Source organism: Haliotis cracherodii, unplaced genomic scaffold (genome assembly GCF_022045235.1).
Source record: "Haliotis cracherodii isolate W230 unplaced genomic scaffold, xgHalCrac1.p SCAF_18, whole genome shotgun sequence".
Taxonomy (NCBI): Eukaryota; Metazoa; Mollusca; class Gastropoda; order Lepetellida; family Haliotidae; genus Haliotis; species Haliotis cracherodii.
The window spans coordinates 18,597,681-18,660,279 of NW_027266273.1; the positions used below are offsets into that span (position 1 = coordinate 18,597,681).

The following is a 62,599-nucleotide window of genomic DNA, read 5'->3' on the forward strand; positions in this document are numbered from 1 at the left end:
CACGCCCCAACACAGCCCACATTGCACGTAGACCATGCATTTCCTCAGTGCACGTTGGTAGGGGGTCGATCTTGATTTTGATACTTAAAGGAAAGGTCGTCAAATAGCTCTGAGTCAATAGCATTGCTGATTTTAATTATCAGAAGTAACATGTAAGTTCTCTATTCTTGCTTAAATGCAGAACTTGTGATCAGTTTGGGATGAACGCATGAGGGTTATTTCCATGCTTCAAACCTACAGTACTCAGCGAGAGGTAGCCAATATGTTCACTGCGTTTCAGTCTTTGATTTGCAGACTTTCTAACAGATTTCTGCATAATATTATGTTTATGATCGGCCCCTCAAGGGGCTCCCCAGGTCAAAACCACGGGCCCAGGATCGTTAATAAGAAACCAGGATTTAAGAAATCGAGTCCAAACAGCCAATCAAATCGATGTTCACTCGCGCCAAGCCACGGGACTTCATGGTACTGACCACGCGACCAGAAATCGTCTGCTTGCAGCTAATCTGCATTCTCGGCGAACACGTGTCGTACCACCGTTAACAACCCGTGAAGTGAAATTTCATTCGGTTGAACAGCGTGAATTATAATGAAATTGATTTCTCATGAAGGTAAAGTCAGACAAAGAGGGATGTTATTCAAGGTAGAGGGTGCTACCGGAAGGGGTATACATAGGAATTGCAAAGCCCGGATAGTTGAATGTCTCCTGTGATGGCGCCGTTACAGTGCGGTCAGCCTGTCCTGTGCAATATGATTATGATCACTATCTGTTGTCAGGTGTTGGCAGTCTTGCTGCAAGACATATATCGTCACAATGACTGCATGGTTCTGAACCACAAAGCATGGATGGTACCTGGTACATGCATGTATCTTACAGTAAGATGTTACACTGCCGGTGACTGGCGTGGTTCTGACATGATATGGATCAAGGCTACTGACGCTACTGAGTTTGTAAAGTAATATTTCAATGCAGATTAAGTTCCTCGGTGAGTGTCAAAGAGGAAGCTACTTTGTGTGTTTGTGGTTTATATCTGGCTTGACGAGGTTTTGGAAAAGAATAGCTCTTCAGCAGCCCATGCTTGTCATAAGAGGAGACTGTGCTTGTCATAAGAGGAGACTGTGCTTGTCATAAGAGGAGACTGTGCTTGTCATAAGAGGAGACTGTGCTTGTCGTAAGAGGCGACTAACACTACTATTTCGCCGAACTGGGCCAAGCGCAATCTCCGGATTGGACAGTTCCGGAAATTACATCTTCCTAGATTCCACCAAAGCCATACATTCGTTGGCCATGTACATAGTCTACCACTTACTGGAGACATCTTGACCTCACGCTGCTTCATTGCGTGAAGGATGTAGCCTAGCATCATCCCTATGGCGAATGTTCCGATCCGACACCAAGGCTTCTGGTACACTTTTTCGAAGTAGAGAGCCCCGTTACTGAAATATAGCAGTATATAATATTAGATTCATTGTCATTGCGCATATTTTGCATAGTTACTCAGGTCAGGTGGTCCCATTGGTCTCAGAAGCCGAAATATGTTGTGCAAGGATGCAGTTCTAGGATCTGCTAGTTATTGGTTCGAATACGAAATTCGGTCCGCTTAACACCCTAGTGTTGTGGGCGCCATACCCTTGCTGTTGGATTTATACACGCAGTGGAGAATATTAACCACCTTCGACCCATCAGGCGTCATCAATGTTGTCAATCAGTGCGTTGTGTGTAACAACCATCCACAATTTGGATTATCATTGAAAGGAAATAGGGTGGAAGGTTAGTCTTGTGGTTAAAGTGTTCACTCGTCACTCTGAAGGCCCCGGTTCGAGTCCCGTCTTGGATACAACGTTCATTTCTTGCGTGCCCCGCCGTGATATTCCTGAAATATTGCTAAAATCGGAAAACGTCACATACTCTTACTTACTGTCACTATTGGTTTTGGGTCATTCGGATGTTAAGTCTTGAGATGTTGTCTCTCTCTCCACCTACTTTGAATGTTGGATTATAAAGTTTATCCACCTGTGATGACCCTACGATAATTCCATCTGGTGGCTATGATCACCTTACCGGAAACACTATTTGTAAATGAAGATCGTCGTCACTCGACCCCAGACAAATTCTAACACCTCCCATGTAAAACCTGTAAGCGAATGCAAATACATCTCATCTATGGTTTTCTACATACCTGAAGAGGTCAGTGTTGTACTTGTGTGTGAGTGAGGCGGTGGTGACGACGCTGCAGATGAGGTAGCCGAGCACCACGAAAATACCAGCCGCCTTTAAAATCTTTCCAGCTGTAGTCCCCATTCTCCTAGAACTGAAGTGATGAAATGGAATACACGTCATTACTGTTATAAACGTGAAGAAAACACCAAGCAACCTGTCCTACATTATTAGTGAGTGAGTGAGTATGGTTTTACGCCGCTTTTAGCAATATTCCAGCAATATCACGGCGGGGGACACCAGAAATGGGCTTCACACATTGTACCCATGTCGGGAATCGAACCCGGTTCTTTGGTGTGACGAGCGAACGCTTTACCCACTAGGCTACCCGACCGCTCTCCTATATTGTGGAAGTACGAGCATTGGTGTCTGTTCTTTAAGAAAGAGGTAAAATAATTAATGCAGTATTAAAGTTTGCCAATAGGCTATACACGATGTCATCCTAGATATGAATCAACAGGAATGACGGATCCAACAGAAATGCCTTACCTCAATAACCACTAAATGATCGCTCCAAGATTACCCTTACCTAAATGCCCGTAAACAAAATGTCGTACCTCAGTGCTCAAGGGATTAGGGCTCCAAAGGATTATTTACCTTAATGCCCATGGAATGAGGGCCAATGGAGCTATTACGTAGAACTGCATATCGTTAGCCAAGTACCACCCCCAGGCCATACACTGAAACAAAAGCAAATGACCAGAGACGGTGATGTGACCATGGGGCTTGTCATTGTGTGACCATCATGCGACCATGATGTGACAAGGTGGCTATACTGCGGCCATGATTTGACCATATTATCCTAATACGACCACGACTGATGATGTAATGATGTTCATGTTCGTATCATAACATAACCACGTGTGCTACTATGGCCATGCTCGTTGGTTTCATCAAAGTGGAAACGTCTGTGACTTACCAAGCCCACTCACCCGGACATAAACATCCGGGTGAGAATTGGTCTTCAACAACCAATGATGCTAGTAGTAAGAGGCCACTAACGGGTGGTCAGGCTCGTTAACTTGGTTGATGCATGTCCAATTGTTTAGATCGCTACTCATGATGTCAATCACTGATTTGTCTGGTCCAGACTCGAATATATACAGAAGGCCGTCTCATAGCTGGAATATTGCCGACTGCGGCGTTAAACAACACATAAACAAACAAACACAACAGATCACAACCGTACTTGTGTGGCATTACCTGTTTATCTGGTTTGTAGACATTGTTAATGTACACCAGACTCGTCCAACAATAATCTTCACAATTTTTCTTGTCATAAGGCCCGGCCCACGTGGGCCCATCCGTCAAATACGTCAGTAGGAACGTGTAGATGAACATCAGGTAGGCATAGGTGGGCGTCAGTCTGCAGATCATCAACATAATTCATATCAACATGTGATATTGTAAGCACAAGTGAATGAGGGAGTGAGTGAGTTTGGTTTTAAGCCGCTTTTAGCAATATTCCAGCGATATCACGGCGGGGGGACACCAGAAATGGGCTTCACATATTGTACCCATGTCGGGATTCGAACCCAGGTGTTCGGTGTGACGAGCGAACGCTTTAACCACTAGGCTACCCGACCGCCCCACAAGTGAATGAAATTATGGTACTAAGCATTGTACTTAGTGTGACATCAATACATAGAGGATTTAATGTGGATTACGTGGATATGACACGGTGGTTTGGAGACGATCTTCAAGAATCGGTGTATTACAACAGGTGGACTCATGTATCAGTGCCTTGATATCCCCATAACAGTTTGTCGGGAGTTCCCTTAACCACTCCGTAATTATACGTTGACTAAACTCTTCGTAATTGCACGTTGACCAAAATTCTCCTTAGTTTTACGTTGACTGAACATTCCTTAATTGTAATTTGACTAAAACGTTCTTTATGTCTACGCTGACTAAAGCTCATCTTAATTCTACCTTGACTAAAACACTTCTTACACGTCATACTCCATACTTGTACGTTAAGTTAAACTCTCCTTAATTGTACGTTGACTAAAACACTTCTTACACGTCATACTCCATACTTGTACGTTAAGTTAAACGCTCCTTAATTGTACGTTGACTGAAACACTTCATATTGTACTTTGACTAAAGCGCTTCTTCACTGTACCTTTACTGAAATACCTTTTAATTGTACCTTGGCTAAAATACTTCTTAATTGTACCTTGACTAAAACGCTTCTTAACCGTTCTGTCTGCAATGACAATAACAAAGGCGACTAACGGGATCGGGTGGTCAGGCTCGCTGACTTGGTTCATGATGCATGTCATCGTATCCCAATTGCGTGGATCGATGCTCATGATGTCAGTCACTGGATTTTCTGGTCCAGACTCGATTATTCACAGACCGTTGTTATATAGCAGGAATATTGATGAGTGCGGCGTTTAACAACAAACAAATAAACAAAAGACAATAACAAAATAAGTCTTGAAGCTTTTCCATGTGATGAGTATTCTATGAGCATTTGCAAGAGCCTTCATTGAAGCTTCCAGCATCAGCAGCACTGGGACCTGACTGACCTCCAGAAGCGGTGGACGTAGTACAGGATCATGTGCTTCACCTTCAGACCTCCAGCCTTCTCCGTCTCCTTCAGGAACAAGTACGTCACCAACAGGCCACTGGAAACATGGGGAACAGACTGTATATTAATGAATCAAACATAACCTACGATTGAAGGTAATAACATAAAACATTCTTTCTAAACAAACATTATTGAATATCACCGGCACCGAGAGTTTTAAGGACTAGGTTCATGTGCCCTATACACGCCCTATCCCTGTGTGTGTGCGTGCGTGCGTGTGTGCGTGCGTGCGTGTGTGTGTGTGTGTTTGTCAGCACCATATCCATGCTCATGGGTTTCACCGAAGTGGTAAACGTCTGAGACCTGCATCACTTTGGGCTTTCCTCCCACATTAAGCTGACACGCCGTGATATAACTGAAATACTGTTAAAAGTGGCGTTAAAAGCCAACTCACCCACTCACTCATTTATATGTGACTCCCTCGAATCTTACCTTAGAACAAAGAAGGAATCAACAGAAAGTGTTGCGTTAATCATGATCTGGAAACTGAAGCCCTGTATCAACTTCATGGCTGCTTTGGGGTTTTCTGCAAGACATAGATGAACAAGTTGAGACGTCCACTGGGCGGAACGCAGAGGGATGCTACACATGTAGACTATGTCTTCCCCGTTTCAATTCCAGGCTTTCAATATTAACGTTTGATCCTGCTTATTAATAGTGATGGCAAAAATGAGCGAACAAATATACATGTCTTCAGGTATCGGACATGGTGTCTTGGATATACCTGAAGACAATCACATATTATTTCTTTAATTATTGACATAGGAGAAGCAAACATAAAAAATAAAATAAATGCAATCGTAATCATTCTGTATCTACCTGAACTAACTTACATTTTTTCATTCAGCACATATACAACATATTTCACGATAGAGTGGAGCTCTCGTCGTACTGTCTTAAATCGCTGGACGATTGACTTGATGGCGTCATGGAACTGCAATGTCACTCTTTCTTCTCATTCACTTTCACATTCATATCTTTATTATCAAATTAAATTAAATTAAATTGTCAAGCATACACTCGCATGACCGACCTGCGTAACTCATGATGAAATAGAGATACGTGTGGCCCAAAATGACCCATCCGATGCTGAGGACCCGGATGCCATGGAGACAGGTAATAGATGCAGGTGAGCGCTTGACGCTGAGGATCTTCTCCCCATTGCTGACGGCAGAGAAACACAACAGGACACGCTGCCATACTGCCACTATTAAAGTAAGAAACATGTATGTCAATGCCACTGAAAATGTTAAAGATTTCAGTGCGTGTTTATTTTTTTAGGCTGAACCTTTCGTTCATCGGACACTAAGCCAAGGACCATTCACAAACACAATATTGTTACCTGTTTCAAGACATACAATTTCTATTCTCTGACAGGATCTAAGCGATTTTTGGGAGGAACAACAACACATTTTACAGGAGTGAGTGAGTGAGTTGGGTTTAACGCCGCTTTTAACAGTATTCCAGTTATATCGCGGCGTGTCAGCCTAATGTGGGAGGAAAGCCCGAAGTGATGCAGGTCTCAGACGTTTACCACTTCGGTGAAACCCACGAGGAAACCCACGAGCACGGGTATGGTGCTGACAAACCTAGAAACATAATCGGGGCGAACCAGGATTCGAACCCACAATCATAGGTTTCTGGCGTGCCCAAGGGACGCAACTCTGCACAGCAAATCGCGGCGCCTTAGACGACTGGGCCACCCGTGCCCCCCATTTTACAGGACATTCAGCAAGTCCAGTAAAAATTGTTTTACCGAACACATTGTGTCATCACCGATTTTCCTTCATATTATTTTCATGCTATTTTGCCTTTACGATCAAAGGAATCTGTTTCGGTGAACAGTTGAGACATGTTTTTCTTTGGTGTTGACGTTTCATATCTTGTGATACCTGAGGCTATATTTTTTTGTTCCATCCTTTATAACTTATAAAACCACTAACATAGATCAATCATTTCTGGTTTACATTGAGATTCGTGCTTAAAAAATGTTTGAAAATATCAGCGTTAACTGACAATTCTGCAGCGTACACTTAGGCTTATTTTTGTTGTCATGTTGTTTGTCCGCTGATCGGAGCTGCTGTCCGCCGTTAGGATATACAAGGTCTCCACCATTCGTCTCCTGTATTTTCGGACCAGCAGGGTTGTCTATTCCATCGTTCTGGAAGTTGAGATGTGGCTTCCAAATCAAGCCATTTGTATCTATGTTCCCATTTGTAACTGACGTTTCAACGGAATCGTTCAAGGTCGTGCAGATTTCAGTCAATCTGACTGCGTCGATACGGGGACTCACGGGGACCTTATCGCGACGACCTTTGATAGCCCGGATGCTCATATCCAGAGCTGACCCCACAAGGACCAGGCAGCCCAAGATGGCCGTCAGGACGCTGTAAAGAGACTTGTCAAAATGTTAAAAGGAAACACATGAATATATTTGCAAAATCTATTAACTGCTACGCATGAGTTCATGTGCATGTTGGGGGAAAGGGTGTCCCAGTCGTCAAAGGCGCCACTATTCATTGTGCAGAGTTGTGTCCCTTGGGTACGCCAGAAACCTATGATCGTGGGTTCGAATCCCGGTTCGCCACGATTAGATTTGTCAGCACCATACAAGTGCTCCTGGGTTTTATCAAACTGGTAAACGTCTGAGACCTGCATCACTTCGGGCTTTCCTCCCACATTAAGCTGACAAGCCCTCATATACCTGAAATACTGTTCAAAGCGGCGTTAAAACCAACCTACTCGCTCACTCATTCTTATCAACCGGTATGTCCATAATTTGAGCTATAACCACACGTGAATGACCCATCAGTGACCGATAACCTGCTATCTCTGTCGTTGATTCATGGTTATTAACTCTGTACGACAATATATGCCACGAGGAGTATATAACAGTACACTTGAACTGTGTGACACTGATACGGTAACCGCGTTTGCTTGCCACAGATTACTGTTATCTCTTATTCACGCCTATCCGTCCACAATGCCCGTGTATCTATGCAACTAATAATATCCCCTACGTGTGACATAGACATCAGATATGTCAGTACTTACATGGCTCCAACCGCGGCACTGTCGCTACTGACGGGGCCGATCTTGATCTCCGCATGACACACCACTCTTGCGACTTTCAGGTTGACTTGCGACAGACCTACAGTATTAGTATGAAGACAGTACATGCCTGGGTAGTACTTGAACAGCTCTTACGGTTAATACTTTGGCATAACGTATCCAGTGAGTGCTTTTTTCACATAAACGGCAAAAGAAAGTTACACCCATGTGGGTGTGAGTATGGTTTTACGCCGCTTTTAGCAATATTCCAGCAATATCACGGCGGGGGACACCAGTAATGGGCTTCACACATTGTACCCATGTTGGGAATCGAACCCGGGTCTTCGGCGTGACGAGCGAACGCTTTAACCACTAGGCTACCCGACCGTCCCCACATGTTGGAAAGTAGCTTAAAATGAAACAAACAAGAAATATTTATAATGATGCATTTTATACGGGTTATGTTGTGTTTTAGACCTTAATTTTGAAATTTTTCGGCGAGCTGTCAGCCTACCAATTTTCATATGTATTGCCTGGCGGTTTATGATATGTTATAACGTATTACACGTCACGCTATTCTTCAAACAAAAACAGAAACTACCAAACCATTTAATGTGCATATAAACATGTGACAGGATGAGCGTGAACTGTATTTAGAGTCACAGCATTTCAGTTACATCAGTGTGTGTGGGAGGAAAGCACACAGTAACGAGGGGGTTGGGCCTTTGTCGGTTTGTTGAAAGCCAAGTGCCCGTATGTGGTACTGCCAGACCGAGGATCATAATCTTGCCGATTCTGGGATTCGAACATGAATGATACCAATAATGCGAACCCTATTCTAACTTCATGTGTGCGTTCTTCAAATAAACGTGATGATCAGTTACAGCCGCCTGACGCCATGATCCGACTGTGACAAACCCTACATCAGTTGTAAAGTACCCGACTTTAATTAATCCTCCAGAGCTGGCATTTTGCTTATGTACACGGGTGAATAAAAAAACTTCGAACACAAGAATTTTGGTTTGATTACATTTTTTTTTATATCTGGAGACATGTATCAGAAATCGATATTTTTAAAGATGCCTTGTCCAGATGAATCCCCCCTCCCCGCCATTAACAAAACACTCACGGCTCTGCAGCGCCCCTTGCACACTCCTGCTCCCGCAGCTACTCGGAAGACACAGGTGCCAGTTGAAGGTCATGGGTTGTCCGCCAAGCATTCCACCACCCTGTAGATACAATACCAGTCTTCATAGCCCGTGAAATATATTCTGTCATATCAAGAGTATACATACTATATCTGATTTAGAATGGAATACATGTACGAATGGGTAAGGGGCATGCACTCCCAATCTAACAAACCCTACATACACCTTGAACACAAACATACCTCAGGTGACACACGCAAGACTCGCTCACATCCTGGACACAAACCCCACTCACATCCTACACACACACTCCGCTCACATCCTACACACAAACCCCACTCACATTCTTCAAACAAACCCCACTTACATCCTACACACAAACCCCTCTCACATCCTACACACAAACCCCATTCACATCTACTCACAAATCCCACTCACATCCTACACACAAACCTCCCCCATCAAGAATTTGATTAAGAATTTTCTCTTTTGTTGTCTTGTATTTTGACGTTTTGACATTGATTGCCCCGCGGAACGTAATTTCAATCAAAGTTCTATCCAGGACTTTCCTTGTTTCATTTTGTTTAATTCGAAACCGGTACTTCTCTTGATGACTTTGTTTATTATCCTTTTGTGGTTCATTGTCTTTGGAAACCGTATGGAGTTCCTCCAGTGTTCGAGCAGCAGCATACACACAACAGTTAATGTCAAGCAAAGAACAGCTGCATCAGGTAAGTTAAGGAGAATAATTCAAACCTTCGTTTGCAATTTCGGGCCTGCTACTGTTGGAACTAGGGTTCATGCAAGGGTGCCTGACGAGTGTTGGCATTTAGCTCACCAGGTTCACGACGCTTTAGTCGCCGGAGATGGTCACGAATATCCTGCTGTTAGGTGTGCATTCATTGGTTGGCTTTGTCCCATTGCCGCTACAGTAATTTGCCATTTATTCGTGGTATTTCTGGCCACCCTGTTGCTTTCGCATACTCAAAAAGTGTGGACTTTAGTTTGTGCGTCCACGATATTCTTGGATGGGTTCTGTGCCTCCCCTGGGACACGTCCCATCCTCACTTTGGCTGGTTTGTATACCGGAGGGAGGCTGACTGGGGTCCGGAGTTGAAAAATGATTTACTTCATTGCCGTCTGTAACCCAGTGGTAACCAGCTTCGGGAGGTTAGCCCTAACTGGGTGATGTACGTTTGGTTCAGGGGAATACATCCTCCCTATCACGGCCCACCACGGAGAGGCGTACATCATCAGGCAATTATTATTATTGTTTTATTGTTGTTGTAGTAATTATGGTTAGTAGTAGTAGTAGTATTAGCAGCAGTAGTAGTAGTAGTAGTAGTAGTAGTAGTAGTAGTAGAAGAAGCAGTAGCAGTAGCAGTAGTAGTAGCAGTAGCAGTAGCAGTAGTAGTAGTAGAAGCAGTAGCAGTAGTAGTAGTAGCAGTAGTAGTAGTAGTAGTAGTATTAGTAGTAGAAGCAGTAGCAGTAGTAGTAGTAGTAGTAGAAGCAGTAGTAGTAGTAGTAGCAGTAGTAGTAGTAGTAGAAGCAGTAGCAGTAGCAGTAGTAGTAGTAGTAGTAGTAGCAGTAGCAGTAGTAGTAGTAGTAGTAGTAGTAGTAGTAGTAGTGAACAGAAATAGTGAACATGTTTAGTTTAAGACTGTAAAAGGACCTACATTTCCACCTCCCATCGTGCCTAGCAGCTGTGGAGGAGGAAGAATGGACACAACACAGGTGTCCCCCTTTACTTGTCTCCCCGTGGCTTGGTCCACCTCACTGACCACATCAAGACATTCGTCAAAGTTGCCGTAAAAGGTCGTTGCCCCTTCAAGGATGGACGTGGCCGGTTTTCCTGATGCATCGAACACTGAGAAAAGGAAGCACACAAGAATTGTTTCTGATTGTCCAATCATCCGTGCATTAAACCTTCATGAACGCTAACCTTTAGATGTTTTACCCTGTTTGGAAACGTTTTTATGTGACACATGTAGGATATGGACACCACGACACTGAAGATATTTTCCTTAGATATATTTTACATATACCTCCCATGTATGAAATATATATCCTGCGCCAAGTCATCATATATCTTCAGTTGTGGAAAACATCTTCGATGACAGTAGGTACCTACTAGTGTGATCTGTATGTTTTCTTGTCTATCATATCTTATTTCATAGTTTGATGTCGGTATGCACAAACTGTGAAGAGAAATACATATCTCACGATGTTGAAGTATGACATTGTGTTTCAAGATTGCACGAAATTTTACCGAATGAAATGAGTGAGTGAGTGAGTTAATATTTAAAGTCACATCGGCAATATTTCAGCCATATAGTGACTATATCAAATTAGACAATACATCAATTGAGAATATAAACCTGTCGACAAAGGACAGTAAAAGTAACCGAATGAAAGAAAGACCCAATGTGTTCAGATCGCTACATTTAGCCAAGGTTGCGCCAGATTAACTATAATAAAATATTATTATATAAACAGTCGGATGATTTATAACTGATTTTGAGTAGTATACATGGCAATAATTGCTTGTTAGGTACACGTTTTGTGTTCAACAGGTGTCTATCAACGATCATTGTACTCACTGCTAAGAGCCCACATCTTCCCCTGTACGAGATCGTTCAGATAGGTATCCACATCTTCAGAGCATGTACGTTCGTCGGCTGTCAGTCCGCTCGTGTTTGACTGAGTAAGCCCCCTCAAGATGGACGGAAGTTGAGGGACAAGACTTTTCAAGAGACGTGTAATTGTTTCTAGATCGATGGACCCTCCCCCCATGAGAAGGGGCAAGAGGGAGTTCCCCATTCCTCCTGGAATCTTATTTGCCATGGTCAAGAGAGAATCTGGTAATTTTGAAGTTGTCGGTGACGTTGTATTGGCAGTGGTGGTAGAGTTTGTGGTCGTGGAGACGAACGTGTTAATCAGCATGGATAGAAAAGACCCCAGTGTTAGAGTGGTGGTATTGCTGGGTGTCGTCATGGTTGTAGCCGGAGACGTTGTCGTAGTAGGTTGGGCAGGTGATGTATTTGCAGGATCAGAGAAGTTGGACAGACTTGCCACAGTTTGTGATGAGGCTTCTTTGACTGCATCTGTGATCTCGCTGGCACCCAATGACCAACTATTGGGAAGTGAAGACCCATGACTGTGTATGGTTGTGAAGGTCACAGTAGTGTTAGAACAGTGTGTTTTGCAGAGGACACAGAAGAGAATGCACAGTCTGATGAACTCCATGGCGAGAAAATTGTCAAGAATTGGTGATTTGCTCACAAGTGTATTTACGGTGGTAATCCAGTCAAAGGCTGTTTCTGGTTTGACTCAGAAAAAAAGGAAGTTCGTTCATATTTTCAGATTAGAAAGTGCTGTTTTTGTTTCCTTATAACCAGTTGGAAGGAAGGTTCGAGTCGCCACAGCTATCAGCCACTGTACAGCCTCTACAATATTGTCGTCTGACCGTATACTGTCCTGAACGTTGTCTGGCAATGGCCCCCAACTGGTATCAACATCAACTTGCGATATGCTTTTATCAGTAAATGCTAAATATAGAATTTAGTCATGTGCTCGTGAACGTTTTGCCTCATTTCGCATTCCTCTGTATCCAAGTACTAAAGTCCAAATGTCTCCCACAATATCCGACAGATCGTACCCTATAGTATTTGACAAGATATTGTCAAAATAGCATTTCAAATATATGCTGTTTTGGTTGTCGTTTTTTCTCAGTTGGATAACAGTTTGTTTGTTATAAAATCTAAATGATATATTTTAACATAATATTTGAATAATGTGTTATACCTTTCACAGAGTGGACAGTTTAATTTTCAGTGGTAAATACATAATGCTACCATCGTATCAGATGTAACTCTATGCTTTTTTAAACTTACATAAATGCTGCCCCCGTCACTGTAAACAGTAGGATGTTTACCAACACTGCACCCGTCACTGTAAAAAGTAGGATGTTCACCAACACTGCCCCCATCACATGTAACTGTAGGATGTTCACCAACACAGCCCCCATCACTGTAAACAGTAGGATGTTTACCAACACTGCCCCCGTCACTGTAAACAGTAGGATGTTTACCAACACTGCCCCCGTCACTGTAAACTATAGGATGTTTACCAACACTGCCCCCGTCACTGTAAACTATAGGATGTTTACCAACACTGCCCCCGTCACTGTAAACTGTAGGATGTTTACCAACACTGCCCCCGTCACTGTAAACTGTAGGATGTTTACCAACACTGCCCCGTCACTGTTAACTGTAGGATGTTTACCAACACTGCCCCCATCACTGTAAACTATAGGATGTTTACCAACACTGCCCCCGTCACTGTAAACTGTAGGATGTTTACCAACACTGCCCCCGTCACTGTAAACTGTAGGATGTTTACCAACACTGCCCCGTCACTGTTAACTGTAGGATGTTTACCAACACTGCCCCCATCACTGTAAACTATAGGATGTTTACCAACACTGCCCCCGTCACTGTAAACTGTAGGATGTTTACCAACACTGCCCCCGTCACTGTAAACTATAGGATGTTTACCAACACTGCCCCCGTCACTGTAAACTGTAGGATGTTTACCAACACTGCCCCCGTCACTGTAAACTATAGGATGTTTACCAACACTGCCCCCGTCACTGTAAACTGTAGGATGTTTACCAACACTGCCCCCGTCACTGTAAACTATAGGATGTTTACCAACACTGCCCCCGTCACTGTAAACTGTAGGATGTTTACCAACACTGCCCCCGTCACTGTAAACTATAGGATGTTTACCAACACTGCCCCCGTCACTGTAAACAGTAGGATGTTTACCAACACTGCCCCCGTCACTGTAAACTATAGGATGTTTACCAACACTGCCCCCGTCACTGTAAACTGTAGGATGTTTACCAACACTGCCCCCGTCACTGTAAACTATAGGATGTTTACCAACACTGCCCCCGTCACTGTAAACTGTAGGATGTTTACCAACACTGCCCCCGTCACTGTAAACTATAGGATGTTTACCAACACTGCCCCCGTCACTGTAAACTATAGGATGTTTACCAACACTGCCCCCGTCACTGTTAACTGCAGGATGTTTACCAACACTGCCTCTGTCACCGTTAACCTTTGGGGTTCATCCAAATCTGTCGTTTGTCACTGTTGACCGTCGGACGTCTCTAAAGTCTCCCCCATGTCACTGTTTACTGTTGGGTGTCTTTTAGAACTGTCGCCTCTCACTCTTAACCTTTATTTCATTTTCTCATTAACAAAAAGGCTGTTGTAAAGCTGTTTTCTTCTTCACTAATTAATTTGACTGTGCATGTTTACAACATGTGTGGTTCTCCAAGTGAACTCGTATGTACTGAATCTGCCCATAGTGCCTTTTTTATGACAAACCTGATAAGAGAGAGAGAGAAATTCATATCATTGTTTGTCTGTCCCGCACTGGTATCTCGCCTGTCTCAGGTCGTGTCTCAAAGTCCGTTGTACACACACACACTCTGGTGTAAGTAAATACATATGTTGCAATAACGTGAAATAGCTCTTTGTGGCAGTAGTGCTCGTGAGGTATCCACTTTACACTGCGGTATTGTAACTCTGTACCTCACTATAATACGGCATAAGAAACACACACACACACACACACACACACACACACACACACACACACACACACACACACGCGTATGTATGTATGTGCATACACGTGGTCCTATAGGTGCATTGATCGTTGACGCGACATAAAACCCCAGTCCACCCCACCTGACCTCGTACTGCTCAGCCCTAGCCAACTGAACGACCAGACTGAACGTTTTATTTATTCGATTTGTCTCTATTAGTATGTATCCTTTAAAATGGTATGCAACTTGTAACAGGAATTCTGATAAGACAAGAACTGATCTTCAACATCTTAAATAATTTGGCCGAGAAAAAGATGGCGAAGACAGTTGGCGAATCGCTCTGTTTGAACGAATCCCCTTCAATCCCTACAGACAACAGTATATAAAGAGTTAAGGATAATGACATATAGTCAGAACCGCGTCATCTCTCGGGAACGCTGGTAGCCTTCGTGGTGGTACTAAAGTCGAAGATGAATGCAACCAAAAGGGGTGGAAGGGATCTCCGTAGAGATGTATCTAGAGGTGGCATCGGCCTCGCTATGTGTGACATTTAACCAGAAGTATAACACTTACGCTAGAGCTGGCAGCGACCTCGCAAGGATTGCAACATAGCGGGAGTTTAACGCCTTCACCCGAGGCGGCAGCGGCCTCAGTAGCTTCAGACTAAGCCGGAAGTATAATGTTTTCACCAGAAGTGGCAGCGGCCTCACTATGTGAAGCACTAAGACGGAAGTATAATGCTTTCACCAGAAGTGGCAGCGGCCTCACTATGTGAAGCACTAAGCCGGAAGTATAATGCTTTCACCAGAAGTGGCAGCGGCCTCACTATATGAAGCACAAAGCCGGAAGTATAATGCTTTCACCAGAAGTGGCAGCGGCCTCACTATGTGAAGCACTAAGTCGGAAGTATAATGCTTTCACCAGAAGTGGCAGCGGCCTCACTGTATGAAGCACTAAACCGGAAGGATAATGCTTTCACCAGAAGTGGCAGCGGCCTCACTGTATGAAGCACTAAACCGGAAGTATAATGCTTTCACAAGAAGTAGCAGCGGCCTCACTATATGAAGCACTAAACCGGAAGTATAATGCTTTCACCAGAAGTGGCAGCGGCCTCACTATGTGAAGCACTAAACCGGAAGGATAATGCTTTCACCAGAAGTGGCAGCGGCCTCACTATGTGAAGCACTAAACCGGAAGTATAATGCTTTCACCAGAAGTGGCAGCGGCCTCACTATGTGAAGCACTAAGCCGGAAGTATAATGCTTTCACAAGAAGTGGCAGCGGCCTCACTATGTGAAGCACTAAACCGGAAGTATAATGCTTTCACAAGAAGTAGCAGCGGCCTCACTTTATGAAGCACTAAGCCGGACGTATAATGCTTTCACCAGAAGTGGCAGCGGCCTCACTATGTGAAGCACTAAACCGGAAGTATAATGCTTTCACAAGAAGTGGCAGCGGCCTCACTATGTGAAGCACTAAGCCGGAAGTATAATGCTTTCACCAGAAGTGGCAGCGGCCTCACTGTATGAAGCACTAAACCGGAAGTATAATGCTTTCACCAGAAGTGGCAGCGGCCTCACTATATGAAGCACTAAACCGGAAGTATAATGCTTTCACCAGAAGTGGCAGCGGCCTCACTATATGAAGCACTAAACCGGAAGTATAATGCTTTCACAAGAAGTAGCAGCGGCCTCACTATATGAAGCACTAAACCGGAAGTATAATGCTTTCACCAGAAGTGGCAGCGGCCTCACTATGTGAAGCACTAAACCGGAAGGATAATGCTTTCACCAGAAGTGGCAGCGGCCTCACTATGTGAAGCACTAAACCGGAAGTATAATGCTTTCACCAGAAGCGGCAGCGGCCTCACTATGTGAAGCACTAAGCCGGAAGTATAATGCTTTCACAAGAAGTGGCAGCGGCCTCACTATGTGAAGCACTAAGCCGGAAGTATAATGCTTTCACAAGAAGTAGCAGCGGCCTCACTTTATGAAGCACTAAGCCGGACGTATAATGCTTTCACCAGAAGTGGCAGCGGCCTCACTATGTGAAGCACTAAACCGGAAGTATAATGCTTTCACAAGAAGTGGCAGCGGCCTCACTATGTGAAGCACTAAGCCGGAAGTATAATGCTTTCACCAGAAGTGGCAGCGGCCTCACTGTATGAAGCACTAAACCGGAAGTATAATGCTTTCACCAGAAGTGGCAGCGGCCTCACTATATGAAGCACTAAACCGGAAGTATAATGCTTTCACCAGAAGTGGCAGCGGCCTCACTATATGAAGCACTAAACCGGAAGTATAATGCTTTCACCAGAAGTGGCAGCGGCCTCACTGTATGAAGCACTAAACCGGAAGTATAATGCTTTCACTAGAGTTTGCAGCGACCTCGGGAGCCTGACATTAAACCGGAAATATAATACTTTCACTGGATGTGGCAGTCACCTCACTAGCGTAACACTAAACCGGAAATATATCGCTGTCACTGGTGGTGGCAGTTGCCTCGTTAGGATGACACCAAAGCGGAAGTTAACGCACAGGATTTTCACCTGGTAAAATAAAGCGGAACTGTAATACCTTCAAAGAATAATACGAGTTTTATTATATCTAACACATCCGGGCTTTATGCAAAGCGTTATATGAGGAAAATCATATATACTACTCAAAATAAGTTCAAGATCACCCGCTTATTTCATATGACTGTAGTTAATCTGTCATGGCTGGTGGATATTGCAAAACACGGTCTTCCAACATACCAGCCATCTTTTGAGCAGTATATTACGAACATTCAAATGATTAAACACTTTGCCTTAATTTCATGTCCTGACACATCAAAACAGCGGATTCATAGTGTGCGTTAACACATACACAGAGTTACATACGGTAGGGCATATATTACAACATATATTCAAATTAAACACAACTTCACATCTTGGTAAATACAATATATAACAGAGGGTTTGTACTGTACATCAGATATCATTTGGTCAGAGGACTCTTGGTATAACAGATATGATTCATCATCAATAAGCCAATCTGGAAGCCGTGTCCATGGACAATGGTACATGTACTTAGATGATAGGAGTGAGTGATGTGGGATTTGTACATAGTAAATCATAATAATAAAATTTCACATTAAGATACATGTACAACTGAAAGTCGAAAGTAGAAAACATTCAATTCGAGTGAGACATATTTTGTATAGACTATGTACCGCCACGTTATATTTTACAACTCGATGAAACCTCTCAAGTCCCCACAGGTTAGCCGTTTTCAAGTGGCATGAATTACATTTAACATTATATTACAATAAGTTCTAGTTTTCGTTGTAATGATTGTATGAGGGAATTTTGAATCCGAAGTTCAAGGCTGGGGAAACAAAGACTGAACTCCCATCACATGACAGTGAGGCAAGGCTACTACTCTCATAGAGAGCATGGGGGTGTTCTGCAGCCACACATAACGGACATATAGCCCCTGCTTAATACAGCATATATCAGAAAACATCTGAAATATTAAATATCCGTCAAAACGTTCACGTTACAAAATGGGGATATCCATAGAAACATGGAGGTCACGAATCGGTACATTTGTAACTCCTAGAGGACACCGACAAATAGAGACAGTTCTCCCCTACACCTCGACGTCGGAGTGGAGAGCAAGAACTGACATGCATATGGCCTCCCATCTGATGTTGTGTACAATACTACTTCACACGATCTGGTATTTGGGATCTACTACAGCATTGGCGATGCAATCGGCATTACCTACCCTCATACCATCATCATCGTTGTGCTCAGAAGGTGAGATTTGTGAACATGTCTACAAACAATGGACATTGTTTACATACCGAAATCTGAACAATACCCTCGAATGTAGGCGACAGCCTTTTGTCTCCGGAGATATTGAACTTAATCCTGGACCTACAGGAGATAACTTTGATGAGCTAAACTTTACAATAATTGAACAGATAAAAGAATCTAGATTAACTCAGAATATTGAATCTGTTAAAGCTGAAATCCAGACAATCAAGAACTATGTTCGTGAACCTCGAGACGAGGTGAACAACAACAAAGAAGAACAATCGATGCTGTTTCCGATAGAAAAGATGCTATTGGTGGTTATGGCGATTCGAAAGTCAAGAACGACATATTAGAAGAAACATTTAATTCTCTACGATGTTCCTGAAGGACATAGTGAGTCCTATGATGCACGCAGGGGAAAGGTGTTAGATGTTATTAACAGAGCTAGAAATAAGGAAAACCAACTTCCCCAGCTAGTGTCAAGAGATATTGAACGTGCACATAGACCATCTATATATAAGGAATGATAACAAACCACGCAAAGAAGGGTGGTAAATTATACGCAATTTTTGTAAATTTCGCTAAAGCTTTTGATTCTCTTAGCAGAAATAAATTATGGTCACGTTTCAAAGCGCATGGTCTTAGCAGTAAAATTGGAAAGTTAATGTGCTGTATGTATCAGTATGTAAAGGTTTGTGTGCGAAATAATGGTACTGTGTCTGACACATTTGAAAGCAAAATTGGCGTTAAGCAAGGGTGCATTTTGAGTCTTTTTTTGTTCTCCTTCTTTATCAATGAATTAGCTCAACAAATTCAGCAGAACTGTTCTGATGGCATCCAACTTCACCCGGAAACTATAAAGTTATTTCTTCTTTTGTTTGCCGATGATATAGTAATGTTTTCAAGCACAATACCTGGACTACAAAAACAAATTAATTAGCTGGAATGTTATTGTAAAGAATAGAATTTATCTGTCAACAAGATTCAGACAAAAGTTATTGTTTTTTTAAAATGGTGGTACACTAGCCAGGAGGGAGAAATGGTTTTGTCAAGGACATTCATTAGATGTTGCATCGTTCAATAAGTACTTAGGTGTATATTTTACAAATAGATTGTCATGGAAGATGCATGCTAACCAAGATGCTGTACAAGCTAAGAAGATGCTAATTGGATTTTTTTTAACATATGAAAGTTCTTGGAAATATATTCTATATTACATTCTTTAAGATTTTCTAGACGAAAATAAGCCTAGTTTTGTTATATGGAGCAGCGGTTTGGGGATTAGAAATGATTGATGTTACAGAAAAAGTACATTTATATGCATGCAAAACTTTCCTCGGTGTGAAACCTAGTACGTCTTATCTAATGGTCTAAGGCGAATGTGGAAGATACTCATAACTATGTTTGCAAAGTAAAAGACGATAAAATACTGGATTAAAATAGTTAAAATGCCTTTAACAAGATATCCAAAGAAATGTTATAACATGTTATTACTCTATGATCAACAAGAACACACAAACTGGGCATCTTCTGTTAAGCATCAACTTTATTCATGTGGTTATGGTAATATATGGACAGAACAGGATACGTCTATACCAGATCATTTCATAGATGCTTTCACTCAGACCCTGAAAGATATGTATATTCAAAATTGGTATTTTTCCTTATATGTATCAAAGAAACTATCAAGTTAATCCCTCTTTAAAAACAGCTTCTTTAGAGAGCAATACTTATTACTTATTAGATGTGACACAAAACATTTCGAATTGCACTTGCAAGATTCAGATGTGGTTCACACGAACTCTTTATCGAGACGGGAAGATATATGGGGATCGTGTGAGAACACAGAATTTGTCAGTTTTGTGATTTAAACACTGTAGAAAGTGAATACCATTTCTTACAACTTTACCCGTTGTATGCTGAACTCAGAAAACAGTTCATTGATAAATATTATACCCGTTATCCAAGTCTACAGAAACTTGTTTCATTAATATCAAGTAAGAATGTAGCAATAACGAAACAGCTGTCAATGTACATATTGCATGCTATGAAGCTAAGAAGTTCCAAATGTGTTACCTTATAAATGCATATACACCCATTACTATATAACATATACTATAGGCCTATGGCCTCTCGGTATTATGAATAAACACATATGTCAGGATACACAACTTCTTTATTACAATGGTGAAGTTGTTTATCCAGAGAACTAGGTCCGTTGTTAATTTATTTGTTGCTACATGTAGTAGTTATATCGTTCTATAAGTACTTAGGGGAATATTTTACAAATAAGATTGTCATGGAGGATCCATGCTAACCAAGCTGCTGTACAAGCTAAGAAAATCCTTACTGGAATTCTTCAACATATGAAAGTTCTTGGAAATATATCCTGTAATACATTCCTTAAGATTTTCGATACAAAAATAAGCCCAATTTTGTTATATGGAGCAGAAGTTTGGGGACTAGAAATGGTTGATTTTATAGAAAGAGTACATTTATATGCATGCAAAAGATTCCTTGGTGTGAAACCTTTTATATGTATATACAGCCATTACTATATAAAATGTACTATAAGCCTTTGGCCTCTCGGTATTATGAATAAAAACATATGTCAGGATATACAACTTCTTTATTACAATGGTGAAGTTGTTTATCCAGAGAACTATGTCCGTTAATTTATTTGTTGCTACATGTAGTAGTTTATGATCACGCTACAGTCTCTTAAGGGGGCATGTTAGAAACTGTGGTATCAAAGAAGACATCTCGTGAGACGTCTCGGTGCAGATGCTCGGTACAGGTGCTGGATAAAAGGTACCAGTATTCTACAAATGGTACGGGTATATTTTGGTCGGCCACGTGGACAGCACCTGCTGTGACTCAGGACAGGACCAGCTTCTCCAGCTGCAGCATGGGCGCCTCCACCAGGATGGCCAGCAGGAAGGAGAAGATGAACGACATGCACACGTAGCCGAAGTAACGGTACACCTGGAATACATAGGATACATTATTTAGTGTCTCATTTAGATATGTGCATAAATATTCAAAAGGATGGCAGAATCCGTACCAATATGTACGACAAAGGGAACATAGTACTTTAAAATATAATGTTTTATTAGAAAATTCAGGCAAAGACCATTATAATTGCTTAAACTTAAGCGTTTCAATCAGAAATTCACCATCAAATGTTATTTCAGAAATTGCATATTACTTTCATGGGTACAATGTGTGAGGCCCATTTCTGGTGTCCCCAGTCGTGATATTGCTGGAATATTGGTAAAAGCGACAATTTTCCAAAGTTTGTTTCCTTTCGCTGCAAAGCAATACTCCTGTTAATAAATAAAACACTCGTCTACCCCAATTAGATGAAAGGGTTGTATATTCTGAAGGAGTAACCGAAACATAACCCTTCTCAAACAAAACAACACTTACTTTTGTGCATATTAATTTCACGGATGTTCCAAATACTAGTACTCACAATATATCCTTGTGTATAGAAGATGAGTGACCTCATCGTTGACGTTTCAGCGATCATGAAGATAAGATGTACGAGGTAGGCCCCGTATGTGAGCCGAGAGAGGGGCTGCCACCAGTCCCAGGACAACATCCAATCCACAATACCTGACAATAAAATGGTCGTATACATTTGGATCAACGGGCAAGCGTGTGTTGGCTGGGCGTTATGTTGTTTTGCACATCACCATTTCAAACAATGCAACAGTATCAGCGAGGTACTTTGCCGTCTACTATGTACTGTCAAACAAGATAAGGTGAACACACCCAAAGCTTTGATGGGCTCATCGCACTTTGAGTCAAAGCTAAGGTGAGGGGAGGTGAAGGGGGATTTAACCACATATAGCGACGTGCATACGTGTGTGTGTGTGTGTGTGTGTGTGTGTGTGTGTGTGTGTGTGTGTGTGTGTGCCAGCACTAGGCAGTGTAACAATAACTACCATCTTTTAACGTACAGTAAACTACTTTTATAACGAACTCAAAGGGATCACTGATTTTAGTTCGTTATATCCGTCAGTTCGTTATAAGCGTGTTACTGTATTTGGTATGAGGAGACGGGGATCGAATTCCCGACCTTCGGCTCTCCGGGCAGACACTCTTTCCACTAGACCACGGAGGCGATCTCAGAGCAAAGGTAAACTGTAAAGCATAACATATAGATAACCATTATGTTGTTTCGTTTGGCGTTAAAGAAGTTAGGTATCAGTTCTGTAGGGTACTGTTGTTGGCTTATATTTATTGTACTTTGTTTCCTAACATACAAATCTACGACTGTATCATAACCACATATTTAGCGACGTGCATGCATGCGTGTGTGTGCGTGTGTGTGCGTGTGTGTGCGTGCGTGTGCGTGCATGCGTGCGTGCGTGCGTGCGTGCGTGCGTGCGTGCGTGCGTGCGTGCGTGCGTGCGTGCGTGCGTGTGTGTGTGTGTGTGTGTGTGTGTGTGTGTGTGTGTGTGTGTGTGAGATATATTCAGTCACAAGCACCTCCTTTTCCCTTGCAGCACATGAAGATGACCCACACCAAAACCAGCGCCCATACGTATCTGAAGAGTGTATCGAAAGCCGTCTTTGGATCAATTCCCCAGGGTGCTCCATTTGCGTCGTCATAGGTTAACAGTGTGCACGTGCCGGCTGCCGCCAGAGCTAAGAACCATCCCAAACTTTGCAGGAACTGAAATAAAAAGCGATAAAAACCAGTGCCATCTCTAGAAATCTCAACTTAGCGTCCTTTGTACAATTGCGACTGTACGATACGCATGTTTATAAATCACTGTCAAATTGTGATGATACCAGGTTTTCGTGAAAAAAGTGAGCGTATCCTACCCCACCGTCACATTTCACCCGTCACAAACACATGGAAAGGCAAGTCAATTCTTAATCTGGTAACCCAAACATCGACCCGTTAATATACCAGTATATAATCTAGGGATCATTAACATTGAGTCAGTATACGCATTATTAACGAAGTTCACTGTCGCTTTCTTGTCATGTGTTAAGAGTAGTTATAGAGTAGTTATAGAGTAGTTATAACTTGTTCTAAATTTTCTGATTTTTTCTCCTCACGAGAGAGATCCTGATCTTTGACTTCTTCGTTTGAAGCATGTAGCCTAGAATCATCCCAATGGCAAATGGTCCGATTCGGACCCAGGGTTTGATGTACACGTTCAGGAAATTCCCTGTCACATCTCTGAAAAAATAATTATTGTTTATAATGACCTCGAGTTCTACAGATATGGGGCTCACAAATAACTCCTTTTATTGCCAAAGCACTGGGGCGCCTCCGTTACGGATCTTTTGAAACTACAATGGCGATACAGGGATGTTGGCGATATGGACAAACATGTAATGAGTCATAATTATGTGATCATCAGGAACATTCCCTGATCCCTTGTCCTTTGTCCCTTGTCCCTTGTCCCTGCCCCCTGATACTTGCTCCCTGACCCCTGCCACCTGACCCCTGCCCCCTGACCTGGCCCCTGCTCCCTTGCCCCTGCCCCCTGACCTGGCCCCTGCTCCCTGGCACCTGCCCCTGTTCCCTGCACCCCTGACCCCTGCTCCATGCCCCCTGACCCTGCTCCCTGGCACCTGGCTTTGCTGAGGCCTTGAATGCTGCAACCTTAATCAAACAAATTTCGAGTAAGAATTGTATGATGCTATAAGCCGCAGCACTACTCCAGACACAAAGAATAAAAATTATAGACAGGAAATATACACACTTGTAGTTGTGATAGGAAAAATAGGCAGTGCAGATGATGCTGGTGATGATGTATCCGAGAGCCACACACATACCAACCAGCTTCAGGACCTTTCTTGAGGTGGTGTCCTTCAGCTGGGAACTGACACAACACAAGAAGGTTGTTAGAATGTAAGAAGGGGGCTTCATATAGACCACATCGCTACAGTCCACACAGCTTAATTATGAATTCAAAACGTCAACGCCAGAGAATACACAACCCCAATAGTCTGCCCAAACAGATTGCATTAGGCGTATAAGGCAAAACAATGACGAACATTACATGAACGGATCACTGAAATCTAGCGATGACATCAGTTGTTCGCGAAAAGGATAAGCAAAGCACATAAGATGACTGTCGACGAGTTAATATAAGGAACGATTAATCCTCCTACCTTAGTGCCAATGGGACCAACGCCAGAGGAGCCACGACATAGAACTGCATGTCGTTCGCTAGGTACCAGCTCCAAGCTATACACTGGAACAGTGATAATGAGAACATTTGTGATATTCTTGTTTTATGCAAACGTGGCTTCTAAATGTCATTGGGTGATATAAAATAAAAAAAATGTAAAAAGATGGAGTCGATCGATGGTAAACACAACAAGAAAAATCCTACGTTACCTTTACACGCATCAAGAAATGGTCAGTTAATGTGTTTCATGTTGGCAATGAGAAAGTGTCAAAAAATATGTTTTGTTCTTGTGACTTCTATTATCTAAAAAATATCAATTTCCAAATGCCCTCGTCATCGGATAAGGATACTGTTGTTTGTTTCTTTCTTTCTTTCTTTCTTTCTTTAACGCCGCCCTCATTAATATTCCAGCAAAATTATGGCGGTCTGTCAAATAATCGAGTCTGGACCAGACAATCCAGTGTTTGACATCAAGAGCATCGATCTACGCAACTGGGATACGATGACTTGCATGAACCAAATCATCAAGCCCGACCACCCGATCCCGTTAGTCTCCTCTTACGACAAGCATAGTCGCCTGATGCTGATGTGCAACACGGGGCATGATGACAACCATCTTTAGTAGTCATGTGTCACGTTTTCTTGTGACCGCCCCTGGCACAGAGCCCAACAAAAATCGCTCCATAATCAGAAGAAATATCTACTAAAAGTAGAGTCCATTGTACGTTCCCGACTATATAATGAGCATCTGTTTACGAATCAGTGTCAAATAGGGATGACACCATGTGATCGAGAAAACACGAACGTATTCTGCCCCACCGGTGACCTCCGTCATAAACACACGCAAAGGCGAAAAACAATGCAACAACCGTTGTGTATATCATATTCACATATTCACTCTGTAAATTAAATATTTCAAACAAACAAAGGATGAACCTTGAATAAGTATAAGTACAAGGATAACTATTTAAAAGTTGTTAAGGGACGTTTTGTGTGCATTTAATTATATTTTATTAAAGATTGTTTTAATGTGCAAGTGTCATTACCATTTTGTCCGCTTTGTAGAGGTTATTGATGTATAGTATGTTGGCCCACCAGTTGTTCTCACAAAACTTCTTGTCAGTAGAACTGTTCCATGTAGGACCATCAACCAAATACGGCATAACGAACGTGTAGATGAATATCACATAGGCGTACGCAGGTGTCAATCTGAAAAGGACCAACACAAACTTTTGCTGGATAACGTACATAATTGTGTTTAACAAATCATGTCACTGAAGGATATTTTAGCTTCTGTGGATTTCACTTCATTTCTAAATAGTCTGTTGTTCTCTCAGGGGTACAAGGATGCTGCGTTCTGAAACATACTTCTCTTACTGAACTCATATGTTATATTGATATATATTAAATGTCATTAGCGCATAAACAATGTGCTAGGTATGTATATGATGATAATTGGTACTAGATTAATACTGTCATTGTTTTAATCATCAAAACGCAGCAATGATCAAATGCATACTAAATAAAAGCAGCAAAAACATTTTAATAATCAGAAGAAATCTCTAACTAATGCAGAGCTCTCTGTACGAATCTGCCTACATAATAAGCATGAAATAGTGACCAAATAGTGATGATACCAGGAAATGGTAAGTGTATCTTGCTCCACTGGTGGCAACCGTCACAGACGCATGCAAAAGCAAGGCAAGTGTTAACATGATAACCGAAATTATATATTGTTCAGGTCATGCCACTAGTCACATGTGTTTAATGTATCACAATCTCGAGATTTTGTTATCCAAGTTCAGGGCGTCTCTGTGTTAAACGAATGTCATATGGCTACGGCGGAAAAGGTGTACAGTGGCATCCTGTCCAAAGGCGGTAATTACAGGAATGAGCGGATACCTGACCAGACAGTGCGGAACCGCCTTCTTAGAGGTAACCGTATCGTCAGCTGCGACGTCAGTGGTGTGAAGCACGCAGAGTATACAAAAGCAGTACTGTTTAGTTCAGTGACGAGTCAAAGTGGATGCTTCATCGAGCCAGGGTGTACCGACGTCGCTATGAATATTTTGCCTCCCACACAATTAGAGTGGTGCAAGGCTTCTCAACGGCGAACGCTATTATGATACAATCATATAGCTGCATATTATTCCGATTGTGAACCACGCATCTTTCAAAATGACAAAACACCTCATACAACACGTGAACCAAGAGCCTTCCGAAGGAACTACCATATACAGGTCTTCCTTTAACCCTCCAAATTGCCAGAGTTGAAGCCGATGGAGCCTCTATTGGACGAGTTGGATCGCATACGACAGCTCCATCCTGACCCACAGACAATGTAACAGCCAGCACACTAAAGGCCAAGTGAGGTCATATTCCCCAATGTGTTATCCGTAGTCTCACTTCGTCAACTGGCAGGAAAATAGCTTTCAACGACAACGTTCGAGGAAATTCTGGTTATTGCAACATTTGGTGATATGTTCAGGCTGTGTACAGATTGAAACGGAAGTAGGGTCTGAGGAAACTGGCAAGAAACAGACAAGTTCAGCAAGAAGAGTTGACTGACCTCCAGTGAGTGAGTGAGTGAGTTTGATTTTACGCCGCTTTTAGCAATATTCCAGCAATATCACGGCGGGGGACACCAGAAATGGGCTTCACACATTGTACCCATGTCGGGAATCGAACCCGGGTCTTCGGCGTGACGTGCGAACGCTTTAACCACTAGGCTACCCGACCGCCCCCCGACTGACCTCCAGAAGCGGTGGACGTAGTACAGGATCATGTGCTTCACCTTCAGACCTCCAGCCTTCTCCGTCTCCTTCAGGAACAAGTACGTCACCAACAGGCCACTGCCAAACATATTTTTAGAAAATGTTAATAAACATTCCAGAAGGGCAATTCCAATATGAACTGGATAATGTTGATTCTACACCATTCACATTTACTAAAAATAATATGATGATTCATACTGAAATTATTAATCAAAACGTTATATCGATATATAAATAACTACACAAGGTGAATGGATAAAAATAAAAGTGTAACTTAGATATGCTGTTTATGTGTAGAGGGGAGAGTAGCCTTGTAAGGTGGATATTTAGAACTTGTTACCTGAGAACAAAGAAGGTATCGACAGCTAATGTTCCATTCATAATGACCTGGAAACTGAAGCTCTTTGTTATCGAGATGAAAATGGCTCCGTTTTCTGCAAAGCAAGTGAATGAATTAATAGCATAGGGAAGAATGCTATTACATATATCCTAACTTCTGCTGTGGTGATACCCAACATGTTATTATATATCGTGTCTTCGACGACACTATGTAAGGTGATATACGTCGCATATATTATGTAAAGTGCAATTGTTCGTGGACTAGTGGTAGAGCATCCGGGGTTCGATCCCCGGCCGCGTCATACCAAAAGACGTTAACAGATGGTTCTTGTTGTTACCCTGTCTAGCGCTCGGCATAAAGGGGCTAAAACAAGGACTGGTCGGCTCGGAGTCAGTATACTGTGTCTGAGTGGGGTATTCATGTTAAACTGCGGCATGGTATCTCAGTTAGCTAGCGCTATAAATCGGCATCAGTCCGGACTAGTACAAGCAGCAACACAAACACACACACGTACATGCACGTCGCTATATAAGTGCAATAATCTTGGATGCGACGTTAAACCCCATTTCACCTCACCTCACCTTTTTTTCAAAAGACAAAATACTTGATAAGGTCGGTGTTGTACTATATTGAATCGTTTACCACAATTACTTCCCAGAATGGTTTGTGCTTGAAAGGACAGCATTCGCGAAAACAAATCCTTGCATTGATTTATATTCAATTCTATCGAAGACTCATTCCGTTACATATAATCACATGGCTAATAACGTATTCACTAATATCCACCAGAGCAGTTATGTTGCCCTTGTACACTTTCGTATTTTTCTTTGCCAATTTATTTTGAATCTTTAATTATTTATAATAAATGTTTTTAATATAAGCTCATTTGTTTCAATCATATTCATCACCATAGTCTGTAATTAATAATTACTACATATACATTAACATTCTTAATCACCATGCCCGACCTACCTGCGTTAGCCATGAGATTAAGGAACGTGTGACCCAAAATGACCCAGCTCATGCTAAGGACACGGATGCCGTTAAGACAGGTGAGAGATCCAGGTGAGCGTTTGACGCTGAGGATCTTCTCCCCATTGCTGACGGCAGAGAAACACAACAGGACACGCTGCCATACTGAAAATAATCAATTCAAATCTCAAGAATATTTTACAATACTGTAGGGTTTTGTATAGAGAATACAGTGCACGTTTAAGCTACTTAGCGGCACATTGGTTTTTTTATTGAAGATCCGGGTAAGAATCGGTCTTTAGCAGCCCATGGTTGGCGTAAAAGGCGACCAACTGGTTCGGCTTGTCAGGCTCGCTGACAAGGATGATGCATGTCATCGTACTCCAATTGCGAAAATCGATGCTCATGATGTCAACCACTGGATTGCCTTGTCCATAATAAAGTATTTACACACCGTCGTAAGTTGCTAGAACACTGCTGAAGGCGACGTTAAACAACAAGCAAACGTTGTTGAGAACAATACGACATGACGTTATCCATTGTTGACTGCATCATTCATTCGTAACATTTGGTCATCTAAACAATAGGCCAAGAGCTTCCTCAATTCATATACACGAGGACATAATCTATATATTCCTCATAGCTTGTTGATTATTCTCTAAACATACGCTGTTTTATATGCACTACCACCCAAAAGTTATTTATGTGAAGAAAAGATTTCCCTGATAAAAATACCCCCTGTGACATTACAGCTTCATTGTCATTATGATTAGGTGGAAAATAAAATATTATTCGACTGGGAAAATATGTAAAACACATTTTTCTGAATCACATGGTCTCCCCTAGAACGGGGGCCACGGGTGGCCCAGTCGTCTAAGGCGCCGCTATTAGCTGTGCAGAGTTGAGTTCCTTGGGCAAGCCAGAAAACTATGATTGTGGGTTCGAATTCCGGTTCGCCCCAATTACGTTTCTAGGTTTGTCAGCACCATACCCGTGCTCGTAGGTTTCACCGAAGTGGTAAACGTCTGAGACCTGCATCACTTTGGGCTTTCCTCCTACATTAAGCTGACACGCCTCGATATAACTGGAATACTGTTAAAAGCGGCGTTAAACCCTACTCACTCACTCACTCCCCTGGAACATTTACAGTGACTCATCCCTGGTGAGAGTGTATGTGGGGGAAAGGAATGGTGTTTAACGTACATTTGGGTTTCTGGTTCAATTTCTTCTCCTCGAATCTGAGAGGCTCTCCACCACTGGGATGTACAAAGTGTCCACCATTTGTCGCAGGTAATGTTGGACCTGCAGGGTTGTCTATTCCTCCATTCTCCACGTGACCATTCCCTTGCAAATTTCCAATCAAACCTTCTGTATTCCCATTACTCAGGGATGTCTCAATGACCTCGTCTCCCTTCGACTGGAAATGTGTACTGATCTTTGATAGCTGAACTGCATCCAGACCAGGAGTCAGGGGAACCTTCTCGCGACGACCTTTGGTGGCCCGGATGCTCATGTCCATAGCAGAACCCAGGAGGACCAGGAAGCCCAAGATGGCCGTCAGGACGCTGTAGTTGGTCAAAACGTTTGTTGGAAAGGCATTAATATATTTGCAAAAGCTATTTACTGTTTCGTATGAGTTCATGTACATGGTCTTTTTGTGTTGTGTTTATGTGTGTTTTGTTTTTGTTTGGCTTAGGATTTTTGTTTTGTTGGTTTGTTGTTGTTTTTGTTTTGTTTTGGGTTTTTTGGGGGGTTGTGTTGTTTTCGGGGTTTTTTTATTATTCTGCAGTGCCTCTGCTGTAACGACGAGCAACCCACTGCCTACTCAAATGCACCCCGGCTTTCTAACCATTGGCTATTTACTGTATTGCTCAGTCTCTAATATTTGACTGCGTAGCTGCATGCTCCCGCCAAGGTCTTTGTAATACCCATGTACTAATTATGGAATATCTGATAATAACTCCCAAACCCGGTGCTTTAAGGAACTGCTAAGTTCGAGTGCTGTCCCAGAGCTACAATAATGTGACCTTTCAAACGTGTTAATGCATCATTTGACAAGTTGTTATCGTCTCTAGTTTAACAGAGGAGGTGAAGTCAACCACGAGTTGATTATGTGAGTGATGTGGTGGACAAATATTGACATCTGAAACGATTGACCATCAACACTCTCAACACTCTGCGATAAGATACGGTCTCACCTGCCGGCGGATCACTCACATGCCTCCAACTGCTGCACTATCCTCGCCGATGGGGCCGTTCTTGATCTCCGCGTGACACACGGTTTGGGCTATTGTCATGTTGACTCGAGACAATACTACAACATGAACATATAACTGTTAGTGACAAACTCTTTACATAATCATAAAAAAAACATCTGGTAATATCCGAGTCCATTGTACGTTTCCGACTATATCACCAGCATATTTTTATGTTCATTGTTTAAACTAATTTACTAATAACCAAACCGAAACACTTTTATGTATTTGATCAAGGAAACCTTTTACGCCCCGTGACTACCTTTACATATTTTTAAACTCCCCTCTTGAGGGGTTGTTGTTCTGAATGCACATAAATAGAAAGAGAATATGCAGTCTCGACTCAGATACTATAGGGCGTTAAAGGCAAAATAGGGGTAAAAAATATATGAATGGAAGACTGAAAATTTGTGACGACACTAGGTGTTTGCGACTATGAAGTAAATGAAGCTATAAATTGCTCTAACAATTATCAATTGATACCAAATGATGTAAATTGTGCCTTATATCCGTGGGAAGAATTGGTCGCAAATAGTATATGTTTGAATGACAACGAAATGGATTGGGAGTCAAGTCTCAGGGACTATATATAAGTATACGCCGAGACCGTGAGGCATTGCTCATAATGCCAGTCACTGATTTGCCAGGTCTAAACTCGCTTATTTACAGGCTGTTGTGATAAAGCTAGAATATTGCTGACTGCGACATTAAAGAACAAAGAATTAATTCTAATTCATACAACGGTTGACCGTTATAGGTTAATAACGACCTATAATTCTGTAGATATGATATATACAATTAGTCCAATACGAGCAATGTTTTTTTATAATTGCTGATTCAACGTAAACTTGTGCACAGACATCTATCGCTGTCGTCACAATATCAATGTTGTTTGTTGTAAGATATTCGTGCATGAAACTTTGTTAAAACAAATGTGGTCTACCACTCCCTTGTGTTTTAAAAAGCCCATCTACCATCCCTATGGCTGTGGCAATATACAAAGGGACCATAAGCATTCTGTTAAGGGACGAACAATTTTATAATATTGTTGGATGGCATTTGTTTGACAAGCGACTGCAACTCTATACGTACGGCCTTGGAAGCCTGACTTGAGCCTGTTGCTGCCACACGTCTGAGGGACGCACAGGTGCCAGTTAAAGGTCAGCGGCGCCCCGGTAAACGCCCCGGCACCGGTCTGGAAACATGGTCATAGAGTAGAATCATTCACTTTGATTGTTACATTATTCATATATTTTGTATAATTTGAATATATGAATGAATGAATGAGATATTTCAATACCGAAAGGCAACGGGGTCAGAGCACAACAGGATGTCTTGGACCTTTCTTCCCACATTAAGCTACACGCTGAAATTCAAAGCGTGGTTAAACCCAATTCACTCTTCCCACTAAAATCTATATTTTTGTCACTGATGAGATATGAGAGCAAACCAAACTATCAGTAGAACATAAATGAAAACTATTTCTGTAAATGAACTGCCAGGGACAGAAGGTATGCGCTTGAAAATTGAATTTGACCAAACAATTACAAACGTTACTAGGATGAAAACGGGGCTGTCGGGTAGCCTGGTGGTTAACGCGTTCGCTTGTCACCCCGAAGACCCGGGTTTGATTCCCGACATAGGTACAATGTGTGAAGCCCATTACTGGTGTCCCCCGCCGTGATATTGCTGGAATATTGCTAAAAGCGGCGTAAAAGCATACTCACTCACTCACTCAGTAGGCTGAAAACAGTCACCGAAACACTGCAAACGCAATGTCCAAAACACAATAGTGTCAAATACATCACCATCGAATAACTATTTCTTGTTTGTTTCATTTTTAGCCAACATCTAACACGGATGTATACTTTCATTTGCCCAGCAGTTTACTTACATAGTGGAAGTCTTATTTATGCCACACATATTAACGAATTGTAAACATATCAACCTTCATTTGAGCGTCATGCCTTTCGTATAACATCATATTGGAGGGTTGTCTCAATAGCCCTAACACTCAGCATCCCACGGACACTAGAACCAGGCATTTATGCAGTGATACACAAACACATTCATTATGAACCAGTACACTGCAATTTGCTGACTAACTGTTGCTTAGCTGCCAAAATCCCATCGCCTGTGGCGCGCATCCAAGATTTGCCAGATTATTAGCTTAAATGAAATGGGAGTTTAACATGGCGTTCAAGAGCTTTCCTCTTATTTAGCAAGGTGCATTCACGTGTTTGTGGCTGATTGTCCTTGACCAGACGCAATGCTAGCCCACAGAGAAAATATGATGCAGTTTAACATGGACACCCCACACGGTAATAATGATACCGATTCAGGGCTGACTCGTCCATGAGTTATCCCCTTAATTCCTAGCGTCAGGCGGGTTACAACAAGTACCATATTTTAACGTCAGGGGATCGAAGCACCGACCTTCCATTCACAGACGTTCTACCCACTACAGACCGGAAGCCGCCGCCGGAAGTATGTTAAGAAGTCTTAATCCTCAGCTTTATCCCTCACACACTGAATTTGTAGAAAATAAACATACACTTCCAGCTCCCAACGCGCTAAGCAGCTGTGGAGGTGGGCTAATGTAGACAACGCAGGTGTCCCCCTTTACTTGTCTCCCCGTGGCTTGGTCCACCTCACTGACCACATCAAGACATTCATCAAAGCTGCCGAAAAAGGTCGTTGCCCCTTGTAGAATGGAGGTGCCAGGCTTCCCTGATGCGTCGACCACTGAAAAGGGTAACAACGCAATCAGTTTACATGCTGATGCCACCGGTGAAGGTCCGGGTCAGAATAGGTCTTCAGCAACCCATGCTTAGTAAAAGGTTACTGTGATTGCCGTAAGAGGCGACTAACGGATCGGATGGTCAGGACCTGGTTGATGCATGTCATCTTTTCCCAATTACGTAGATCGATGCTCCTGATGTCAATCACTGGATGTCTGGTCCAGACTCGATTATTTACAGATCGCTGTGACATAGCTGGAATATTGCTGAGTGCGGCGTTAAACAACAAAAAAACATACTGATAAAATGCATACTTACCCCATGACAACGAATGTTAACATAAATAAGATATAGTACTCACTTGTAAGTGCCCAAGGCTTCAACTGTACAAGACCCACCAGGAAAGTATCCAGATCTTCAGAACACATTCGTTCTTCTGCTGTCAGTCCGCTTGTGTTTGACTGTATAAGCCCCTTTAAGATGGACGGAAGTTGAGGACCAAGGCTCTTAAAAAGACCTGTAATTGTGTTCAGGTCGAGGGACCCTCCTCCCATGAGAAAGGGCAAGAGGGAGTTCCCCATCCCTCCCGGAATCTTTTTCTGCATGGCCAAGAGTGAAACCGGAAGTGAGGAGGACGTCGGGGATGTTGTGTTGGTGGAGCTGGAGTTGGCGGCGGAGAGGAACGCGTTGACCAGCATGGAGAGGAAAGGGTCTTGCATGGGGGCTGTGGTGTGGCTGGTTGTCGAAGTAGCATTGTCAGCAGAGCCCGGGAAGACCAGATCCGGTGTTGAATGGGTACTAGTGACGAATGATGAACTTTCTGGAACACTGATGGACGACAAAGCAGCCTTTTTGACTGTACCCGGGGGACTTGATGCATGATTTGAAGACATTGGTGTCATTGTGGTATTAACTTTACCCGATCCCGCATCCCTTGTTGAGGGGGAAGTAGAACCTGAACAGGAAGCCACATACAGAAAGGTCCAGAGGAACACACTCACACTGAAGTGTTTCATTGTCCAAACTCAGCTGACACAAATACGCGGTCACATGTAGTCGCAAACTGTGCGTTATGATCAACGGTGTAGGTGTAGCACTTATTACATGCGGTATGTACCTGCAACGTCTTATCTAATCACTGACCACTGATATCATCAGATAAATACTGAATAGGTCCGCTTGCTGCAGTTTGAAGATGTGGCTCCGTCTGATCTGTACCCAGTGTGCGTACCCGAAGTGTGCCAGTATCCTCTATATATCGCCACACGTCCCCCTCAAGGAGTCCCCGGTGGCATTCCCCTATATCTAAGGTACCTAGACACGAACACAGTATAACCTTATATGGATAACAGATAGCCAAGCTGAACCAACACACACAAGGGGAGATGTCACACTAACGGTATTTGTCAAACTTATCTGAAAACATACCCATGTCAACATAGATAGGAAATATGAAGACATATGTTGTGAACACCGTGTTATCAAACGTACCATATAAGGCATATATTAGGACGCCAGTACATACAGTACAAACTAACCATATATGGTATTGATCAGGTACCGAACCAGTAATATTGATGAGTCATGTTCAATAACAAAGAAATTGTTTAGGAAAAAGGACACCGACTTTCTTTCGAGGGAATCTCTGTTTTAGTTCTGTGGAACATTTTTGAAACTATATTTTGTTTTGTGATGTTGTGTTCTAATTTGTTTGGTTTGGTTTGTTGTTTTACGCCGCACTCAGCAATATTCCAGCTATATGACGGTGGTCTGTAAATAATCGAGTCTGGACCAGACAATCCAGTGATTTACATCATGAACATCGATCCATACAATTGGGATCGATGACATGCATCAACCAAGTCAGCGAGCCTGACCACCCGATCCCGTTAGTCGCCTTTTACGACAAGCATAGTAGCCTTTTACGGCAAGCATGGGTTACTGAAGACCTATTCTAGCCCGGATGTTCACGGGTCTGTTCTGATTTGTGAACGATCTAGTGTTTTGTATTTCGGTCTTTTTATGTTGTGTTTCGCAGGTGGCGGATAATAAAAAATAACTATATCACTGGCTTCTTTGATAGGCATTTAGAAGGTGGAGAAATAAGTAAGGCTAAGAATTTATGGATGAACAACTTCTTTATTACAATAAGGAGCGACGTTTCGGTGTAGGTTCTAGTGATATCACTTGCTTGATAACGGTGTTAGAACCGTCAGTAAATAAAACGCTATACACAGGTATGTAGAAAAACAGTCTGAGCCATGTTATGACTACGTGAACACGTAGTGCGTTCGTCTGAATACTTTGGATGTTGTGTTTGCAATAGGGCTGGAGGCGGTGGAGGCGAACATTTGGAGCAACATAAAGAGAATAGAGCCTAGCGCAGGAAGCTTATGTTTGCTTTGGGGCTGTGGCAGTATCCGGGGTGCCGTGAGCGCTGTCGCTGTGGCAGTTTCCGGGATGCCGTGGGCGTTGTCGCTGTGGCAGTATCCGGGGTCGACGTGAGCGTATTGGCTGTGGCAGTATCCGGGATGCCGTGGGCGTTGTGGCTGTGGCAGTATCCGGGTCGCCGTGAGCGTTGTCGCTGTGGCAGTATCCGGGACGACGTGAGCGTTGTGGCTGTGGCAGTATCCGGGATGCCGTGGGCGTTGTGTCTGTGGCAGTATCCGGGTCGCCGTGAGCGTTGTCGCTGTGGCAGTATCCGGGGTGTCGTGAGCGTTGTCGCTGTGGCAGTATCCGGGGTCGACGTGAGCGTTGTGTCTGTGGCAGTATCCGGGATGCCGTGGGCGTTGTGGCTGTGGCAGTATCCGGGTCGCCGTGAGCTTGTCGCTGTGGCAGTATCCGGGGTCGACGTGAGCTTTGTGGCTGTGGCAGTATCCGGGTCGCCGTGAGCGTTGTGGCTGTGGCAGTATCCGGGTTGCCGTGAGCGTTGTGGCTGTGGCAGTATCCGGGTTGCCGTGAGCGTTAAAACTGTGGTAGAGAGGATAATTTTGGCAGGTGCTGTCGGTCCACTGTACTGAAAGGTGTACTGGAAATGACATTACGTAGACAAAGCGGCAGTCCATCAGTCACGGGCTATATGTTGTCTTAATCATGATTTGTTTTCATTCTATAAGATAAGATACTTTCTTTTAACTTTCCATGTCAACAGCTTAGTCTGTCTCGTGACCACGTGTCTGTATCTGTACATACCCTGCTTTATTGTCGTCTGTCCTTGTCATTTTATCACAGTATATTTGTCTGACCCTGTTGCCATGTTTGCCCTGTGTCCTCTGTCGCAGAGGTCTGACCATGTACCGACTCAGCTATGCTGAGGCCTGCCCCTGTTACCGTATTTGCCCTGTGTCCTCTGTCGCTGAGGTCTGCCCCTGTTACCGTATTTGCCCTGTGTCCTCTGTCGCTGAGGCCTGCCCCTGTTACCGTATTTGCCCTGTGTCCTCTGTCGCTGAGGTCTGCCCCTGTTACCATATTTGTCCTGTGTCCTCTGTCGCTGAGGCCTGCCCCTGTTACCGTATTTGCCCTGTGTCCTCTGTCGCTGAGGTCTGCCCCTGTTACCGTATTTGCCCTATGTCCTCTGTCGCTGAGGTCTGCCCCTGTTACCATATTTGTCCTGTGTCCTCTGTCGCTGAGGCCTGCCCCTGTTACCGTATTTGTCCTGTGTCCTCTGTCGCTGAGGCCTGCCCCTGTTACCGTATTTGCCCTGTGTCCTCTGTCGCTGAGGCCTGCCCCTGTTACCATATTTGCCATGTGTCCTCTGTCGCTGAGGCCTGCCCCTGTTACCATATTTGTCCTGTGTCCTCTGTCGCTGAGGTCTGTACCGACTTGCTAAAATGTCGTCTGCTCATGTTACCGTATTTGTCCTGTGTCCTCTGTCGTCGAGGTCAGTCCCTGTACCCACCCTGCTAAACTGTCGTCTGTCCATGATAAACCTGTAGTGTTGTTGTCTGCCCCTGTCAAGTTAATGCCCTGAGTCCCCTGTCGCTGAGGGCTGCACCGAGACTAACTGACAATGTGCTTCACAACTGTTGACTCAATGCTATGTATAGTATTTGCTGATAAAGTAAACACTATACATAGCATTGAGTCAACAGTTGTCCCATTTACAATTGCCCGATTTGTTAGTGGCTCGCATCTCGCACTAGAATGTAGTGAGATCAAAAGACACAGACTACCGTCAACTAAAACGTGTCCTCATTTGCGGACACGCCATATTAGGCATATGAAACAATCGTATATAACGTAAAAGGTAAAAGGCTCGTCATAAATAGCTTACTTGGAAATCTTTAATACCACCAAAGGTTGGCAATATTTCTTCTCTGTCCCAAGTACCAAATGACAGGGCGGTATCTATTCTTAATCCCCCATCTAGTGGTAGAGCGTCCGCCCGGAGAGCGGAAGGTCCTGGGTTCGATCCCCGGCCGCGTCATACCAAAAGACGTTAAAAGATGGTACTTGTTGTTACCCTGTCTGGCGCTCGGCGCTGGGCTAAAACAAGGACTGGTCGGCTCAGAGTCAGTATACTGTGTCTGAGTGGGGTATTCATGTTAAACTGCGGCATGGTATCTCAGTGTGCTAGCACTATAAATCGGCATCAGTCCAGACTAGTACAAGCAGCCACACAAACACACACACGTGCATGCACGTCGACATATAAGTGCAATAATCTTGTACGCGACGCCAAACCCCATTTCACCTCACCTCACCTATTAAAGGATGATACACATTCATGTTGATACCACTCCACGTGACGATTGTATTGAACTATAATCTTATCCATTTGTGTTCAGACGCAAATTTTACTACTGCAATCATGACAAAGTGATATGTAAATAAATCATTCATTAACACAATTAATGTAAATGACAAACAAATGCGGAAATAATATAATTTAACTTGATATTACGCTTGACCTGACACTAAGACATATTTCTATGTTTACATGTTTTGATACACCTCGGGATCAAAGCGCTACTTCCAGTGATAATGCACTTCTCCGAGTGTGTGGACTTTGAGACATGACATGAGACAAGCCAACAACCCAGTCTTTCCATAAAAGGCGACTATGCTAGTCGTAAGAGGCGACTAACGGGATCGGGTGGTCAGGCCCGCTGACTTGGTTCATGCATGTCATCGTATCCCAATTGCGTGGATCGTTTCTCATGTTGTTAATAACTGGATTATCTGGTCCATTTGGAAACATACTGAGTGCGGAGTTAAACAACAAAGAAACAAAACAAACAAAACATGAGTCAAGCCTTGTACATGAATCACAAAGTTTGTAAACATGTCCCACTTAATGTAGTCATCTGCAACGGACCCGTGAAGATTCCGGGGTAGAATAGGTCTTCAGCAACCCATACTTGCCGTAAAAGTCGACTATGCTTGTCGTAAAAGGCGACTAACGGGATCGGGTGGTGAGGCTCGCTGACTTGGTTGATGCATGTCATCGATCCCAATTGCGTGGATCGATGCTCATGATGTCAATCACTGGATTGTCTAGTCCAGACTCGATTATTTTACAGACCACCGTCATATAGCTGGAATATTGCTGAATGCAGCGTTAAACAACAAACAAACAAACAAATAATGTAGTCATATTTTGGTACAGTAGATTGTGTGTAACCCGACATCTTTCTAATCCATATATCTATATTGTTACAACTGCAAATGGAAATAATATGGGTGGCTATGATCTGGAGGCTTTATGACAAATATGCATTAAATCGACCTTCAGTCTCTTCCAATATATTGTAATATAGAGCTCTAGGGACGCAAAATTCTATGTTTCTATCGAGGTGATTTGAGACAAAATATATTTATTAATGTGCATTGTGGTAATGTAACATTTTGTGATGTGCTTTTGGTTAAAGCTTGCAATCTCTTTAATTGATCATGTTGGTGCATCGTTATTTATAGGGGTGTTAACACTATTTCTTATCTAACTGTAAATAATGCAAATGACAGTGGAATTTTAGAAGTTTACTTTATTTGTTCTCAAAAGTGTTGATTTGTGAAAATTGTTTAGAGCAGACATGTTTATCCTCTTGTGAACACCTTGTTTCAACGCTGATCTTCAGTGGTCTATTCATATTATATTCATCATTATCTTGACCTTTGCGCCTCAGTGAGTGAGTGAGTGAGTATGGTTTTACGCCACTTTTAGCAATATTACAGCAATATCAAGGCGGGGGACACCAGAAATGGGCTTCACACATTGTACCCATGTCGGGAATCGAACCCGGGTCCTAGACATGACGAGCGAACGCTTTAACCACCTGAACGCCTCCTGAAATATGTTTTAGCAGATATTCGACACTAATTACTATCTAACGGTGACGTTTTTATTTATTTTATATACAGGGATGAAATCAACTAAACCGTTCCATTGCAGGTAGAAACTTTAATTGTGTCTATCTGGGTTACAAGTCTAAAAGTTCTCACGACCGTGACCACGTGGGGTGTTCGCCTGGGAAGTTGCTACAGTCGGGGTCTGTTTGGAATACATCTGAATACACAGGGGTATGGCAGCTCAAACACCAAACGATGTGATTCATTGGAAGGGAATCCAATATCCTTCTAAATAGACTGTATAGGGCGACCGGTACTGATAATAGTAAACCATGCCAGAAATGTGGTGGCCCAAAACAACACTTACAGAGCATTGTGATATTTTCAAAAATACCTTCTGAAGGTAGAAATTAATTCATTTATTCGCTTATAATTTAGTTTTCAAAAAAATCAGGTTTGCGTGGATGTGACGCGTGGATTATGCTCGGCTATATATTATTGTTGTGAACATGTAAGATGGCACCCTACATTGGTTATGATACCATCGTATCTAAATCAGATCTTTGGATAGTGTGAAAACACATCCTGTCTTTAGTGAGCACCATGGCGTCGACATCGGAAAGGGCTACCGTGGAGGTTTGTTTGCCGTGTGGCGATTTTCTTAAGCAGACACTTCCGAATCAAGTCGGTAAAGAAATACAGCCGAATTGCTTTAGAAAGTTGACATCTGATTGATCTGACGTGACCTAACACAACCTGACGCAACCTTCTATGGACGTGTCCTCAGATCTTGACATGAAATTAAGCCGAATTGTATTAAACAGCTGACATCAGATTGGCTCGACAATCTACATGTATTTTAATTGGGCTGTCAAATTTTGCTTAGGGTTCACCTTATTCAACCTTATATGGAAGTGTCCTCAGATCTCGACATGTATCATATCGGAGTAAAAGATCTGGGGTCCGTTCCACAAAGCAACCGTAGCGCTAAAGTGATCGTATCTCCCATACTTTAACATAAACTTACGACTGTCGTTGCGCTACGATCGCTTTGTGGATTTTAATTAGACTGGGCCCACTTGCACAAAACAAGCGCTACGGCTATTGTAAGCCTATGTTAAAGTATGGGAGTTACGATCATCTTAAGGCTAAGATCGCTTTGTGCAAGTGGGCCCTGGTCATGATGCGAGATGCTGTGTCTCAAGACAGGGATACAGAGCAACGTTGGTCAAGTGGTACGGGTATATTTTGGTCGAAGTAGTTGTATGGCCACGTGGACAGCACCTGCTGTGACTCAGGACAGGACCAGCTTCTCCAGCTGCAGCATGGGCGCCTCCACCAGGATGGCCAGCAGGAAGGAGAAGATGAACGACATGCACACGTAGCCGAAGAAGCGGTACACCTGGAATACATAACAATACAGTCGTAGTTGTAAAGATCATGTGTGGCAGCTCTACGAACTTCGTGACGTGGGGCGGTCGGGCGGCTTGTGAATAAAGCGTTTGCTCGTCACGCCGAATGGCCTGGTTCGATTCCCCATAGGGGTACAATGTGTGGAGCCCATTTCTGGTGTTCCCCGCCCTGATATTGCTGGAATATTGCTGAAAGCGACGTGAAACTATACTCACACACACACTTGGTGACATGGTGGGGTACAATTTCAAAGTCATGAATTTGTACATGGTACCGAAATATAGACATCTGATCCGACTCCACCTAAATCCTCTCATCTGCTCTCTCTCTCTCTCTCTCTCTCTCTCCCTCTCTCTCTCTCTCTCTCTCTCTCTCTCCCTCTCTCTCTCTCTCTCTCTCTCTGACGTTTTCCCCAATTTTAAGTGACGTGTCCCTACAAATAATGGCACATAGTTCAAACTGAAGGAATCATGTGACGACAAAGAAATACAACTATACTTCCTGTCTGAATAGGGCTTAGCTGTTTTAGTTGCTCATTAACGTCAATGATATTTGGATCTTTTACAGCAGAGACTTCAATGAATCTTGCATAACCTTCTTATGATATAAAAAGGGGCGGTAGGGTAGCCTAGTGGTTAAAGCATTCGCTCGTCACGCCGAAGACCCGGGTTCGATTCCCGACATGGGCACAATGTGTGAAGCCCAGTTCTGGTGTCCCCGCCGTGATATTGCTGGAATATTGCTAAAAGCGGCGTAAAATCAAACTCACCCACTCACTATAATATAAAACATAATAATAACATAACTTACAATATATCCAGATGAATAAAAGAAGAGTGACCGCATAGTAGCAGAGTCTGTCCTGATTAGGATAAGATGTATGAGGTAGACCCCGTATGTGAGTCGAGAGAGAGGTTGCCACCAGGCCCAGGACAACATCCAGTCCACTATGCCTGGGGAAAGAGAAAGATTGTAGTGACAAAATGGAAAACATATAGTAGGGTGTGATCTTCCCGAGACAAGGGCGTTAACGGACTGTTAACGTCCAGTTTCCACACTTGCCGAACTAGGCTGGCATTCCGGAGTGACATATTTGGCTGGACTAACGAGTCCGTGCTTAGTCTATTCAAAATCGCGCAACGAACTACATGGATTGCAGGACATATGTGCCGCCAATATAGATATTTTGCAAATCTTTTCATGTTTTTAATCATGTGCTTAAGTGATTTGATGCACTTCGCGGCGTAAGACCCGTTTTATTACAATATATGTCTTGATTATCGATCAGATCGTTTTGACTGGGCGCGGCCATTTTGCTTGAAGCAAATGCAAGTGATATGAGTGATGGAATCTGATTGGTCAATAGGAGGGACATAGAAGGGAAATAACTCATAATAGCCACTGGTGGCGCTACAATCGAACCTGGAAATTCAAGCCAAGTTCGGCATGGGTGGAAACTGGACTTTTGTAGTCAGTATACGCCCTTACCTCGGAGAGATGGTTGGGTGTATGCCACACTTACAACTACAATCAGACACATACTTGTTCATTACGGACCCATTTGAGCTTTCCTCACTCCAAAGATAGTCAAATCAAATGTTTTTCGATAGTTAGCATTCCATTTATGTCGAGCAATATTTTAAAGCTTTAAAAGGGTTTTAATGTCGACAGAAGAGAACATTTCCATCAGTCCAAACACTTGATGTAATCGAAAACGTACAATGGCCCTGATTTTGGCAGAGTTTTTGGTTATGGAACGGCTTATGTCGCGTCTGTATACAACCACGGACTACAATCTGGGACTATATCAACAATACATACGCACCTGCTTTGCCCTTGCAGCACATGAAGATGTCCCACGCCAAGACCAGCCTCCAATGTAATCCACTTTGACTTAACCATCGCTTACCTCAGTACCAAACTAATCAAAGTCCTTCAAGTGGTTGTCCATAGTCAACTTTCCCTCATGTCAAGCAATATTCCAGCATCTACAGCCTTTGTAGTCTACATTTCACACTTTTTTAGATACAATCTTGCATGCGCATGTCACGAAGATTTCAAAGAACTTCATACGACGCTTGCTCCATACATTTAAGGCCTCAGTAAAGCTTTCAAAAAGTTAACACGTGGAAGACCTTTCCAAATTTGACACATCAGTGACAAAAATGATCTTATGATGCCTTACCTTTGCATGTGTTTGCAACATGTGCGACCGGTAGGGCATGAAACGCTCACCTTTTCGCGAACACCTGGACACATGCTTGTGATGCAATCGGAATCGTATAATGGCCTCTGTTGCTTTTAGCAGAGATTTCTGATACGATTTAGGAACGGCTTGTGTCGCGTCTGTATACAACCACAGACTACAAACTAGGACTGTATCAACGATACACACGCACCTGCTTTGCCCTTGCAGCACATGAAGATGACCCACGCCAAGACCAGCCCCCACACGGGTCTACACAGCGTCTCGTGAGCCGTCCTGGCATCATTCCCCCATCCGGGTCTCCCCTCACCATAGTTATCATAGGTGTCCAGTGTACAGGCCCCGGCCGCCACCAGCGCCAGGAGCCACCCCACAACTTGCAGGAACTGGAATTAAAACAATACAAATCGTTTGATGACAGATGCTTGTGTATAACCGAATGAATTTTCATTTTCATTTGCAGCTTTTAAAAATTCCAGGACCCCAACACCCCAGCACCCGGAATATCAACTAACTAACTTGAGACATCTTGAGCTCCGATTTCTTCCTCTGAAGGATGTAGCCTAGCGCCATCCCTATGGCGAATGGTCCAATCCTGCACCAAGGTTTTACATACACCCTCATAGAGAACTCGGTTCCATTACTGAAACCAAATAGTAACAGAGGATTGCAGGCAGAACATCATCGTCTAGTAAACATCAGCAAGCTGTCACTTGGTGTCAAGTTGGACATTTACTCTATACTCGAGTGTGCGGATTACGTACACGTCAAGGTACATACTGATTATCAGAAAGCATCGTAACTGAAGCCTGCTGTCTTATGCAGGGCTCCAGATAATTTTTCAGCATCAGGAGTACATACGAAACATTTCAATATAGAGTACTGGCAAACCTAAAGAGTACACTTAGAGTACTGAATGGAATTTAGTGGATTAATCTTGTATTTAGTTTTGGATATGCACCACAGCATTGCTTCTCTCGTGTAAACAGGTCAATAAACAATAAATAATACTCTTTTCGTTGTAGCTGTATATCTGTAGTATAAGGCGCAGCCCCTCCAGGGAAAACATCCGAGTATTAGGAGCAGAAATGTTTTACATGTATCCCTCCAGGAAAGTCAGGTAAACGACCAGGTGATAACAAAAGTGGTCAATACAAATTTGAAATTTGAGATACATCACTAGACATGACGATTTAACATTTAAATTGCATTTCAAGTTCTACTAGGCATTGTTTTATATGCAGAGATTAAGATTCCCGTGTGTTTTTTCTCGTAAACTAAGCCGGAAACAACAATCAGCTGTATACACGTATTTTCACAATCTACCGGTGATTCGGTTAAAAATTACCCAATAATATTATAAAATAACTTTAAAGAATTTTGATGCAAATATCGGCAGAATTGTACCTGAAACTATTATTTTATCAGGAATAATATTTTCCAATATCGTGTTATTCTAGCTGCAGCTTTACAATATATATTTGTGCGACCTATACTCAAGAAAATACGCTGCTTGAAATCAGAATATCATTTTGGGGGAATATGTCCATAAATGAATGTTAGACCTTACATGTAGGCTGTGATGCGTGTCTGATACATTTTCGAAATTATTCCCCACCGTATGCTTCATATGTTCATCCGTACATGCGCCGATATGGCCTTTATCTGGGACCCTGCTAATGGTATGTTGGCTTGTTAGTAAAATCTAATGACATCAATGGCCGAGATACTCGAGAAGGCTACACACTGGAATAGATCGCCGTCGATGGAGTGGGTGATGTAGGCGGTGGAGACGATGCTGGTGAGGAGGAAGCCAAGAATCACACCTAACCCATCGACCTTAAGAATCTTGCGAGCAGTGCGATTCTTCATGCTGAAACTGAAAAGACGCCACAATTAAGAGTGAAAGAGTATACTTTTACGTCAACTCGATTCGTGCAATGTCTTGGCGGTCGGGTAGCCTAGTGGTTTAAGCGTTCGCTCGTCACGCCAAAGACCCGGGTTCGAATCCCAACATGGGTACAATGTGTGAAGCCCATTTCTGGTGTCCCCCGCCGTGATATTACTGGAATATTGCTAAAAGCGGCGTAATACGAAACTCACTCACTCACTCATGCCATGTCAGCGCTTCATACAAAGGCCGTATCGGACATCCCTTGAAGTGCCGTTAAAAATAACACATACAATAACACACAACGAACACAGATGCTACAAGACACCTAGTCTGCCATACAGAACCTGAAACAATATATCCAATACAGATCATGAAAGTCTATAATATTTGGCAAGTCTAGATAACTGCAGTATCAGGGAAATGAACAGAAAGTTTCTAGGCTCCTTTTTATTATATTTTATCACCATAATTTAACAACTGTTTTCTTCTGTAAAATAGTTCATTTCAGAGACTTCATGTTAGTTTACAAGACACCCTACCTCAACGCTAACGGGATCAGTGCCAGTGGAGCTACCACGTAGAACTGCATGTCGCCCGCCAGGTACCACCCCCAGCCTAAACACTGAAAGAAAGGAGTATGTGAGTTAATAAATTTTCCTTGAAGCAACAGTCAAAATGGCAATCGCAATGTATATCACGGGGATCTGTATATAACAGAGTCTGACTCAGGAAAACATGTGGACAATAGCATGACCCACAACGTAGGTCACGATGCAATATTGGGATAGGCCCATTTTCGAGGCCCGTAACGTAAATTTTACAACAGAGACATATGTGTTATAATTGTAACTGTTGCCTTTGAAAATTATATGTATATTTTCACCCTGCCGAATGATCTACTTTTGACTTTTTAAAATATTGTTGAACAATTGTATGTTCATTTTTATTTTGACCACTGGACCCATGATTTTGGATAAACGTAATCCAAATGATACAATGAAACGCCAAAGCATCTGTCCGCCACGAAGACAAATGCAATTACCCATCTGTCTGCTACGAATACAAATGCAATTACCCGTCTGTCCGATACGAAGACAAATGCAATTACCCGTCTGTCCGCTACGAAGGCAAATGCAATTACCCGTCTGTTCGCTAGGAAGACAAATGCAATTACCCGTCTGTTCGCTGCGAATACAAATGCAATTACCCGTCTGTCCGCTACGAATACAAATGCAATTACCCGTCTGTCCGCTACGAATACAAATGCAATTACCCGTCTGTTCGCTACGAAGACAAATGCGATTACCTGTCTGTTAGCTACAAATGCAATTACCCGTCTGTCCGCTACGAATACAAATGCAATTACCCGTCTGTCCGCTACGAATACAAATGCAATTACCCGTCTGTTAGCTACGAAGACAAATGCGATTACCTGTCTGTTAACTACAAATGCAATTACCCGTCTGTCCGCTACGAAGACAAATGCATTTACCCGTCTGTCAGCTACAAATGCAATTATCTATGTGCCTGCTTTGAAGACAACTGTAAGCACCTGTTTATATACCAAGTAGACAAAAGTTACCTTTGTTTTCTCTCTGTATACATTATTGATGTAGAGTAGATTTGTCCACCAGTTGTCAACACAAAACTGGGAGTCGGCAGATCCCATCCAAGTCGGGCCGTCAGTCAAATACACCACCAGGAACGTGTTGATGAATATCACGTAGGCGTAAATGGGAGTCAGTCTGACAAGAAACAATATACAGTAAACCTCGGTTATAACGAACTCAAAGGGACTTCTAATTTTAGTTCGTTATAACCGTAGTTCGTTATAAGCATATATACAGCATAACTTCAGCAAATAGTCGGGACCAAAAAGTAAGTTCGTTATATCCGTCAGTTCGTTATTAGCGAGTTCGTTATAACCGTAGTTGACTGTATCTTATAGACATAGGTCAAACCTATCCAAATGAGTTCCATATAAATTATGCTTGTGTAACATAGCGAGGACCGTACTACCACTACACGCCATACGTCAATTGTACTATGTGAACACAATTACATTTTACAAATAACTTTAAAAGCGAAATAATTTAGCAGATGTGGTACTACGTGCGGACCATTGTGGCGTTAATAATCCAAAGACTGTTTTACACAAGACTGTCAAAAGCGCACAGCTCGAGAATCCCGTGGGCAGAGGGATTTTCGGAGAAAATAACAACCTGTTGTAACAATGGTAATGCAACACTAGAGGTTTATAAGTGATTCGTAAACACACAGCATCGTACCATGGAGATATCCTTTGATTTTGGAAATGGTTTTGTCGCTTTTATTTACAAACATAACACCAGCAGCTGAGAGCTGACTGACCTCAAGTAGCGGTGGACGTAGTACAGGATCATGTGCTTCACCTTCAGACCTCCAGCCTTCTCCGTCTCCTTCAGGAACAAGTACGTCACCAACAGGCCACTGCCAACATAAAATATTAATTTTGGAGATCGTTTTTTGTTTTTGTATTTTAAATGAGTCTCCGTAATTGTCATCTTTGTTACATTATAAAGAAGCTTTATACAGTTGCAATTTGGAAACTCCTTCGTTGACATTCTCTCCTGCATTAACCATGAATGTTCGTTGACTCAGTGTGCGGTGTGAGTACAATGTGAGTGTAGTCAATACAAGCATACGTCGAGTACAAACTATACATGAGTGCAAATCGAGAACACTTTGAGGAGACTGATTGTACATATACAGTACACAATTAGAACACTTCAAGCACATTTTGAGTACACAGTACAATGTGGGAATGGGTGTGATGTTATGGCCCGTTCCCTTCAAATAAATGCTTGTTAACCCACTTTATAAAGAGAACTAAAAACAACATTTGTAATTGTTGTGTCTGAGTTTTAGCCCGGGGAGCTTTCATGTATAATTATAGATCAACATTTTGAAATTGTAAAGTCAGGAATAAAAGCTCGAAAAAAAGACAGTTTTTACGATTTTATTTTTATTTTTTCAACTGTTAACAAAGAATGATATATAATTATATATTTTAATTATACAAACGCCCAAGGCTCGAACTTACATCAAAGCAACTTCAGGTATCTTAAGGCTCGTGCATTACGTATAGAGGCATCGTAAAAACAGTATTGTGAAATATGTTCTCAATTTACCAAGCTCTAGAATTGTCTTTTCTGTAATAGGGATATCATGAGTGTGTGAGCACTGTTTAACGCCGTTAAGTGGTATTTTTGTAATATCACGGCGTGCCAGCATTCCCACATTCCTATAGGTAATGGCACACCTAGGATACGCAACTCTACGCAGCGAATACATTAATAAAAGTGAGAAAGCGAGTTGAACAGTATTTCAGTTATTTCACGGCGTGTCAGCTTGATGTGGGAGGAAAAGCCAGAAGTGATGCAATTCTTAGGCTTTACCACTTTGGTGAAACCAACAAGCATTGGTATGGTGCTAGGATTCGAACCCACGATCATAGGTTCTAGCACGCCTTTGGTTTTAGTTTTGAAATGCAGTCTATATATTGCCATTGGTACCTTGGTTTTAAAAGCATTGGGCATTGGAGTTTGAAAAGGTGTTACCATTTCTGAGCATGCATTGATTTAATCAATTTACTGAGCATGCGCACCATTAATGGAAAAAGGGCGACAATGCCTCATTATTATGCCTCATGTCGCACAGTTTTAACGTCTCTTGCACACAGTCTAGACAGGGCGAAAAGCAACATTTGTTGATCTGGGAAAGTGTCGCGTTGTCGCATTGTCTCACTTTGGTAAAAAAAATGTTCATTCTATGAGCAAAATGCGACGATTCTTCAAAATGTGGCATGGTCGCGATGTCTCGCTTGGGTTAATTTTAACGCGTTTTGCTTGTTTTACTCGTTTTTGTTAGGGCAACCAAGCGACAGTGTTAAACACAAAACATGGTTCAGCTAATTGTAAGAAAATATGAATATGAATACAATGTATATGCAATTTACTGTGACCTTACCTGAGCAGGAAGAACGAGTCGACTGACAGAGTTGCGTTCGTGATAATTTGGAAACTGAAGCTCTGTGTTAGTCTGCCGAATATTTTTGGGTTCTCTGCAAAACATATGACTTAAGAATTTATCTGCCATAAAATCATTCTTAATACGGCCATGGTTTGTAATTAAACGCCTAACTTGCAATGTATCTTAGCTACCGTATCTAACGTAAACAGTTGAAACCAATCGTTCTACTCTGTAGTGCTATCTGGGATGTTACCGTTGCATGATGGGGGCTGTTTTTACTCAAGTTCAACAAGAAGAGCCATTTGACCTCCCACAATTATCAGAAATAAACATAATACGACGCACATTTAACTTGTTTGGTTTAAACGCATCACGCATATTGTGCGTGTACATGTACATCACTGGATTTCAAGTTAAGTTCTTTTACTATCGCAGGATAAGCAATCAAAGTTGACGGATCCACTTCAGATGGGTCATGAAGCGAAATGGTGCCACTTTAGTAATATAATCGTAGATTATTTTCTCGAAATTTCGATTACTTTCTCGTAACTTCGATTATTTTCTCGTAATTTCGATAGCTTTCCCGTTATTTCAATTTTATTTCAAAACATCGAAATTTTCTCCTTACTTCGATTATTTTTTCGTTATTTCGATTATTTTCTCATTATTCAAATTATTTTTCGTAATTTCGACTATTTTCCCGTTATTTCAATTGTATTTTAAAACATGGAAATATAGAAAAACATTATCTTTCTGCGATTATTTTCTCATAATTTCGATTTTTCTCTTATTTCGATTTTTTACTCGTTACTTTAAGTATTTTTTCTAAATTTCGATTGTATATTCGTTATTTTAATTTTACTTTGAAAAATCGAAATTTCGATTATTTTCTCGTTATTTCGATTAGGTTTTCGTGATTTTAATTGCTTTCCTATTATTTCAAGTTTATCTGGTGAGTTTGATTATTATTTCGTGTTTTCCACAATTTTGTTTTTGTACCTGACCGTGAGACATCAGACAAGGTGCATGTTTTCGACGGACGGAAGAACACCAGGCGTTTCGTATTATACAGCGTGAAAGGGTAAATCGTTTATTCACCTCAAATTTATAGCATCCAAAAGTCGTCTACTAAGGTTTTATCTTTGACTTTGTCGATATATGTGCTTATATTCAATAATGTGATTCAGACAATAGACTATCAACGTTCTAGAAAAGTTGCATTTCAAACACGTACTGTACTACCTATCCAAAGGGTGTGTTTAACGTAACCAATGTCTCAACTTTTCTATGAAATTTGTTCGTGGTGATAATTGAATTGTCCTTGAAAATTGTGCCACTAGTTCTTCCATGCAGCCGTCTCATTTGTATGCAAATTATTGTCTCATTCTTATGCAAATGAGAGCGCTAGACGAAAAGGGAGACATTGGGTGATGTACATTTTTCTTGAAGAAACCTCAAATCTGAAACCAATAAGCAGAAGACACATTCAATTAAGAACTTAAAACGTTGCTTGGAGACTTCCTTCAATTTAGCCGGTTCGGGATAAGCACTGATATGTGTGACATTATCTGACAAATACATCTTCTAAAATTGTTAATATTTGCACCAATATGCATGATATTGCACGTATTGGCCGACACTCAAAGTGTTTTCCGTATATGAACACTGAACGGTTACACAGTGGCTCCATTGGGCTTTCGTAGAAATGTACGTTACATATCAAGGAAACAAAGATAAGGGTGGATATAAAGCAGGACCATACAACAGCAGAGGACTACATGTATCTTCAAACACTTCATTTTAACTATTTTGAAGAGGCATAAAACATTGCTGATAGAAACAAGAATATCTGGGCAGGTGCTTTGCTTGTATCATATATGGATTAACAGGTTAACATAATTTTACTTCCTTCATGATACTTCATGTCCCGTTTAGAGTTTATAAGAGAAACAAATAACTGATGTATAAAATGAAAATGTGAAACTCTTTAGATTACAACATTATGTCAAGAACATTTATCAACACGCAAATGCAAACATAAAATAATGGTTTGCCATACTGTTTTGACATATAGCTAGACAATTGCCAACTAGCTGTAGAAGGGAAATTTCAAATGTAACAAACATGTCAAACATTCACGAAGAACGAAATGAAACATATGGAACGGTTGTCAAATAATTTAGAAATATATTGCTTCAAGTATTCTTCAGATCTAACTTCCTTTACAAATTAATACCTATGACATCAAAGAAATCTAAGTTTTACATTACATTCAGTTGTGAAGGTAAAGTTGAATTCGTGAATTTGCATTAAGAAACTGTTTATGTAAAAGCACTTGCAAGTACATTTTGTTTCTTAAATGCCAGACATTTGGCAGAAAATGTCTTACTTCCAAAATTTACAAAATAGTCGTTTCTTTTTGCGAAAGTTGTTAAGCAAAATAGAACCGCATCTCAACGCGACACATTAATGCAGTTATTTTTTATCTTCTTTGAAACATGTCCACAAGTTATTGCACGATTGTAATCGATTGTAATCAAATGAACAAGGAACACAACATCGATCTGCTTAACATAACACTCAATTTACATTTAATAAAACAGTCCAATAAATGACCGTGTACAGCACAAATAATGTTGGATTTTAAATGTTTAAACGCAACAAGATACTCATTTCATTTGTCTGCATGCTATTTTGCTCTTCACAAACAGTAATTGTACAACAAATAAGAAGGGAAGAAAGGTGTAGTGTCACAATATTTGTTCTTGGACTTTTCTTGAAGTAGCACATGCACGTTGCGCTGAGGTCCCGTCATACGTCCAAATTAGGCTCGACTGGTTGAACTAGCTGCTGAGATTTTTATATGAGGAATAAGCCCTGTACAATAACAATCCGAAAATATAACTATTACTAAAATGGAAATAAATGTCACAGATGGTGTCTGGTAAACCCCATCTTCCCGAGGCAAGTGAAGTAACTGACAATACAAGTCCAGTTTCACCCCTTGCCGAACTAGGCTGGTATTATTGAGTTACATTTTGGCTGGACTAACGAGTCTATGGGTAGTCGAATCAAAATCGCGCTCCGAAATCGAAATCCGGTTCGTAAACTGTCATGCAGATTTCGGTCGATTGGAGGATTTGCAAAACATGTGCACCGCTAACTCGTTGTCAACAGATATTTTCTAAATCTTTTCATGTTTTTAATCAAGTGATTTGATGCACTTCGCGATGTATGACTCGTTTTATCACATTATATAGATCTTGATTATCAATCAGATCGTCTTGACTTGGCGCCGCCGTTTTGTTTGAAGCAAATGCAAGTGATACGAGAGTTGGAATCTGATTGATCCACAGGAGAGGCAAAGAAGGGACATAACTCGTAATAGCCACTGGTGGCTCTACGATCGAGCCCAGGAATTCCAGCGTAGTACGGCAAGGGTAGGAACTGAACTTTTAAAGTCAGTTAACTCTCTTGCCTCGGGAAGATGGGTAAACCCATTTGGATGAGTGGCGAATTAGGATTTACCATCACTTTCACTATAGCTAGTATTTCAGTTATAACAGCGAAACCCACGAGCATGGTACAGTGATCACAAACCAAGGATCCAATTCTGGGCCAATCTGGGATTCGAACCAATCACGGGCGTTTCCTGCCAGCGATGGGAGGCAACACTGCACAGCAAGGGCACATGAACTGTTACCTTTGCTTGAAACAAACAATGCTACACAGGTGTACTTTGATTTTTGGATACACAATGGTGACCTACCTGCGTTAGGCATGAGAGTGAGGAACGTGTGACCCAGAATGACCCAGCCCATGCTGAGGACCCGGATGCCGTTAAGACAGGTGAGAGATCCAGGTGAGCGTTTGACGCTGAGGATCTTCTCCCCATTGCTGACGGCAGAGAAACACAACAGGACACGCTGCCATACTGAAAAGAATGCATCTTTGAGAAGCATCCAGATCTGACATGTAAAGGACATTTTATTTTGTGACATCTTCACTCCTAAATATTACGCGTGAGTGTGATAACCTCCTATTTATTTATAATCACGGCATGTTAGCTTAGTCTGTGAGGAAAGCCCAATGTGGAGTATTTCCAAGACTTTTACCACTTTGGTGAAATCTACATGCACTGGGTATGGATCCCGCAGTTGAGTATAGATACTCCAATATTTTAATTGTTCCATTTTCAATGTGAAAGGAAATTGTTATAATTTGAACAAGAGTTATAATTAATAATTCTGACTCTTGAAAGGTGTTCATGTAAATATTGTTGTGTGCAAGTCATTTTAATGGCGCTAGAAACTGTTGTAAACTATATGTTTAGTAATTTGTCAGTGACAGCAAATTATTGAAATACTGGTAAAATGTATCCAGTATATCCAGGTCTATCGCGATTTGAACAACAGTCAACAGCAGTCAGTACATTCACGACCAACTCGTGTTACTCCGGGTACAAGCCGAATAGCGACTCGTGCCCCTCTCGTAGCCATTTTACGACTGGGTTCCGTCTAAGCGCAAACGGGCATAGCTAAAAGATTTGTCAACTCATTGCGTAATGATTCACGTATATTTTTCCCATATGAACATGGCAGGCTTGACCGCTCGAAATGTTTCTGGATGGGACAGTTCTAGAAGGCTTGCTGCACCTATACGAGAGCGACAAGAGTGAGATGATTCGTGACCTTTTCGACCTGATTTATTTTTAATCTTCTTTCTAAGCCTGGTTTGGATAGTACCGTTTTTGGAAGCAACAAATTCCTGAGAACTTCCGACACTATTTAGGAACAAAGAAAGGCCTGTTTCAAGACAATCCACAGGGCAGTTTTAGGGTCTGTTACTTATTACTGCTGCCATGTTATTTGACTTATTGAATTGCCTTTTTCAATGAAACCGTGTGTTTCAATATTTTTTATTGATTAATGTGTGGCCATTTACTGATTTAACTCTGTTCGAAACGGGTTCTGTGATAAAGCCTGCGCTTCAATTTGGAAATCATCTCGAAGCAAAAGTGATTGTAGACCGGTCACCATCATTGAAATTAATTACTTGTTTGGAGGTTAAAAACATTAATGCATAACCTACACTTGGGCTTATATTTGTTGTCATGTTCTTTGTCCTCTGATCGGAGCTGATGGCCGCCGTTAGGATATACAAAGTGTCCATCATTTGTCTCCTGTACTTTCGGACCAGCAGGGTTGTCTATTCCAACAGTCTCCACGTCGGGTCGTGACTCGTCCATCAGCTTACGTCCATCTACTGCCCCATTACCCTTTGACGTTTGTGGCACCCCCACGTCGTGAGACTGAAGCTGTGTGCTGATCTTAGAGAGTTGAACTGCATCCAGTCGGGGGGACACAGGAACCTGATCACGACGACCTTTGGTAGCCCGGATGTTCATGTCTAGAGCTGTCCCCACGAGGACCAGACAGCCCAAGATGGCCGTCAGGACGCTGTAAATGATTCAACAAAATGACATTCACATTGAATGCGTTTTACTGATGTGTATGCATTAATGTCTCTACGTTTATTTTCACCATGCTCCTTACCTTGGTCTGAGAAATAACCGTAATCTCCATTGTTGAATAGCTGACATCTGCAACGTTTCATAGTGAGCGAATGTCAACAATATCCAAGTTATATCACGGTGTCTTAAAAATAATCGAGGTTTGGCCAGGCAAACCAGGGATTGATAGCATGAACAAAGGTCCACGCCGTCCTGGCACGATGGCACGCCATCAGCAAGGTGACATAACAGACAGAGAGATGGACAATTTACTCAGAAACAGGTCACCGGCCGATCATACATTTATGTAGCACGAGAAAACACGAGTATCTATTGTTTCATAAATGAAGTTGTAACATACTTTAGTATATAACAATTTCATTTATGAAACAATAAATATTTTGGTGTTTCTTAATGTGTAGGTATTTGCTAAGAACATACCAATATTATGAAGGACAGGTTTATCATATAATTGCATTAGCTATTGAAGTTCGTAAGAAATGTAGATTAAGTGTAATGTGTCGAGCGCTACTGTGTCTGAGTGGGATGTCCATGTTATGCTGCGGCATGGTATCTCAGTTGGCTGGCACTAAAAACCAGCTTTCGACCGGAATAGTACAAGCAGCCACACATACACGTGCATGCACGTCGTTATATGAGTGCAGTACTCTTTAACTCGAACTTTGAACCCCACCAGATACGAAACGATGCATCAAGAACGGCAGCCACTATGGGTCAAACATTCCCAGAAGGCCGCAAGAACTCCTAACTGTCAAGACATATCAGTATTGCAAATATATTTCCATGCTGCCATCACTATGTGATATATAATTTCATCAAGATATTATTCAAGTTATGGCGTGGTAAATGTTCGTCGCCGGCCTGCTAAAGTGCTGATAGCTTGATGGTGTACAACACAAAAGAAGTCAAAGAACCTACACCATGACAGTCATGATCCCTAAATTCGTCCTGATTAGTAAGAGTACGGTTTCGACAGAGTCACTGTACTGTACTTACATAGCTCCTACTGCGGCACTGTCATCACCGACGGGGCCAGACTTGATCTCCGCATGGCACACCACACCCTTTACAGTCATGTTGACCTGTGACAACCCTAGAACATCAACAAGTCCACGGCATAATAGGATTGACAGTATACAGGACACACATACGTATACAGTTAAAACATAACAGAAACTATGTTTGTCGTAAGAGTAACGGGATTGGGTGGTCAGGTTCGCTGACTTGGTGGATGCATGTCATCGTATCCCAATTACGTGGATCGATGTTCATGATTTCAATCACTTGATTTTACAGACCGCCGTCATATTGTTGGAATATTGCTGATTGCGGCGTTAAACAACAAACTCAATGGTAGTCACCATGTCTGTTGGGCTAGGACTATGTCTCTGTTAATCAGTGGGAGTCACCATGGCTGTTGGGCTAGAGCAATATCTCTATTATTCAATGTGATTCACCATGGTTGTTGGGCTAGGACTATGTCTCTGTTAATCAGTGGGAGTCACCATGGCTGTTGGGCAAGAACAATATCTCCATTACTCAGTGTGATTCACCATGGTTGTTGAGATAGGAGTATGTCTCTGTTAATCATTTTCAGACACCGTGATTGTTGGGCAAGAACAATGTTTCTGTTAACTAATTGGAGTCACCACGGTTGTTAGGCTAGAACTGTGTCTCTGTTAATCATTGTCAGACACCGTGATTGTTGGGCAAGAACAATGTCTCTGTTAATCAATACGAGTCATCATGGCTGTTGGCCTAGATCTCTGTTAGTCAAAAGGAGTCACCATGGTTGTCAGACAAGGACCGTGTCGCTGGTAATCAGTGGGAGTCACCATGGTTGTCAGACCAGGACCGTGTCTCTGGTAATCAGTGGGAGTCACCATGGTTGTCAGACCAGGACCGTGTCTCTGGTAATCAGTGGGAGTCACCATGGTTGTCAGACCAGGACCGTGTCTCTGGTAATCAGTGGGAGTCACCATGGTTGTCAGACCAGGACCGTGTCTCTGGTAATCAGTGGGAGTCGATATGGTTGTCAGACCAGGACTGTGTCTCTGGTAATCAGTGGGAGTCGCCATGGTTGTTCCCCTAGTAATACATTTTCGAAAGTTCATCAGTCTGGAAACTTACCAACTTTCCAGTCACATCGGCAAATTCGATATACAATGATATCATTACAGCAGACAGTTTGGTCGATTTCAATTAGATACTAAGGTACTGTGTTTCAGGGGCATTTTATAAATAATTATTATTAAAGATAATCATTGCAAGTTAAGCAACATAAATGCATAAAATATTTGATTCTGTGATCATATTTTAAGGGTGACAACGAATCAAATATATAGCTCAAGTTACTAGAACTATGAATAAAGAAGACAAATGATCTTCACCGGTCACTCCACCCAGCTGCAAACATTCCACTGATAACACTATGACCCTCTACTCACATCTCTGTATACCACTCTTGACACTGTTACTGCCGCACGTATCAGGGACACTCAGCTACAAACATTCCACTGATAACACTATGACCCTCTACTCACATCTCTGTATACCACTCTTGACACTGTCACTGCCGCTCGGATCAGGGACACAAAGCTACAAACATTCCACTGATAACACTATGACCATCTTCTCACATCTCTGTATACCACTCTTGACACTGTCACTGCCGCACGTATCAGGGACACACAGCTACAAACATTCCACTGATAACACTATGACCATCTTCTCACATCTCTGTATACCACTCTTGACACTGTCACTACCGCACGTATCAGGGACACTCAGCTGCAAACATTCCACTGATAACACTATGACCCTCTACTCACATCTCTGTATACCAGTCTTGACACTGTTACTGCCGCACGTATCAGGGACACACAGCTACAAACATTCCACTGATAACACTATGACCATCTTCTCACATCTCTGTATACCACTCTTGACACTGTCACTACCGCACGTATCAGGGACACTCAGCTGCAAACATTCCACTGATAACACTATGACCCTCTACTCACATCTCTGTATACCAGTCTTGACACTGTTACTGCCGCACGTATCAGGGACACTCAGCTACAAACATTCCACTGATAACACTATGACACTCTACTCACATCTCTGTATACCACTCTTGACACTGTTACTGCCGCACGTATCAGGGACACACAGATGCCAGTTGATCATTATGGTATTTGCCATCGCGGAGAACACGTTGCCAACCTGTACAGACATAGTAACATGACTGTGAGTTAGTATTAATAAGTATCAATTACAGTATTAACAATCGGGATAGAAAAAAACGAATAGTCATATTTACACATTATAAGGTGACATGCTTACCCTTTTAGCGAACACCTGGTGTCATCACAGATTTTCAGTGATCCATTCATATAATTTTCACTGCTATGTTGCCTTTTTAATGGAATTTGTTGAGACTGGTTGTTCTCTGGTGTTCCTTGTATGTTCAAGAACCTCTAAAGGGTTATACATACCGTTCCTGCCACCATGCCTATCAGCTGTGGAGGTGGACTAATGTAGACGACGCAGGTGTCCCCCTTTACTTCTCTACCCGAGGTTGGGTCCGCCTGACTGGGTCCATCAAGACATTCGTCAAAGTTGCCGAAAAAGGTCGTTGCCCCTTCCATGATGGAGGTGCCAGGTTTTCCGGACGCATCCAACACTGCAAAGTATCACCTCACTTAGTTCCGAATGTATGTATGTGTGTGTTTGCGTGCGTGCGTGCGTGCGTGCGTGCGTGCGTGTGTGCGTGCGTGCGTGCGTGCGTGCTTGCTTGCTTGCTTGTTGGTTTGTTGGTTTGTTTGTTTGTTGGTTGGTTGGTTTGTTTGCTTGCTTGTTTGTTTGTTTAACGTCGCAATATTACATCTAGTTAGTTGTTTAAATATTCCAGCTAAATGAAGACAATCAGTCGAGTGTGCACCAGACAATCCAGTGATTGGCGTCATAAGTATCTATCTTAGCAGATGGGATACGATGACACGCATCAACCAAGTAACTGAGGCTGACCACCCGGCCTCGTTACTCGCCTCGTACTACATGCATAGGTATGAGCAATACTAACCGAATCTTAACGGGATATAATCCGAATGTAAAGCGATACACGATCAATTTGCGAGTTGGGAAAGGATAAATGTTTGGATAAGTATTATTATTCATTTGCGTTCAGGTATTACAACGACACTGGTACTCACTGCTAAGAGCCCACGGCTTCCCCTGTAAGAGATCGACCAGGAAAGTATCCACATCTTCAGAGCAAGTCCGCTCGTCCGCTCCCAGTCCGCTTGTGTTTGACTGTATAAGCCCCTTCAAGATGGACGGCAGTTGAGGACCAAGGCTCTCAAAGAGACCTGCGATAGACTCCAGATTGACGTCCCCACCCCCCATGAGAAGCGGCAAGAGGGAGTTCCCCATCCCTCCTGGAAGTTTATTCTGCATGGCCAAGAGTGAGAGTGGAAGTGAGAACGTCGGTGATGTTGTGTTGGTAGAGGGAGTGGTGTTGGCGGCGGAGAGGAACATGTTGACCAACATGGAGACGAAAGGGTCTTGTCTTGGAACAGTGTTGCTGGAGTTGGCATTACCCGAAGATGACGTGACTGCATCTAATGTCGTCGCCTCGACGTTGCTCGTAGGCAACAAGCCACGCGCAAGAGAAATATTCGATGAACTTGATGTTGGTTGTGGTGCATTTTCTGAAGACATAAGTCTGCTTGGTCCAGAGGTTCCTAGTTTCTGAGGAGCTGTCGTTCCAGCTCTAGTATGGTCCCCGGCTGTGTTCTTTGGGGAAACAGAGTGTGAACAACACGTCCTATGTAGCAAGAGACAAAGGAACACAAACACCGAGTTGTATTTCATTGTGCAGTTGTGTCAAATTGTAAGGTTCCAAATTATATCTGTATAACAAGGGAAGACGATAATACCATTAAATTAAGCAGTGATTTCTCCTCGTTTCGCTATGAGTGCACATGGTTGCAAGGAGCGAGTACCGTTGCTTACTGTATACACCGCCCCTGGAGGTGTATCCTGTCGCCTAGAGGACACGACCGCGTCGAGTGGACAAGCCCTATCTCTGTTTGTATCTTAAACGTTTAGCTGCTCGTAATATAGAAGTTGGTCAAGTACCCGCAGTGACCGAGTCACGTACAGCGTTCCTCTTGCTCCAAGTTTTTCTGGCTGCTGCCTCATCTTATGATTATGTCGAATAGGACAGAGTGAGTGTGTATGATTACTTAAGCAGTATGTTATCAGGGTAGTGTCAACGTGTATGTCGCCGAGAGAATCAGCTCAGATTGGAGATGAGAATAAGATGAGTTCAAACATCTTTAGTCGGTTATAACTGATGATAAACCTGACCAACCTGTCTGTCAGGATCACCGAAACCCTCTTTGATGCGTATATATATTTTAATATTTAATAATGATGATAATGATAATGATAATAAATATTTGCATATTTGTACAACGACAAATATACATCCTAAATCATGGTCAAAGCGCTAGAGTATAACACCGGTCAAACGACCACACGATTTTCATTCTCAGCTGCCTGGGAGGTATACAACCGAAGTTGCCTGTTAGGCGCTAGATGGTTAACAATCACATTAACAGCTCATCCTACTTGAGATTGGTGAGATTCTGAAGGGGTTTGGCGGGATTGTGAGGTATGTGGGCGTGATTGTGAGCGGTTTGGTGATGATGAAGGACGTGGGCAGGATTGTGAATGGATTTGGTGGGATTGCAAGAGACAAAGGCGTGACTGTGAGACGGTTTAGGCTGGTGATGTGTAGAATGCGAGTGTGTTTTTGTGAGTTGGGATTGTGTGTAGGATGCCAGTGTGTTTTGTGTGTAGGATGTGAGATGGGTTTGTTTGCAGGATGTGAGTGGGGTTTGTTTGCAGGATGTGAGTGGGAGTTTTGTGTAGGTTGTGAGAAGGGTTTGCTTGCAGGATGCGAGTGGGGTTTGTATTTAAGTTGTGAGTGGGGTTTGTGTGAAGGATGTGTGGGATTTTTGTGTAGGCTGTGAGTGGGGTTTGTTTGCAGAATGTGAGTGGGGTTTGTGTGTAGGGTGTGAGCGGGGTTTGTGTGTGGGATGTGAGTGGGGTTTGTTTGTAGGATGTGAGCGTGGTTTGTGTGTAGAATGTGAGTGGGGTTTGATTGCAGGATGTGAGTGGGGTTTGTGTGTAGGATGTGAGTGGGGTTTGTGTGTAGGTTGTGAGTGGGTGTTGTGTGTAGGTTGTGAATGGGGTTTGTGTGAAGGTAGTGAGCGGGGTTTTATGTGAAGGATGTGAGTGGGGTTTGTGTGAAGGATGTGAGTGGGGTTTGTTTGCAGGGTGTGAGTGGGGTTTGTGTGTAGGGTACCAGTGTATTTTGTGTGAAGGATGTGAGTTTGCAGGATGTGAGTGGGGTTTGTTTGCAGGATGTGAGTGGGATTTTTGTGTAGGTTTTGAGTAGGGTTTGCTTGCAGGATGCGAGTGGGGTTTGTGTTTAGGTTGTAAGTGGGGTTTGTTTGCAGGATGTGAGTGGGGTCTGCGTGTAAGATGTGAATGGGGTTTGTTTGCAGGATGTGAGTCGGGTTTATGTGAAGGATGTGAGTGGATTGTGTTTGCAGGATGTGAGTGGGGTTTGTGTGTAGGGTGCCAGTGTATTTTGTGTGAAGGAAGTGAGTGGGGTTTGTTTGCAGGATGTGAGTGGGGTTTGTGTTTAGGTTGTAAGTGGGCTTTGTTTGCAGGATGTGAGTGGGGTCTGTGTGTAGGATGTGAGTGGGGTTTGTTTGCAGGATGTGAGTGGGTTTTTTGTGTAGGTTGTGAGTGGGGTTTGTGTGTAGGATGTGAGTGGGGTTTGTGTGTAGGGTGTGAGTGGGGCTTGTGTGAAGGATGTGAGTGGGGTTTGTTTGTAGGATGTGAGTGGGGTTTGTTTGTAAAATGTGAGTGGGGTTTGTGTGTAGGTTGTGAGTGGGGTTTGTGTGTAGGTAGTGAGCAGGGTTTGTGTGAAGGATGTGAGTGGGGTTTGTGTGTAGGTTGTGAGTGGGGTTTGTGTACAGGGTGTGAGCGGGGTTTGTGTGAAGGATGTGAGTGGGGTTTGTGAGTAGGTAATGAGCGGGGTTTGTTTGCAGGATGTGAGTGGGGTTTGTGTGCAGGGTGTGAGCGGGGTTTGTGTGTTGGATGTGAGCGGGGTTTGTTTGTAGGATGTGAGTGGGGTTTGTTTGTAAAATATGAGTGAGGTTTGATTGCAGGATGTGGGTGGGGTTTGTTTGTAGGATGTGAATGGGGTTTGTGTGTAGGATGTGATTGGGGTTTGTGTGTAGGTTGTGAGCGGGGTTTGTTTGTAGGATGTGAGTGGGGTTTGTTTGTAAAATGTGAGTGAGGTTTGATTGCAAGATGTGGGTGGGGTTTGTTTGTAGGATGTGAATGGGGTTTGTGTGTAGGATGTGTTTGGGGTTTGTGTGTAGGTTGTGAGTGGGGTTTGTTTGCAGGATGTGAGTGGGGTTTTTGTGTAGGTTGTGAGTGGGGTTTGTGTGTAGGATGCGAGTGGGGTTTGTGTGTAGGATGTGATTTG

General features: G+C 42.5%; 3 protein-coding genes across 3 annotated transcripts in view; all 3 read right to left on the minus strand.

Annotated features, from left to right (window-relative positions):
* LOC139465351 (O-acyltransferase like protein-like) overlaps positions 1 to 12,501 on the minus strand; it is a 16,590-nt gene extending 4,089 nt beyond the window's left edge. Inside the window, exons 1-12 of the mRNA XM_071247055.1 lie at positions 11,614 to 12,501; positions 10,690 to 10,880; positions 8,995 to 9,094; positions 7,869 to 7,965; positions 6,846 to 7,201; positions 5,848 to 6,021; positions 5,247 to 5,340; positions 4,753 to 4,851; positions 3,422 to 3,584; positions 2,816 to 2,898; positions 2,181 to 2,312; positions 1,311 to 1,437 (exon numbers count right to left, since the gene is read on the minus strand). Coding sequence (XP_071103156.1) covers positions 1,311 to 1,437; positions 2,181 to 2,312; positions 2,816 to 2,898; positions 3,422 to 3,584; positions 4,753 to 4,851; positions 5,247 to 5,340; positions 5,848 to 6,021; positions 6,846 to 7,201; positions 7,869 to 7,965; positions 8,995 to 9,094; positions 10,690 to 10,880; positions 11,614 to 12,259 — 2,262 coding nt within the window. The 5' untranslated portion in view covers positions 12,260 to 12,501. The remainder of the gene's footprint in view (positions 1 to 1,310; positions 1,438 to 2,180; positions 2,313 to 2,815; positions 2,899 to 3,421; positions 3,585 to 4,752; positions 4,852 to 5,246; positions 5,341 to 5,847; positions 6,022 to 6,845; positions 7,202 to 7,868; positions 7,966 to 8,994; positions 9,095 to 10,689; positions 10,881 to 11,613) is intronic.
* Positions 12,502 to 21,294: 8,793 nt separating this feature from the next.
* Positions 21,295 to 34,739, minus strand: LOC139465353 (O-acyltransferase like protein-like). Its single transcript, XM_071247056.1, has 15 exons — positions 34,043 to 34,739; positions 33,495 to 33,685; positions 32,033 to 32,135; positions 30,903 to 30,999; positions 29,889 to 30,250; positions 28,686 to 28,850; positions 27,714 to 27,807; positions 27,353 to 27,451; positions 25,646 to 25,808; positions 24,580 to 24,662; positions 24,168 to 24,287; positions 23,515 to 23,638; positions 22,936 to 23,122; positions 21,914 to 22,056; positions 21,295 to 21,423 (listed from the first exon to the last, which is right to left on the minus strand). Exons 1-15 carry the CDS (start codon positions 34,695 to 34,697, stop codon positions 21,316 to 21,318), a joined length of 2,694 nt encoding a protein of 897 aa, XP_071103157.1. The 5' UTR covers positions 34,698 to 34,739; the 3' UTR covers positions 21,295 to 21,315.
* A 6,437-nt stretch (positions 34,740 to 41,176) lies between these two features.
* On the minus strand, positions 41,177 to 59,901 carry LOC139465354 (O-acyltransferase like protein-like). The gene is made up of 15 exons (XM_071247057.1): positions 59,241 to 59,901; positions 58,524 to 58,711; positions 58,146 to 58,251; positions 56,023 to 56,119; positions 54,585 to 54,952; positions 53,263 to 53,427; positions 49,491 to 49,584; positions 47,853 to 47,951; positions 47,065 to 47,227; positions 46,022 to 46,104; positions 45,336 to 45,467; positions 44,108 to 44,231; positions 43,782 to 43,974; positions 42,193 to 42,335; positions 41,177 to 41,371 (listed from the first exon to the last, which is right to left on the minus strand). Exons 1-15 carry the CDS (start codon positions 59,899 to 59,901, stop codon positions 41,264 to 41,266), a joined length of 2,724 nt encoding a protein of 907 aa, XP_071103158.1. The 3' UTR covers positions 41,177 to 41,263.
* Between the last annotated feature and the right edge of the window lie 2,698 nt (positions 59,902 to 62,599).

Coding starts and splice junctions, on each gene's coding strand:
- LOC139465353 (XM_071247056.1), bottom strand. CDS start 34,697: ATGAAACACTTCAGTGTGAGTGTGTTCCTCTGGACCTTTCTGTATGTG. Junction 28,851..29,888: donor ATTGAACCAGAAACCCAAAT/GTACGTTAAACA, acceptor GATTATTTTCAG/TATGGCAGCGTGTCCTGTTG. Junction 23,123..23,514: donor CAAAGATCAGGATCTCTCTC/GTGAGGAGAAAA, acceptor TTTTTATTTCAG/TTCCTGCAAAGTTTGGGATG.
- LOC139465354 (XM_071247057.1), bottom strand. CDS start 59,901: ATGAAATACAACTCGGTGTTTGTGTTCCTTTGTCTCTTGCTACATAGG. Junction 56,120..58,145: donor CAAGAGTGGTATACAGAGAT/GTGAGTAGAGTG, acceptor TTGATGTTCTAG/GGTTGTCACAGGTCAACATG. Junction 47,952..49,490: donor GACTCGTTCTTCCTGCTCAG/GTAAGGTCACAG, acceptor TTATGTTGGCAG/TGGCCTGTTGGTGACGTACT.